General features: G+C 35.0%; 3 protein-coding genes across 3 annotated transcripts; 1 reads left to right on the top strand and 2 right to left on the bottom strand.

The window, feature by feature from the left end:
• Positions 1-19,372: 19,372 nt before the first annotated feature.
• On the top strand, positions 19,373-22,689 carry LOC145063096 (uncharacterized). The gene is made up of 9 exons (XM_079010685.1): positions 19,373-19,583; positions 19,671-19,760; positions 20,304-20,335; positions 20,429-20,588; positions 20,668-20,874; positions 20,994-21,096; positions 21,185-21,238; positions 21,373-21,582; positions 22,203-22,689. Exons 1-9 carry the CDS (start codon positions 19,542-19,544, stop codon positions 22,331-22,333), a joined length of 1,029 nt encoding a protein of 342 aa, XP_078866811.1. The 5' UTR covers positions 19,373-19,541; the 3' UTR covers positions 22,334-22,689.
• Positions 22,690-24,730: 2,041 nt separating this feature from the next.
• On the bottom strand, positions 24,731-30,007 carry LOC145061680 (uncharacterized). Its single transcript, XM_079009215.1, has 18 exons — positions 29,808-30,007; positions 29,001-29,174; positions 28,737-28,918; positions 28,550-28,655; positions 28,401-28,477; positions 28,218-28,305; positions 27,937-28,129; positions 26,774-26,900; positions 26,611-26,691; positions 26,439-26,540; positions 26,252-26,347; positions 26,091-26,165; positions 25,872-25,991; positions 25,660-25,788; positions 25,498-25,575; positions 25,329-25,415; positions 25,145-25,231; positions 24,731-25,027 (listed from the first exon to the last, which is right to left on the bottom strand). The coding sequence occupies exons 1-18, from the start codon at positions 29,860-29,862 to the stop codon at positions 24,977-24,979; spliced, it is 1,908 nt and encodes a 635-aa protein (XP_078865341.1). The 5' UTR covers positions 29,863-30,007; the 3' UTR covers positions 24,731-24,976.
• Positions 30,008-35,669: 5,662 nt separating this feature from the next.
• On the bottom strand, positions 35,670-36,621 carry LOC145062333 (uncharacterized). The gene is made up of 2 exons (XM_079009951.1): positions 36,139-36,621; positions 35,670-35,966 (listed from the first exon to the last, which is right to left on the bottom strand). Exons 1-2 carry the CDS (start codon positions 36,555-36,557, stop codon positions 35,960-35,962), a joined length of 426 nt encoding a protein of 141 aa, XP_078866077.1. The 5' UTR covers positions 36,558-36,621; the 3' UTR covers positions 35,670-35,959.
• Between the last annotated feature and the right edge of the window lie 35,468 nt (positions 36,622-72,089).

Raw genomic sequence — 72,089 nt, 5'->3', positions numbered from 1 at the left:
TGATAATAATATATTAAAAGAGAAATCATATTATTTAATTAATATCGGTCAAGGATTAATTTAGAATTAATTTTGTGGTCAAAAGAGGTTAATTGAAGTAAGGGGACTGATATTGTAATTATGTGATAATTACAATATGGGCTGAGGAACCCAGGAAAGGGGTGGATGAAATCCTTGTGGAAGCCCACTAGATTTCATCCAAGGCTAGGTGTTATGGAAGATTCCTATAGGTTGCTTAGGTACTAAGCAACCGAATTAGGTATTTGACTGAAACCCTAATTCCTCACCTGTATAAAGACCCCCTTGGCATCTGATTTTAAGCTACACTGAACCCTAAGGATCTCTAGAGCCGAAATTAGCATTCCCCCTCTCTCTCTCTAATATTCTCCAATTGCTTTTGGTGTTTGTGATCTATTAAAGGTATCACATTTGAGGTGTTAAGTTCTAAAAGGTTCAAGGTTTTCAAGCTACAATTGAAAGGTAACATTCTTACTTGTTTCACTATGTTAATTTCAATTTCTATATGATAGATTAGGGTTTGTAAGCTTTGGATGGTTATTGTATGTACAACTAGAAAAACCTAGATCCAAAGCTTTAGGGTTTGCATGTGCACCATAGGATTGATGTTTTGCTCAAAACCCATCACATACATCCTATAAATTTATTACAAAAAAGGTCAAATCTTGACGTGGATACAAAAATTAAATCTTCAAATCAGGCTGTAAGCTTATGATCCATAACAAGAAAAGATATATAGGATTAATACATTTGCAGCTATTCCTCAGTTTTACTCCTCCATCTGAACCCTACAATTATATTTTTTCATTTAGGCATTTTCATGAATAGTTGGAAGGGGAAACAAAGTAAAAAACTAAGCCTTGTGATTTATGAACCATGAAAACAAAAGTTTTCCAGTACAGCGAAAAAGAGTTCCAGCTTTATTGCCGTAGACAACAAATACAGAGATTCCGACAATCCTTATCCATGGTGGAAGGCAATGCTCGGTTTGATAAATAATTCCTACCTCTATTTCCAAACACCAAGCCGACTACTTCCCATAGAGCTTATCATTGCTGGAGGTGGTGTAAAAACCACACACTTTACAAGTGCTTCAAGACGCCACACTTGGGTCACTTTTGTCGGCTTTCATGCAGCCTTGTGACTCGCCAGAACGTTGGTTTCTATTGGAGAAAGGGTGTTGTGCCGCCATGGCGTCCGACCTGAGATGAGCGGTGATGGGTTGAATCACGGATGACGAGGCTATTGCCGCCATATGTCGCTGAAGATTGATAAGAGTAGGTTGTTAAGTTCTTCAGGTAGGGTTTTAGATGGCATCGACAACGAACTAGTGTGTGTATTTTAGAGAGAGAGAGGGATAGAGATAGAGAGAGAGATGAAGAGAGAGAGAGAGAGAGAGAGACTCAAAGTGCTAGTCGGCACCCATATTACCTATTCACTCGATATCAGGTCTAGTAAGTGCATTTTAAATCGGTCAAATGTGACTTCATTCCCTTAATATTCTAAAAAAAATAATTGAGTGACCTTTTAAAACAAACTTGATAAGTTCATTGGGCTAATATGACATTTTCCCAACCATATAAGCTCTTTGGCAGCATATACAATTGGCATATATTTTTTATATGGTTTATAGATCAACACTCTCAATAATATAGACATCTAACTGATGGTTGTACCCCAAATATTAATCATATAACCTATTACGTGTTTCCTCAAATATGCACAATCTCCTAAAATTGCACCGACAAAACCTTTTAAGACCACCTTCTTTCTTTTGAAACATAAAGAAACCTCAGAGGTATTTTTCAAGTAACATACCAACCACTTGACTTCTTTCTAATGTTTTTTCCCATATTTGACATGAATTTGCTGACAACTCCCACTATATCAACAATATCTTGCATAATGCATACCATAACATACAGCAAACTACTAACAACTAAGTTATAATGGAATTTAGTCATTTTTCCTTTGTTTTATCAAATTTTAAGAATCTCTTCTTTGAGACTCTCAAATGACTCTCCATATGTGTCTTTCTGGCCTTAGTATCTAACATGTTGAATTTATTTAAAAGCTTCTTGATGTACTTTTATTAGGAACGTTTTAGAGTACCAACGTCTTTGTATATAAGTATGATCATATCGAATATATGTTTGTCAATTCCCAGGTTATAATATAATTTAGTCATTTCTTCCTTGTTTTTTTATCTAATTTTAAGAATTACTTCTTTGAGCCTCTCAAATGACTCTCCATATGTGTCTCTCTAACCTTAGCATGTGACATGTTGAATTTATCTAATACTTTCTTGATGTACTTTTGTAGGGAAAGTTTTAGAATACCATCATCTTTGTATCTAAGTATGCTCATACTAAGAATATGTTTGGTAGTTCCAAGTCCTTCATCCTAAATTATCTAGAAAACTACTTTTTTTAACAGCAAATCTAACCTACTTCTAAAATACTCATAATACCACTTATGTCCCAGACGAGACTTGAACCCTCAACCTCAATGTAACATCCCTATTTTCAACCCAAAATTTTCATTTTTATTTATCCAAATAAATCATAGTATAATTATATTATGCGGAAACATGTTGGGAATACGCATGTGTATAGTCGAACCTTGCCCTTCTCACAAATCAATGAAGTAACTGAAAAACATTTATAATGAAATGGATAAGCACGGAGCTTAGTGAGTTCCCCAAAATACCATATACCACAATACATATACATGCATACAAATAATGGCTCACGATCTGCCAATAATATGTGCATCTTCGATGTATGGCCTAACCATTTCGTCTTCAATACGGGTCTACATGTACCTACGACCTACATGCCATTTTGTCAACACGGGTCTATGTGTACTTACAGCCTACATGCCATTTCGTTAACACGTGTCTATGTGTACTTATGGCCTACATGTTATTTTGTCAGCACACAGACATATAGGCTCTCGACCTCTTTGTTATTCCACCATCATCCCCTAACTAATTCATAATAGACAATTCAACTATCACAACAATTATGAACATAGAGACAACACTTTAGACTCTACTAGTATAGACACTACTAGTATAGACACATTTATACTTTCTTCTCTACTAGTTTCAAGTACATTTACACTTAAGCACATAGAGATTATACTGTTAGCTCTACTCTACTAGCTCTCTATCCTAACATACATGGATATATATATATATATATATATATATATATATATATATATATTGTAGTACATAATATAGTGAGATAAATCACTATGACATCCCCAATTTTCACGGTCAGAAAAGACCGATTTGTTTATGCTTTGTTTTATAAAATTAGAGTAATCCTTTGATTAAAAGAGTTGCGGAATTTGTTCCCAAAACAAAATATGATAAGAATTTATCAAAGCATTTCTTTAAAGAAATGTATTTTCATTAAATAACAAAATCTCAGGATGTCATGTTCCGATACAAACCAAAAGCATAAACAATATAAAATAGACCTTACAACAGTTATTTATAACTACTGATCTATAATCCAAAATCTCTCGTCAAGTCCACCAACTTATACTCTTGTGCCATTACCTGTAATGCAAAGAAAACTGAGTGGGTCAGGCTTGGGAGCCTGGTGAGCATATTGGGTTTTCAACCCACAGTAAGATATTATATTATATTTAATCATCAGATAATCAACCCAAATTACCCATTCCTATTATCTCATTCTGTTTCTTAAAGATTTACCCTAAGAGTTAATTATCCTTCATTCATTTATTCCTAAGGATTGACCTAAGGGATTGGCACAAAGTCCATTTGCTACCACGGTTTATACAACAGGCACTACGTCACATAGTCGCCAGGGTTTATACAATAGGCACTATGTCTCATAGTCACCAGGGTTTACACAATAGACACTACGTCTCATAGTCACCAGGGTTTATACAATAGGCACTACGTCTCATAGTCACCAAGGTTTACATAATAAGCACTACGTCACATAGTCACCAGGGTTTACACAATAGGCAATACGTCTCATAGTCACCAAATATTTCATCTACCCATGTTCTATCCAACATATTTGTAGATATAAAATACATATAGGGTTTAAATCATTAAAAACCTGTATAAAAATCCATTCCACACCCATCTCAAATAAACAAACAATACATAACACATAGCACGTATTTCATAGCAAATACTTCATATTTATGTGTTAGAAGAAAGTAACTACACGCTCACACATAACATACATGTAATACATTCAACCGATACTTATATTAAAATCGTGTTTATGAAAGGGACTATACACTCACTTGATTAGACGATGCTCGGACAACACTACGGCTCTTCGAGTAGTATTCTTTGATGAAACTAGAATATCTTCAAACACCGGACTTCTCGCAAGCAGAACTTCGGCTCGGAAACTCTTTTCTTCTCGGGATCTTCGGGATTTGGGACTCCCTTCGGGTATCGGGATGATCCCGGGGCTTCGGGGGTACTTCTTTGCATGTAATTCGAGGTAATATGGGTGAGAGAAGGGTGAATTAGCAACCTTCGCCGGCTGCCTCTTCGAATCTATTTATAGGGTTGATTTCTTGATTTTCACGCCGTGAACAGTATTTTCACATCGTGGGCTTGATCGTCACTGCATGCGTCATCGAAAGTTGGGTCTGGCAGACTCCAGGAGGCGTTAGAAGACATTTCACGTCGTGGTCTCTAACAGTTTTGGGGTTTCGCACCCCAAACTTCAGAAATTTATAACTTTTGCATACGAACTCCGTTTTCGACGTTCTTTATATCGACACGTAGGTGAGATTATTCTCTACAACTCTCCTTTAGACTTCGTTGGCTAATTTTGAATTTATTTTTATTATATTACTTTTAGTAGGCCGAGACACGAAAACTCTGTTCTAAAATCATAACTCCTTCGTCTGACGTCCGTTTTCGTATTTCTTTTCACCGTTGGACTACTATCGACGAGATCTTCAATTATTGTTTAGATTTTTTCAGCTAAATATCGCTCGATCTCATATTCGAACTTCGGGTTGTACACTGCTAAGCCGAAACTTCGAAAAATCATAACTTCCTCATACGCAGTCAGATTTGGGCGTTCTTTTCATGCACGCTCTTAGTTTAACATATTCTATATCTTTCGTTTAGATCGCCAAATCCAAATATCGCTCTATCGTAAATTCACTATTTACGTCGCGCTGTGTCGTGCCGGTTCTGTCGCGAAACTTCGACAGGTCATAACTTCTTCGTTATAACTCGGATTTCAGCATTCATTATATATCCGGAATCCATGTCACGACCACTAAAACTTAGTTAAGATTATTTATTCTATCTATCAAAAAGTCATTTTCGACACTTATTGTCTCTTAATTGACTAGCCCGAATCTGCGGGCATTACAATCACTTGGACAGTTACTCATACGATTGACAGTTATCTGGGTGATCCTACTGGCGACCCAACTCACGAGTAATTCGCCTAACAAATATTATCCTATATTACTATAACTTATTAATTCTATGACAATCCGGTAATGAAAGTTAGATCTTTCACTAATCCTCACGAAAACTGGGAGTTCTATCAAATAAGGATCATCCAGACATGACAGTTGGGAGGCAAGATCATTTTGGCGTATAACTTTTCTGAAATCCAACAACCCAGTCAACATGTCCATTCTAGACACCTCTCCCGTAAGTAGATCAATCAGTATTATGAATGGAAATACTGATAAGTCTTATTTATACATTCATAATTATGAATATAAATATAAGTTACACTTAAAGTGTACTAAGTGTAGTTTAACTTACAAGAGTTTCTAGCAACAACCGAGATTTATACAGACAGAACTCCGACCCAAACAATTCTTTTTGTCGGGCTTATTGAAGCTCCAGAGCCTTGGTAAAAGTATCCGGAAACTAGGGACTATCGGGACTAGGGATGCGGGAGGGCTTCCAGAGTTGTTAAGGTTGAATGGGTGAGAGAATGAGCAGTAAAACACTTCTATTTATAGGTGGATTTGGGGTTGCACTCCACACCGTTCACTCCTGCTACGTCGTTTCTCCATAATCGTGCCACGTGTCAAGCTCCCTATGGTCCATACCTGTTGCTTCTAGAAGCGCACGTCGTGCCTATCTACGCGGGGCACTTTTCGAAAAACTTTAGAAAATTGTATCTTTCTTATACGAGCTCCATTTTTACGTTCTTTATATCCACTCGTAGCTATCAATGAGTAAAAAACTTTTATTTAGACTCCGTCGACTAATTCTCACTTTATTTTTAAAGGTATATTTTTAACAGGCTTAGACTATTAAAGTACGCATAAAAATTACAACTCTTTCATACGGAATCCGTTCTCACCTGTATTTATATCTACGAACTCCTATTCACGGTATATTCAACTCTTATTTAGATTTTTTTTACCTAACAACCAGCCGATATTAATTTTGGTTTCAATCTCCCACATTTATGCACTGAAACTTCTAAAAATCACAACATCCTCTCACAAAGTCAGATTTAATATTCTTTATATACACGCTCTCACTTTTGTCATCACTACGACTTTCATCAAGACTATTTATCTTAAATATTCTTCTCTAAAAATGTATATTTAAATAATTGGTCGTTTATATAGTAAGGCAAAAAATAGGGTGTTACAACTCTCCCCCACTTGTAAAGATTTCTTCCCTGAAATCCTACTCTATCTTAACGCACCTTAAGATAATGCCTACACACTATCCTATTGGGGGTTCACTAGATCAACCTTAGGATAAATAACCATATATTCTGAATGTATACGTTGCCTTAATCTCGGAAATATAAAATTTGTAAAACTCTGACTTCGTATGGAGAAGTTATGATTTTACAAGATTTAAAAATCAACCACACACAAGGAATGTGTGTCGTAAAATGGTTGAGTTTTGGCAAAAGATATGTGAAGGAGAATCGAAGTACTCCTAGTTATAAAACCGGAGAGACAAGGAATATCAAGAACAGAGCCCGTAAGAGAAAGATATGATTTTTGAAAAGCCATTTAGGTTATAAAATATGGAGTAAAAAATAAAGTCAAAATATGTTTGGGTGCAAAGCTCTCCTTGGATGGTGTCTTAGGCTGACCTTTTGTGGTATCAGTTTTTGGGTAGATCTTACCTATATATACTTGTATAGTTTTCATGTATAGTTTTGAGAGAGTTGCCATTATATAGATTTCTAGATTCTAGAGAGAGAGAGAGAGAGTGGTGTAGTAAGCAAACACGTGCTTCTGAAATGATTCGTTTTTATGAAGGGTTTACTCTAAATGAAGATTTTTGGGGTGTGCTTTTAAGCTTAAGGATGGGTAGTTTGCCATGAGTTTTGGATACTTATGGACCTTTAAATTACCTCTTGATTTGTCATGGTGCTTGTTACTTTGGACGGTATTGCCTGACATTCTAGAACCTGAATTAGAAGATCATTGAAGATTCATTCGTTGCTTCTACATTTGTCGCGCTTGAGGCCTTGTTCACAAAGTTTCTATTTTTGGAGATTGAAGTCAAATTATCCATTCCAAGCTTTGAGGGGGATAGTGTTAGGGTGCAAAACACTCCATTGGATGATGTCTTAGGCTTATCCTTTGTGATATGGGTTTTTAGGTAGATCTTGCCTATATATACTTGTATAGTTTTCATGTATATGCTTGAGACAACTTACATTGTATAGATTTCTAGACTAGTTCTAGAGAGAGAGAGAGAGAGAGTAGTGTAATAAGCAAGCACATGCTTCTATATTTTTGTACTTTCCTCATTATTTGTACAAATTGTGCTTAAACTTAAAATCAGTTCTTATCAATTATGCATTGATTCTTCAATTCCACATTTGTCATCTTCATTAGGATCCTACAAAATAAGCCAATACAACATAAATGAAATTTATAGTACTTGTTGATAGCTATGTGAGGCTATAAAGAACGTCAAAAATAGAGCTCGTATTCGAAAGATACGTAATTTACAAAATCCAAAAAACTAAGCTCGTGCCATGCACGTCACACACGTCGCACGTGTTTGACAACCAGATTTGCAGAGATTTGGGAGACATGAACCAACGAAGGAGTGACAGGTGTCAACCTATGGGTGGAGCCAACATGCACCTACAAAAGTGTCGCGTTCCCTGAAAACCTATTATAAATAGAAAGCTCGACCCTCTCCCTTACACACCTCAAATAAGTCTCTCTCTAGTTCAGAGCCATCCCTCTCCCGAGCTGCCAAATTTCCCGACACAATGCCAAGTCGAAAGCATGCTTCGAAAGTGAGTTCACGACCCCACTTTTCAATATTTTCAAAGTTTTCCAGGGGAATACATGCTAAGTAATAAATTATTGATTTCTAAAATTATCATTAGATATTATATCATAGTTTATCATGCAAAGTGGTTATACTCAAATCATCTAGACACTATTGCTAGATTAGGTGTCTAAGCCCATAACTATAATTGGTATAAACTTGAATTGATGGTAGTACAATCCTTTTGGTTTGCCTTCAAACATGGCAATTAAATAGGGTGACAGTTAGAGAGAGAAGAATGATTTATTAATTTATTATTTGGTTAATAAATTAATTAAAAATCAAAATAAACGATTTATTAATGTATTATGGAAATAATATATTAATTAGAAATCATATTGTTTAATTAATATTTAATCAGAAATTAATTTGGAATTGATTTTGGGATTAAAGGAATTAATTAAAATTGTAGGGACTAAAGGTGACAATGTTTAATAGTTGAGCATTGGGCAATTCTAGAACCTCCCTATAGTAGGGGAAACAAATTCTAAATGCTCCTAGGGTTTCCTTGGGCTCTAAGGGTGCCTTGGATGCCTTAGGGCGGAAGTTAAGGGATTAAGGCTATCTTAGATACATCTGCCTTATCCAATACCTTCCTATAACACCTATATAAACCCTCGTTAGGGTTAAATTTCGGCCTAACCCTTCATTCTTAGTGTCTTGGCCGAAATTTTGATCTATTCCTCTCTCTCTCTCTCTCTCTCTATATATATATATATATATATATATATATATATATATATATATATATATATAGTATTCCTTGGTTGCTTGAGTTTGTTTGTGAACCATTAGAGGCGCAACACTTGTGGCGATTACTACCAAAGGTCTTTCAAGCAAGGATTCAAAATTGTTTACGATAAAAATCTTAAAGGTATGTTTCATAACCCTTTACTATGTGAATTTCGATTATACATTAGGGATCTAGGGTTTATACTTTGTTGTTCATTATTGTATGTTTAATTAGAGAAAACATAGATCTTCAATTAGGGTTGCATGCACACAGATGATTGTATGTTATGCTCAAAACCCATCAGTGGTATCAGATCCTAGGTTTAGTTTTATATTGAATTGATACTAATATGAACTTGAACAAGGAGGAGCAAACAAAATCGCCATTCTGTTCTTCGAACTCGTCGAGTTGTTTCTTCAGACTCGACGTGTTGGACTGCAACTCGGTGAGTTGGTCCTCCAACTCGGCGAGTTTGTACGTCAGATCCTGATTTTAGATTTTCTTGACTAACTTGATTTATTTGGTTAATATTTGGTAATTATCTTTAATTAAATCTGCCATAATCCGTTTTTTTGGTAATATTAGATAATTAAATATGACCTAAATATTAGGAGATAATTATGAATTAAATAATGTTGATTTTATTTGATTAATAATTTAATTAATTTCTTAATTAAAGGATAATTAATATATCCATAATTGGTTACTAGATAATTATTTTGATTATTAATTAAAATAGAGGGGAACGCCTCAAAGTAGGATTGGTATACAAAAATCAATCGATGAGAAGAATACTCTAAAGGAATAACGATATATATACATTTATCGTTTAAATGTAAAGTATGAAAAAATATAGGCAAATATATCATTAGCATGTAATACTGGTTGTCTATGAACTAGTAGAAATATGTGATATCTAGATAAATAAGTAGTAATACAGGTGTAAGACACTATTCATAAACAAATATCACATCAAAAAAGGAAACTTTCAAATACCTAAGTAAAAACTTGAAATCTCACCAATATTATGTTGACCATTTTCAAAATCATATGTATACCTAGGAAATCGAAGGATGGAAGCTAGCATCAAGGGAGATCAAGACGCAAGGATATAGACTAGTAATATGTTGTACTATGTAAGCCTAATGTTCAAAGCATTCGAACTAATGCAACCCTTATTTTTGGTAATGAGATATTCAATAATTATGTCATATATTGTATTGTACAATGTATATTCAATATCTGTAACCAACATTCTAACGTCATACGGTCCGACGTTTCCGTCGTTGGCTGGGAGTGTGACAGTTTTTCAGTATATTTGGCCTCATTATTGACTTTATATTAAAAACTAAAATTGACTATTTAAATAGACATGTACTATATATATATATATATATATATATATATATATATATATATATATATATATATATATATAACACCTAGTTAATTTGGGTTTAAAAGAAACATGTCTATAAAGATGTATCAAGACAGTTTAGAAAGTAAAACTGCCATAATGGCTAATGTAACTAAAACTAACTATTAAGTCATTTTTTTTAAATAAGGCCTTGTTATCTTCATCCAATATATACAAAATAAGACATAACTAATAGTATTTGATCTATAATATTGTTTGATTTCTTGGTAGAAATTACATATGTTAAATACATAAATATTTGAGAATTCAATTTTTTTTTGCTTATTTGGTTTTATATATATATATATATATATATATATATATATATATATATATATATGTATCTTTATATCTTAAAAAACATTTACAAGATTTTGCTGAATTTTAAGAGGTACAAGCTTTTAAGCATCATATACAATAATTTTATGCATCGGAGAATAATAAATCTTATCCGATCAAAGACAGATTTTGAATAGGTCTTCTAAGCTTATCTTCAAATTGAATGGGTTAAATAGGAAAAAGTCAAATAAGATGATGATGATAAGATTTTGAATGGATCAAAGTTTGACCAAGTGTTCCTCATATCCAGTTGAATTGGTAAATACTAAATCTTATTCGGTCAACATTTATGAAAAAGTCAAATAAGATGATGATGATAAGATTTTGAATAGGTCAAAGTTTGACCAAGTGTTCCTCATATCCAATTGAATCGGTAAATACTAAATCTTATCTGGTCAACATTTATGAAAATGTCAAATAAGATGATGATGATAAGATTTTGAATGGGTCAAACTTTGACCAAGTGTTCCTCATATCCAATTGAATCGCTAAATACTGAATCTGTCAATAATAATGAAAAAGTCAAATAAGATGATGATAAGATTTTGAATGGGTCAAAGTTTGACCAAGTGTTCTTCATATCCATTTGAATTGGTCTAATACGATGTACACGTTATAAAATATTTCATATAAACTGGAAGATGCGCATTGATCTAGCATTCGTCTATCATGAATGCCTTGCCATTGACCGCAAAACCTTGGTTCTCTCTCATGCTCGCTACCTCCTCCTTTGTTTTTCTATCTATTAAAATCGAATAAGCCCAAAAATGTCTTACGTTTAATCTTAGCTCAGGTATAAAAAATCTCTATATGTTCATCATTTTGTTTAACAAATTTTTTATGTCATTTTGTTGATCCGCACCCGTCGCTTTGCGCGGGTAAACGGCTAGTATATATATATATATATATATATATATATATATATATATATATATATATATATATTGATTAGTTTAATTATTCTAGTCGATTTAGTTGTTTTGTTTCACTTGATTGAATTATATTATTAGACGAAAACTTCCGTGTTTCGTGGAAATAAAACTATAGTGATTAAAATTATGATTAATATATTACGATGACTAAAATAATATAATTATATTATTGATACACATATAATATTATAAATATTTATATAATTATTATTAATTGAGATATTTTTCATACTAATCATTTCATCACATTCTTTGTTACTAATATTTAGTTATTCTTTATATGTTATCAATATCATTCATCATTTCCTAGCAACCATTTTGATTATTTTGGATGTTAGTTTTATAGATTAATTATAAAACAACAACAAAAAGATAAGTTTAAAGGGAAAATAAAAAAATTAAGAAAAAATATTAAAATAACAAACAAAAGAATAAACTTTAATAATAGAAACGACAAATGGTAACTTTAAATTCGAAATTAGAGAATTAAAAAACAATATTAAAATGACAAACAAAAACATAAACTCTAATAATAGAAAAAAGTATGTAGAAAACAATATAAATTTAACATGAAGAAAAAAAATATAAATAAATTCGTAATAATAGTCTATTTGACAAAAACTCATATTAAATAACAATATTAAACTAGTATAAAAATGACCTACGGTCACATTTTCCGAAAAATGGCCTGTGACACTTTTTATTAAATGTGTGGCCAAAGTCCACTAAAAAAAATTAGAGACTATTTTTGGATACATTTAAATTAGTTTGTGTGACTATTATATAGATAATCAAAACTTTAACCACACTTAATTATACTAAATGTGACAAATATTAGTCACACTCGAACACTGAGACCATATGTCACAATCAGCCACATGTATCGATTATCATTCTCATACCTTTTTTATAAGAGACAATAGATAAACGTATTGTGACATGAGACAATTGTATGTGTGTTTATAATCTGATGACTTTTTAAACACATACCAGACAAAGTAGCTAACATGTGATACATATGGTCACACTAAATATTTGTGTGTCCATAGGACGATTCTGTACTAGTTGTACTTAGTAAACGCAAGAAAAATAAGTTAGTATTGGTTGTTTATGGTCATGTACATTTTATTAGGTGTGTCAAAATATGATGAATTGACTTTTAGAAGAAACAAATATTGTGAGTGTAGGTAGCATTTAGTTATGATTATAGTTATTATATGTAAATATGTTACTATATTTATGTAATGTTCATTCTGGTTGTACTATTGTATTTGTAAGTTTAAAGAATAATTTTCATAAAATGAAAATTTGTTGATGTAAAACTGAAATTGTTTCCTGGTTAAGTTATTATACAAAAAAATGACAATTTTAGACTTTTTGGACAACTCGTAAATCTGACCATTTTTTTTCTTTGATATCATTTGGCAGAATTAAAATGAACAAAAAGGTCAATCATGCCATTTTACAAAAGTACATTGCTTTATTTGCAATTAAGAGTTGTATAAATTAATGAAAAAAAAATTGAATGACAGTTTTGTAAAGTTACTTCAACATAAATAATTTTTGAAAAACCCAAAAAATAATAATAATAAAAAAACAAAAACAAATAACACCATATTTGTATTGAATAACAACTATAAGCAATGACCAAATTGCCCTTTTGTCGTCTATTCTTTTAATTGCACCAGATCATACAACATTAAAAAATGAAAAGAATACAACTTTCTTGAACATAAAAGTATCATAAATAAATGAAAAAAATACAACTTTGTCTAACATTGCATAACAAAAGTACATTACTATAATATGCAGTTTATGTTATAACATGTCATCCACCATTACAGTAAAAAACTGAAAAAAAAAAATTAACTTTATGTTATAACACTATTACACCAGAAAAGTTTTATGTTATAACATGTCACCTTTCTACAAAAGTCTTATTTAACACCAAATTTTCTTTCATACTTTAGTTTAAACTAATGACAAGGCTTAATATCATCATTATTCTAAAATATTTATTTCTTTCCTTTCACTTTATTTTACTTCAAGTTTGTTAGGTTTCGAAAATATGTTGTGTCTATTTGTATGCATTGTCCATAATAAGATTGTAATGTTTATTGTCTTTTCTTAATTCTGAATATGGTAGTTATTTCGATTTTGGAATGTATTTAATCTTAGGTTTTCAGTTCTAAATTGTCGACTTAGGATTCATTTCTAGTGCTCCTCTGACGCCTATATATAGGGTCATTAGTTAGTAGAATGGATAAGATTTTTTGCTACATAATAGTTCTGAGTAGTCATTGTAACGAATTGTTCTTTCTCTATCCATTAATGCAAACATATCTTATTTACAACTCTGTGTTCATTCAAATCGATTACATCTTCATATGACGTTTTCATATTAGAATCTATCGTTCCTTTAATTCTCGTCAAGTGGTATCAGAACAGGAGGTTTTGTAAGCTATTTTCAAATCTAAAATTATTTGAAGTTCTTCGTTTTCTATAATTTTTTCTTACTTTGAATTTTTTGATCGATTCCGCATTTTGTAACTTTTAATTGCAACTTGATCCAAAATTCTTAGTTCGAATCATTCAATTTTTGGTTTGGAACTTGTTTTTAGCTTACAGATCTGATTTTACTTTTTTTTTTTGTTGAAATCTTCTCAAAAATGTCTAAAGAAGATTCTTACTCTATTTCATTCAATCTTCATGGTGCTATTGGTTCTATAAATTGAATTCCAATTCTCTTTCTAGAAGACTATGAAGCCTGGGCACTTCATTTTTAGGACGATGTTCATAGCATTGAAAATCATGGTTCGACTATCTGGCGTGCAATCGAAGGACCATACAAAGTAGCAAAGAATCAACAAATAATATACACTTAAAAGGAATTTGATGAACATGTTGATGAAAAGACCATTGTATCTTAAGAAAAAAATTTATTGTTTAGCAATTTAAAGGCATTCATAATCCCAAGGTTTTCTCTTCCTTCGGATACTTTTCGTTTGGTAAGTTCTTATCTTACAGCTCTTGGAATCCAGGTAAGATTGAAAGAATTATATTTTGGTGACGTTGATTTACTTCATTTGATTCAAACTACTTTTTATTCGAATTTGGTTCATTTGAACCATTACTAAGTAGAATCTATTTATCAAATTGTTACTCGTTTTAACCATTGCTAAGTACTAAGTAGAATGATTAAGGATAAGCTGAGAAAATAAGTAATCGAATAGAAGGTTACTTTTATCAATGGTTTGAGATCTTAATGGAAGCTTATTGTTTCAACTATTAAAGCTCATGAACAGTTTAAGGACTATTCTCTTGCCAAATTGGTTGGAATTCTCAAATCTCATGAAAAGGAAGTTCTTAAAGAAGCCAAAAGTGTCCCGAATACAGGTCCATTAGCATTTGTTGCTAAATCTAAAGGATCTAAAGGAAAATCATCAAATATGATTCAAGATGATTCTAATTCAGACAATTTGGATGATGAATTCACAAGCGAAGTCAAGAAGCTCATGGTTAGTCATCCTAAAAAGTTTTTCAAGAAAAAATACTCAAATTTTAAAGGAAACAATTGTGACATCCCCAAAATCACGGCCAGAAAAGACCGGTTTGTTTATGCTTTGTTTAAAAATCAGAGTTACATTTTAAATGAAAGCATTGCGGAATTTGTCCCAAAACAAAAATATGATAAAGATTTATCAAAAGCATTTCCATAGAAATGTATTTCATTAAAAGACTCGGGATGTCATGTTCGTACAGATCAAAAGCATAAACAGTACAATATAAGCCTTACTACATTATTTCATATCTACAGGCCTATATCCGTAATCCCTCGTCCAAAACATCACACCTATGCTCATGCGCCACTACCTGTAATACATAAAACTGAGTGGGTCAGGCTTGGGAGCCTGGTGAGCACATAGGGTTTTCAACCCACAATAAATAAGTTTATTAATTTCATCGATCAACAATAACCCAATTACCCGTTCCCGTTATCCTCACTTTACGTCCCTAAATACCTATCATAAGGGACCTAGCCTAAGGATCATCATCGGGACGGACACTACTGCTAAGGGGATTCCTCAGCAATAAATGTCCTAAAGGCAACCATGTGGGGGATGGAGTACACCGATGAACATATCGTTCACAAACACCTACAGGTTGCGAGCCTGCTAGTGTTCCACTGGACTGTCTAGAAGAGTCCGTGGTCGTCATCCATACTCCGCTAGATGACAGAATCAACAACATCAACATCGAGGCCTCTCATCATTTTATCACACATCACCTATTGCATCTACCCATGTTTTACCCCAACATTTTCGTAGATATAAAATACATATACAATTTAAATCATTGAAAACATGTATAACAACGTTCATCTAGCATAGATAGCAAATATTCAGATAATATGCACACATAGCACGTAATTTATATAAAATACTTCATATCTATGTGTAAGTTGAAAGTAACTATGCACTCACTTGTTAAGGTGATGATTCCAAAATCGGGCAGCGCTTGCTTCTAACGATTCTATTTTCCTTCGACGAAACCTAGCATTATTATCGCTAAATTTTAGTCTAATATTTACCGTGACCAACTATTAGTCTTAGTATTATTATTATTATATAAGCGTTAAACAATATTTTCCAACCACTATGTACAGACAGGGGCCAGACATAAAACACCGGAGGGCAGGACCATTTTGGCATATAGCACTTCTGAAATCCAACAACCCTATGCGGCCCTTTAAACCAGATTCCCCGTACCGCGAGTAGTTAAAAAAAATATTATAACGACACTTATATAAGTTATAATAATAGCTCAAATATTTATTATAAGTTCATAATAACAATACTAATTTTAAATATAAGCTATATTAAAATAAGGTAAGCATAACTTACTTACAAGGGGGTTTTAGCTAGGAGTCGGGCTCTGCAGGGGCAGAACTTCGTCGCTGAATCTTTCTAAGAAAGATTCGTGCAGCGCTTCAGCGCTCACCTTACTATACTAAACTACAGAAAGAGAAGTCGAATCACGAGGGACCGAAATGCTCGGGGGATAAGGAGAGAAAGACTCTTGAATCAAGAGAATGGTGCAAGAAATATGAGAGCCCAAGGCTCTTATTCATACTAATTGAATTTTCAAAAACTACCCTCCATAATTACTTAATGACCTTTTAGTTATATAAACAACTAAACACCCCTCTATAATACTATTATAAATGGATTTAATGATATTTGTACTAAACTAATGTCGAAAGAACTCAACATTAGTCTTATAATGACCGCATCGTCGAGAAGACGTACTCTACAACTTTCGTTTAGACTCCGTCGGCTAATTTTGACTTTATTTTTAAAGTTATATTTTTAACAAGCCGGGACATGATTGGTCTGTTTAAAATCTCATAACTTCTTCATACGAAGTCAGATTTGGGCGTTCTTTTTATCGATGTTCTTATTTTAACATATTCTACGACTTTCGTTTAGATCACTAAGGCTAAATCTCGCTCTATCGTAAATTCACTATTCACGCTTCCCGGTATCGTGCCGGTTCTGTCGTGAAACTTCGACGGGTCATAACTTCTTCGTTATAACTCGGATTTCGGCGTTCCTTATATGCACGGAAACCTTGAGACATATTCTACAACTTTATGTAGAGATATCGGGATTATCTCATACTTTAATTTTGACGCTCATTTTTATTCTTTATTAATTATACATTTATAATTAAATAATAAACACATATAATTCACATAATACTCAAATATTTCATCTTTATTACTTCAAAAAGAGTTACAAGAGTTGACCTAGACTATTACATTGACAAAAATGCTTAGCCCTGAAACCCGGGCGTTACAACAATGGTGATGGATCCTTCATGAATCACAACTCTAGTTCATAGAAAGAAAAAAAGAGGAAGGTTACAGGAAGTTTAAGAAAGATGAAGAAAAAGTTGAGAGAAATTTGCTCGGTGACTCTGGTTACAATTGTAACTACTGTCATGACAAAAATCATTTTGCAAAGGAGTGTATGCTGATAAAAGTGCATGAGAAGAAAGAAAAGACAAAAGATGAAGCTTACAACACTCAGAAAATACAAGAGCTTCAGAAACCCCAAAGTATTAGAAAAGCACTGATAGTTGAATAAGACGATAGTGATGGACAATTTGAAGTGTGGTCAACTGATTATGAAGACGATGAAGTTCGAAGGCCAACTCATGGAAAAAGTTTTGTTGTGAAAGAAAAGAAGAGCTACGTTGAAGGAAAGTGTTTGATGGTTGGAAGCATAAATTTAGAAAACCAAGAATATTTCACCGATGATGGTGCAAAATCGGAAGCGTGTTTCACAACAAAAAAAGTATCAAAGAATATACAAGAGAAAGCGAGAAGGTAATCAACAAGGTACATTATATTCTCGGATCTCTTGATATTACTGGTAGTCATTATGATTCCGAAGTGACTGAATTGCGTGACACAGTTTCTGATTTTAGTGAATGTCTTAAGCGGTCTCATATTAAGAATTTTGATCTTAGTGATAGTTTTATCAGGGAGTCTTTCAAAAGCGAGGAAAGAATGATGAAAATATAAGCACTTAAAATAGATATAACTAGACTTCAAGATGATGTTATTATGATGAAGAGAGAATAAGTTGATGATTAAACAACGAAATATTTTCATTTTGATCGCAAAACATCTATATGATAATATTATTCAACTTTATCTTAACTGCGAAATTGGTAAAAAACTGCATAAAATGATTCTTCCATTCCTTGAATTCAAACCGAACCGAACCGTATTGGTTTAATTTGTTATCCAGACCGGGTAATATCCAAACCGAACCATATTAGTCTTGAAATTGATGTTATTCAGACCAGTTAATACCTGAACTGAACCGTATTGGTTTAGTCTGTCCGGTTTTTAAATCCTCTAAATTAGTCTTATTAGGTTTTTAGTTTATTCGGGTCCAGTCCGGTTCCGACCCCCATAACATCCCGAATCATAACCCAACATATGAAATATTTGGAAACCACATTCACCAACCAAATCAATGTTTTCAAGAATTGGACCAAAAGTGCAAATTAGACCAAACCACATGGGATAAATATGTAATTTACTCTTTAGTCTATTTAGTTCGAAAATGAGGAGGTCTAGTTCTTTCAATCGACTTTTTAGGTCACCTACACATACTATTTATTAGTCAAAATACGCTTTTAAAACTATTCAACTCATTTGATCTATACAATGTCATGTAAATTCGATCTACTTTACATGTAAACCACATACTTTTGACGATCTTATCAAAATACTCTGTATTGTATACTTATTTACTTGATTATAAAACATTATTCGAGTCTTTTTATCTTCTTTTTCGAACTGATAAAAAGTTAATTACAACTCTTTACCTTCCCAATTTTCTATCCATTGAGTGGTCCTCTAACTCTAAGGTTGACCCTTTACCAATATAGGAAATGGAAGAGAAAAAGAGCTCTTGCACCTTATTTATAGGATTCCCATTATCAATCATTAGATCAAATTCAACGGCCTAGATCATCCTTCCACCCCGACAACTCTTCCAAAGGTCCGCAGCGGATCACAGCTGTGTTTCTTTACTGTACTCTCTTACCTGCTTTGTCAAGTAATGTAGACAAACTCTCCAATACATTCACACCCGAAGCCATCATCGGTTGTTTAAAGTAGACAAGAGAAAAAGAAAAGAAAAAACTTTAAAAAAGAAAAATAAAACACGAAAAACACAAAACAAAAACTTGAAGAGAAGCAAGCAAGTCAAAAACATGGATTCCAACAAGCAAACTTTCGTGGAACAAGATTCAGAGGTTCGTATGTGGTTTTGTTTTTTGTTTCATATGTTTAAATGTTTGTCTTCTTATGATTATTGATTACTTTCATCTTTCAAGTTACAGATGAAGCAAAATCTAACATCTGAAACGAAGAAGAAGAAGAGGAAGAGGGGTTCTAAAGGGACTTGGGAAGCTAAATCCAAAGATAAACAGGTGAAATTTTGCTTTGAAGTTTGTGCCCATTTCAGATTCATGGTCGTTTTCAGATTCAGTTTCGGATCTGTTGAAGTTATGTTTACTTTTGTTGTTTGAAGTCTGTGTTATGTTCAAGATTGATGATTCTTGATGTGTTTTTCTTGAATTGTATAAAAATGTTTCATGTTTACCTCTCTTCGTTTCTTGTTTTCTTGGATCTTCACCATGTTTTACAACTTTACTCAAATAAATTTCAATTTTTCATCACTTTTCTAGCCTTTTGTAACCCTAGCTTTCTGGGCTTTGTTTGTCATTAGGAATCCATGTAATTGAAATATTTTGTGTCGTATTGTTTCCCTTACATGGTTCGTGTCTAGCGATTTGTTTCGATTAAGGTTTTCTGAGAAATTAAGGTTGCGGAGGAGCGTTTTCGTCTTTATATTGTTACTTTCTTTAAAGGAAGTTAAATTACGTTAAATCTATTTTCATAACGTTACACGTTATATTCAAGTTCTTTACACATTATGTCATAATGACTAAACTTTTCATTTTTATGAACAGATTGTATCAAATAAGCCCAAGAAAGCTTCTGGGTTGGTGACATTTCATCCATTTCTTCTTCATACACTTTCTTTAAAATTTTTCACTTATTTACATATACATCGTGTTTGTATTATTGTATATAGTAAAGGAAAAAGAACAAAAGTTTGTGACATTTATAACGATGCTGAAGATCAATACATGTGTATGGAAAGAGCAGCGATTTTATTGGAACGTTTAGATGCAAAATCACCAAAGTTTGCAAAATGTATGCTCCCTTCAAATGTTCTCTACAGTTTTTGGTTGGTAAGAATCAAGAAACATATATATAAATACGTTAATTTATTTTATTGAATATTGATATGATGTTTTTTTTTTTGTGTAGATTTTACCAAAGAAATTTTGTGTTATGCATTTGCCTGATAATGATACAACGGTTATTCTTGTTGATGAATCTGGAAAGGAGTTTAAGACGAATTATTTGAAAGTAAGACATGGATTAAGTGCTGGATGGAGGGGGTTTTCTATTGCACAAAGGTTACTTCAGGGTGATATTTTGTTTTTTCATCTTGTTGAACCTTGTAAACTTCAGGTATTTTTTTTGACTTAATGAGGATGTGAGAAATGACTATATTACCCTTAATGATGGTATATCCATAATCCATATTACAACAATTGAGTTAACTATGAGTATTTGATTTTTATGCTTAGGTGAATATAGTGAGAAGATATGGTGTAGAAGCAATAGAAGCGGCTGTTTGTCTAATGGAAATGCATCCACGTGCTAAAAAAACAAGGACATCGAATTACTTTGGTATGTATAATTATTTTTTTTTCATAATCCTTTTTTGGCTTTTTTTTTTTTTTTTTTTCAATTCTTTAATTATTATTACTTATATCAGATAAAGCGGTGGATTCTAAGAAAGAAAAACTTAAGCATAAAAAAGTTAAAGAAGGTAAGAGGTTTCCCGTTTCTTTGTTTTTTATTTATTTGTGTAAGATGCTATAATAAACAAATCTATGAAGATAAAGTCCTAATTTTTGGATTTTAACAATTTTTGTTTTGTAATTTGGAAATATTGTTACACAGAAGAAGAAAATAAAGTGGAGAATGAAATCCAAGTGCATGTACAAACAAAGAAAGGTAAAAGAACACGAAGAAGTCCAAAGAAGTTTATAAGAAAACTATCACTAGATTTTTGTTCAAATCAAGAGCATGTTGAAGAAGATGTTGAAAGGGGATCATGTGTTGACCAATGTGATAATATTAGTGATGAGTTGACTTCAGAAGTTGTTCAAGGTATATGTTATTTTTAGGGGTGTGAAAAAAACCAAAAATTGGGAAATTTTGGGTTGGGTGTTTACCTTTTTTTTTTTTTTTTTTTTATAAAACCAAAATAAAGTTCCAAAGAAAAATATGATTTTTTTTTTCAAAATGTCGTTTTGTGTATAACTTAATAGATTAATTAAATATAGTTTATTAATTAAAATATTAAGTATACTTTCTTTAAAGGTTTAAATTTCGTACTTAATTATATAAGTAGTTCTATAATTAATTAACTATTTAGATTATTCATTTCGATCTTGGTTTTCTTGATAATTCTCAAAAGGAAAATAGTTCTATTGAAAAAACGTTCATTTTTTTAAACTTTAACTTGATCTTTTTTTTTTTGTTAATTAAGCATGGTTAATTTAAAAATACAAACACAAAAAAATTGAGGAATCTAAAAACGTAAAACCTAAAGCAAAAGAAACAAAAGTAGAACATTTTTTTTTTTCTTTCTAATTTTTTTTAGTTTAGTTTAAGTTTTAGTAAAAAAATGAACCAAATATGCCGATGCTATTATTTTTTATAACTTTGAAGAAAAGTTTTAAAAAGATTTTATAGATGTTGCTGACGTGGACATGGGTTTCTTGTAGGGTCAATGTCAGAGATGACAACTCAAACACAACCCGATGAAATTGGGTCATGTGCACTGAATCTGAATCTGGGTTACCTTGAGGACACCATTGACAGAAGAATATTTCATTCTTCAACAGTCGCAACATGAAGACAAAATCTTTTTTGAGGGTATATCTGGAATTTCGGAAAAACATGTTTTTGAGAAAATGGAAAATGGAAACGAAGATCTCAACCTAAAAAACTAAAAGCAAAAGCAGCTTCTTGGACATGCTTTTGAATGAAGAGAAGCTTAGAGAGCTCTTGAATTGAAATGGATTTAGGAGAAACATGTTTTTGATCTTTTATGAAGCGCTATATTTTAAGAAAAAAAAACGTAGAAGAGAATATATTTTGGTATACATATAGGAAAATTCTCTTGATTCCACAGATATTACTGTTGGTTTTCGAGATTTTTTACCAACTTTTATTCAGAATTTAAAGATGTTTACAGTTTGCATTGGTTTATTGCTTCTTTTAGTGTCAACTATGAAATAATAGATCTAATAAAAGGTATGAGGATATTTATTATCTCAACTTTTTATAAGATGCTATTAAAATTATAGCATTTGGCTTGGTATGTATATTAATTAAACAACAATTTCACTTAAGAAACATGATATAAGATCATAAATTTGGTAGATGAGAATTAGCATTAATGGCTATGAAATCATCTCCGGCAAAGAAAAGGACTAATCATGTGGAAAAAGTTCATTCAAGATCATAAATTAGTCAATTTTATTTATGTGGAATTAGAAGAACACAAATGATACGTTGAACAATTGTCTTGGCTACAATTGGGAAACAAATATGCCCCTAATGTTTAGAAATGGAAATATGAAAAACTGATCAAACACAACTTTCCTTTATTTTGTTAGTGCAATGAACTTTGAATAATTCAACCTTCAAGGCTCCTTGATTCAAAGATTGACATAGGAATGAGCAAAAATCAAACTAGAAACCAAAAAACTAACAAAAACCGATCAAACCAAAATTGAAAAACCGAAAATCCAACAAAAACTGAGAGAGTGGGTTTGAATTTTTATAAAAACCGATATTAGTAGTCAGGTTCGGTTTGTATTATAAACTCACCCAGTAAAACCGAACCAACCCATGAGTTAAAAACCGACCCATCATATATACTATTTAATATCTATTATTTTTTAAAATATTATTTATATTCATTATATATTTTATATTTAAGAAATGTTAACTATTTTATGTTTTGAGAAAAAAATTAAGTTTTTTAGTATTTTTATCCTTAGTTATTTTAGTATATATTTAAATTAGATACAGTACCATTCATAGCAATATAATTTTAATGGGGTTGAACCCAAAAAACCATGGACCCACAAAACTCATCGTTTCAAATCCAAAACCCATAAACCAAACCAAAAAATCGACCCATGCAACTAACAAACAAAATTGACCAGGAGGAGATTTCTAATCAATTATCTAATTAGAATTTAAAAAAATCTTTGAAAAATAAAAAAACCTGGTTTTGAGATCTTAAACAGTTCCGAACAACTGAAAAAGATCTTACGTAACGGCAAAGCTATAAGTTTTGTAAATCACACCATATTCCATGTAACATGCAAATTTCGTCAAAATCCGAGACTAAACAACATTACGGTTGATTTTGTGATGATGTCACTAAGTTTTCATTCATATACTAGTGCTGGCATCATCACCACGACTTGTTAGTTTTAATCACATATGAATAAAATCTAGAAAATCGTTGCGATATATTTTCTAATGATGTCACTAAATTTTCAATCATACTAAGTTGTTTTTATGTTATTTTACTAAAATGTGAATATATCATTTATTTACCTATACATGAATAACAAACTACAACAATTGGTTTGTAAATTATTTTTATATAGTGTAATTATGATATTTTACATGTAAATTCAACATTATATTATAATAGACTATATGTATTAGTTAATGAAAACCATTCATATGTGAATGTAACATGATGAAAAGTGATGAATATATTGAATTGTACATGAATTTACAATACACATGAATGGAAAAACACTCCAAGAAGCACATGAATTTCCATCAAGAATACAATTAGCCAATACAAGATCATCTTATATGAGCATTATCAAATGTTTATCTTGCTACCTCAAGACTAGGAAATGGAAAGCACCAAAAGGTGGATATTATAATAAACTTTTGCAACAAAATCATGCTAATCTACTCGCTCAACAACAAAGAATCAATTAATCAAGATTTCAAGCAATTAGTATTTTTGAAAAATCATTTGAAGGTTTTACAAATCCCCTAGAAGTATTAATGGCCGACATTAAAAACCAAATATGTAGAATCATACTTAATGTGTACATAACGTGCACGTGTTTGTAACAATGTGTAAATAATGCAAGTTTCATAATGTCACTAGGAGGTGTTAAGTGTAGGTCTATAAGGCTATATATATTTTTATGTTGCTTAATCCATTAAGTCATTTTTGTCCAATTTAAGTCAAAAAGAGACATCCATATCTACATATCCATACTATGTACTTAACCCATTAAGTCAAAAAGAAACAACCCCTACGAAGCCTTTCTATAGGCTTTACAAAATATACATTCAACAACAATCTTTACCTACAAACCAAGACACAAATATCCCCCTAATGTTTTAGAAACAGAAAAATAAAACACAACTTTCCTTTATTTCGTATACCAACTTTAAATCCTTCAAATTTTCAACATTGATTATTAATTTATAATTAAAGCTTAAAAGCTTAAAGCTTTGCAGTTTGTTGGCTGAAACTCGGGTCAATGCAAACAACCACCTGTAACCCAAAAAAAAAAGCCATCATGATCTATGTTAAGTGTTAACAATACACACATGAAATTTCTATCTTGTGTGACAAAAAGTCGAAAATACCCTTTTGTATTTATGCACATACCTTGCCTACACTTTTACCAGAATGAAGATATTCAACTGCATCAGCAACCGATTGTACACCCACAAAGCTTTTAGGGTCTATTGCAACCTGATAATTTGACAAAAAGATATATCATATTCATATTATATAAAAATCTATAAAATCTTGAATTTTTTTTTTGCTAAAAAAGTTATAAAAATGACACCTTTAGCCTTCCCACAGAGAAAAGGTGAACCAAATTATCAAGATGTTGTTGCCACAAGTGAGGGTATTGCACTAGAAAAAATCCAGCCTGCAAAATTTTATAATGAAAAAAATAAAAAATGGCAACAATTTTATTATTTTTAGTAAAAAAAGTCAAACATTTTACATACCAAAGTTTGACTTTTTGCCAAGATTTTCTCGCATAGACCCGTGTAGTTTCTTGGTTTCCATCCATCCTCTCCTTGATACTAAACCAATGAGAAATAAGAAAGATAATTATAAAAAAAAAAGTATATTATTATTTAAAAAAAGTAGATTGGTATTAAATATACCTGAGATATCATTCCAATGACAACCATTCTTCCATAAACTGCTAAAGCATTGAAGCATAAATCAAACATGTCACCACCAACAGATTCATAAACAATATCAACTCCTTTTGGAAATTCCTTCTTCAAAACCTGAATATATATTAAATAGATAAATAAAAATTCTTTATTGTTTTTTATATAATGAGAAAAAGCTTTTATGAAAATATGCATACATTTTTAATCGATTCTTCTTTGTAGTCAATGACTCGGTCAACTCCCAAATCTCTCAGAAGCTTAGCCTTATCTTTGCCTCCACATGTTGCAACCACTTTGTTTCCAGCTAATTTAGCAAGCTATCATTTTTTCATATTAGAAAAAAAAAATAATTATAATTTTTTTTGTTAAATTATGAGAAAACAAAAAAAAAAGTTTTTTTTTTTTTGATGAATTACCTGAACTGCAAATTGTCCGGTTCCTCCTGCAGCAGCTGTGACAAGAACTGTTTTTCCAGACTCCATTTGGGCTGACTAGATTATATATAATATGGAATTAAATAAAATAATTTTTTATTATTGTTAAAAATAATATTTTCGTAAATAAAATGAAAATGAACCTTTTCTAGAGCAATTGAAGCAGTAAGTCCAGAAGTAAGCATGGCAACAACTTCAGGGTCTGGTCTTGCAACAGGAAGAATGTGTTTTGAAGGAACCTAATTATAAAATATAATATGAATAACTCAATAAATTATATATTTTATTAAAAAAAAAGAAAATATTTGAAGTTGATAAATAATATAATACCATGGCAAATTCAGCATAAGCTCCAAAAGTCATGATTGCTGCTGGAGTCCCAACTTTTAAATTTTTAACCCCTTCACCAATTGCAGCAATTAATCCTACACCCTGTAATTTTATAATTTATAATTTATACACAAACAAAATATCATTAAAATCAAAAAGTATTTTTATATACCTCAAATCCAGCATCAAATGGAAGCCTAGAACTGATTTCTTGTTTGCTTCCACTAAAGTAACTTCCAGAACTAAAATTCACCTGTCATTTTATACAAAAATTATCCCATAAAACGATTTAAAAAAAAAATAAAACTTAATGTTTAAATAAAAAGTTTGCTTACATCACTTGCATTGACACCAGCATATATAATTTTCAAAAGAACATGATTTGGGCGAATTGGTAATTTCAAAGGTGCATGCACTATACTTGTAGCACTACGAAAATTGCTGCTTAGAGTGTGAACAATTCTGCATAAAAAGTGTCAAATAAATAAAATTATAATTTATAAAAGGGTTAAATGCAAGAAATAAAAACGTACTTTTATTAAAATTTGTTTATTATAACATCTTAACTTCATTTCATCCTATCATAACATAAAACATTAACTAGGTAGATTTTTTCAAGGATTAATATCATAAAAAACCTCATATATTGGGTTTTTTTTGGATTAAATCTCAATTTTTTTTTCCTGAAAAAGCCTTTGCATTTTTTCAATTTTTTTGGGTTAATCTCATAGAAGACCTTATATTTTGTGTTTTTTCTGGATTAAACCTCAAATTTATTTATTTTCATGAAAAAGACTTTGCATTTTTTTTTTCATTTTTTCCGATCTGGCCCTTTTTGTCATTTTTTTTTTCTAAAAACAGTTGTAAAATGTGAGGGTTTTTTCGGGAAAAACTAAAAAGTTGAGGGTTTATTTGGAAACATTTAGAAGGTTGAGGGTTTTTTTCGAAAAAAGAAAAGTCGAGGGTTTTTTTCAAAAAAAAAGAAAAGTTGACGGTTTTTTCGGAAAAAATGAAAAAATATAAGGTTTTTTCATGAAAAAAAATAAAGGTGAGGTTTAATCCGGAAAAAACACAAAATATAAGTTCTTTTTCCCAAAAAAACCCTCAACTTTTTTTTTTTTTAACGAAAACTCTCAACCTTTCAAAAAATTTCCAATCACTTATAATTTTTTTCCCAAAAAAACCCTCAAATCTGACAAGTTTTTTCCCAAAAAAAAAACCCCGAAAAGGTCCAAATCGAAAAAAAGGAAAAATGCAAGGTCTTTTTCAGGAAAAAGAAAGTTGAGATTTAATCAGGAAAACCCCCAATATATTATAAGGTCTTTTATGATTTTAACTATTTTTTCAAAACATAATGTCTTAATACGAAAAAGAATTTGAATCTACAATGCTATAATTTCATACATTTTTCAAAATACAATGACCTATATATTTTAATGTAAAATGTTAAAATGTAATAGAAAGAAATGAAAGTCCATTGCTATTTCTAGAAACTCACAATTTGTCAAAGCTTTGTGGAATGTGAATATTTGAAGAAACAACCGATGAAAATATTTTCTTTTTTAATCTTGAAGGTGTTATCAGATATTTTGCTTCTTCATTAGGAGTAGGCCAATATTCCATTCCTCTACGTTTTGTAATCCATAAACATGCTCCAGCTTTACTTTCATCACTTATAAGCTCAAATGCTCCTGTTTTAATAACAAGAATAAACTTTAATCTTTATTTCTTTATATTTTTTATTTATTTCTTCTTCTTCTTCTTCTTCTTCTTTGATACCTTGAATCAATGTATCCATGGATACATAGCCTCCCATGCGTTCAATAAACTTGGACCCCACTTTTTCAGCCATGTCAGTTTGAATAAACTGTAATATGTTCCTCACATTATTAAATAAATAAATAGCTCATGTGATATAATGAAATATTGTTTTCTTTAATATAAAATTGAATTGGGTCCCACCTCAGGGCAAAGCACATTGACACGAATACCCTTTCTCTTGTAGGTAGAAAGCGATCTGCTAAACATAACCACACCACCTTTCCAAAAAAGAAAAATATATATAAATATAAGATTTATGTTTATTCTCATATGAATTATATGATAACAACCTTTGGAAGCAGAATAAATAGGGTCAGTAATCATTGGATATAACCCTGATGCTGAACCCAAATTTATAATCACACCATGTCTTTTTGCATCTTCCATTATTTTAATCTGTGTATAGTTAGATTATAAGTTCAAAAGTAAACAAAAGAATGAAATATAAATATTGGAATTTATAAAATGTAAACATACAGCTCTTTGGGTGCAATCGATAACTGCTACAAGATTCACGTTAATGGCATGTCTCCATGATTTTGATCCATCTGTTTGATCTTTTGAAAATGGGATTGAAGTTGCAATTCCTGCAGAGTTAATGCAAATATCCAAACTTCCATATACTTCAAGGTGTTTTTCAAATGCAGCAGCTACTTCTTCTGTAAATTGAATGTAATAGTAATTAATGAAATTTGTAAAGAAAGATATGAGAAAGGAAAATGAAGAGTTTTTGGTTTTTACCTTTGTTACTGACATCACATTTTATAAAGATAGCAGATGGGAATTTTAATCCGGAAAGGAATTTGAGATTTTCTTTTTGTGAAAGTGATGCAACCTCTTCTCCCCTTTCAGAAGAAAAGTCGACAACTGTGACGAAAATACCCTTTTGGGCAAGAGCTATGCAAAGAGCCCTACCTGTTTTGTTTGTATATTAAATTCAAGATTCATATAGGCTCGTTCACAATTCAGATGTAGAATATGAAAGTCTTTTTCTTTTTTTTGAAAATTTGGGGGTTTGATTTCCATTGTTGACCTGTGAATTACTATCTTTGACTTCAAAAGTCCAATTGAAATCGCTCTGTTTGGAAAACAAAAGGATAAAAGAACATAAATCTGAGCAATTCTAGGGTTTAAATTTCAATTGGAGCGAAATTAGGTGCAATTGTATTCTTTTGTAGTTCAAAAGCGTATGAATTCACTCAGTAAACATAAACCCATATATAACTCTCAGAATCATACTGTGCAACGATTTACTATGAAGCGTAAATCACTGAAATGAACATAAGTTTATCCAAAAATGAACTGAGTTATCCAGTCTGTTTCACAATTTTCTGCGTAGTTGTTTAAAGTCTTCAGATCGACATCAATCCAACTAAAAAACATCTGATCCTTTATAATCGGAATAATCAGATTGTAACTTGCAATCTAAACCGATAGCTCGTTTGTTCTAAATGGTTAATTGGAGTTTAAATTAGTCAAAAAAAAGTTGGGAATAGTAAACATCAAACTAAACCCTATAAAATGAATTCAAAAATTGAGGAAATATACCGATTCCGGAGGCACCCCCAGTGACGAAAGCAGAGAGGCCTGGCTTTAGTTCCATCGTGTATGTTCTTCCTTCTTGATTCTGATGTTGAACTTGAAGTGCTGAATTATCTTTTTAGTAATTTTATTGCTACTTACTTTCCATAGATATAAGTCAAAATTTGTTATCTTCTGTACGTCGGAAACTCGGAGTCCCCGTCATGCCAAATCTACTGCCGGCCGTGGGTCCAAGTTATCGACTTGCAAAATAAGGCTGTTCAAAACTCAAAAGTGTCGCACGTCATCCGTACTTTTTTAGAAAGTTGTGCCAATTAGAAGGGTTTTTGGTTGGGATTATTACGTATATAAGTTTTTTAATTTATTAGAGGTTTTATATTGATAAAAGTTAAACAGTTTAGTCCACGATATCACATATTATTTTTTTTATTTTGAGGTTAAGGGTTCAAGTCTAGCCGTTGACATAAATGGATTTAAGAAGTAGTTTATGAGTTTTGTTGTTTTGAAAAAAAAGATATAAGTTAAACAAAATTGCAAAAATGGTCTGGTATGATTTTTTCCTGAGGTTTAATACAAACCTTGGCTTTTTTGGTTTCATGATCCTTTTGGCATAGTTTGTACGTGGAAATGGTCCCCCGACTTAACTCCCATTAAGTTGTTGATGTTAACTCGCTCATGTGCCTCCCACGTGAGGGTATATTTGTCTTTTCACATTTTAGGGACCAATTTACAGATAGAATGTCAATGCCTAATTTAATATTTTAACCCTCATTTACGATCCCAAATATACGTCAACTCCTCACCCCCTCACTCTTCTGATCCATTAGAACCTGCAAAAAATCCCTCATTTCTTATTCAAAAACGGTAATCGAAGCAACAAAGAGAAGATGATTTATATGTTTAAAGTTGAAATGGTGTATATAATGTGGCAGGTCAGACCAAAAAATGAAGCTTGGACGTATCATCACTATATGGTAAGTTGCTATGTTTTCTTTAACTTTCATTTTAAAGCATTTTCCCCTTGATTTTCAGACTAAAAAATGCAAAATTTTGACTTTGATATAATATATTGTTTATTGTAGCGGGTGCACCTATATAGTTTAGCATTAAGCTACATCATGGTGGGAAGTTCACTAAGTTACCTGATATAAAATACATTGGAGGTGAAGTGTGTTATGTTGATTATGTGGACACAGATGAGTTCTCTGTACATGAACTTGATGCCATATTGAAGGATGCTATGATGCCCCTCCTCCCTCTTCTAATGACGATGAAGAATTTAATGAGTTGTTTGATAACCTTATGGACAATTTAATTTGAAGTGAAGAGGATGATTCAGAGTATGAAGATGATGATGCGGAGTATGAAGATGTGGTTTTAAACCGTGAAGATGATGAGGTTCCAAAGAAAGTGAAACACTCAGAAGATAAAGATGATGAAGACTACATAATGGATGAGGAAAACAATATCCAAGATGTGGATGTGGACATGGAAGACTTAATTCTCAATGTTGAGAGTGATGTGGAAGGAGGATGTATGAATGATCTTCATGCTGGTGATGAACCTGAAGATATGGAAGTCATAAACAGTGATGAGTTTGATTCTTTGGATGAAGGATCAAACCAAGACAGAGAAAGAAGAGCTCTTATAAAAAATTTGGGAAAAGAAAAAAGGTGCAGCCTTGGGCAAGTACATAAGTTATCTTTCACGGTTGGTTAGAAATCTAAAAGTTAAAAAGAATTGAAGGAGCAAATTGGTGTCCATGCACTTGAAATAAGAAGGAATATCTTCTTTAAAAAATAACAATCTAAGGATTAGGGCATAGTGTAGAGGAGTTGTCCCTATCAACAATAAAGGCTAAGTTAGTAGCCAAGATACGACTTCTAAAAGTAAGGGAAAAGAAGTAAAGTCACAAAAAGTTAAATGTGGTTGATTTATACACGATTCTAGGTCAAACCTTGAGTCTGACTAGTTTATAAGGACCTTAAATCAGACTCACACATGCTTACAAATAAGGAAACTTAGGGCTTGCACCACTGTGTTAATTTCCAAGAGAATAATAGATCAAGTGGGGGGGGGGGGATCCACAAATTCCTTTGAGAGTTATACATGATCACTTTCAAAAGACATACCAAGTGGGTGTTTCGATGGACAAGGTGTTTAGGGCAAAAGATTTGACAAGAAAACATGTAACTGGTGACTACACCAAAACAATATGAATTGCTGAGGTATTATGCTCTTGAACTTCAAGCTACCAACCTAGACACCATAGTGAAGATAGATGTATGTTCTGAGGCTAACCCTGCTTCCCCTACTAGGCAATTTAAAAGGATTTATATTTTATTGGGTCCACACAAAAAAGGTTTCAAGGCATGCCTTACGGACTTATTAGGTTTGGATGGTGCCTTCATGAAAGGCCCATTCCCTGGTCTGGTTCTTTCAGCAGTAGGTTTGGATTCTAATAATTGAATTTACCCCTTAGCTTATGCAATTGTTGAGTTTGAAAACTCAGCTAGTTGGAAGTGGTTTTTTAGAACACCTTGGGGATGACTTGGAGCTTGGAACAAACTCAAATTATACTTTCATAAGTGACAGGAAAAAGGTAACGTATACTTATATAAATTTTCATTTTCAATGTATGTTTTTAATTCTAATTATTAAGTTTGATTCATGTAGGGTTTACTGCCTGCAATTTGTGAATTTTTTTCCTAATGCTAACTATAGGTATTTTATCAGACATATTCATGACAATATGAGAAAGTAGTGGAGACAAACTGAGTATAGGGACCACTTATGGAGGTGTACATCAACAACCACCATTCCTGAATTTGACCATTTCATTATGTAGTTTAGCCACTATGATAGGGAGGCATATGAGCGGTTGAAGCAAATTCCTCCTGCACATTGGGCAAGGAGTCATTTTTCAGGTAATTCTATATGCTTCAATGTGGTCATTATATGTTACACTTATTTATAATTGTATTAATTCTATGTTATTATCATGAATAATAGGAAGAGTAGTTTCTGATGTGTTGATTTCAAACAAGTGTGAATTGTTTAATGGGAAGATAGAGAAAGGAAGGAACAAACCTGTCATTGGATGTTTAGAGTACATTAGGGAATACCTAATGAAGAGGATATGCAATGTCATTAAGGAAATGAAAAAGGATAAATTTCCATTTCCACCAACAACAAAAAACATCCTAGATGCCTGAAAAGTAGTTGCTTCACATTATATTTCTAGGTGGAATGGGGGAGACAAGTATTAGGTAACTAGAGCTTTGCAAGATCATCATGTGGTGGATGTTAGGAAGAAAACTTGCATTTATAGAAAATGGGAATTAATTGGAATTCCTTGCAGACATGTAATTGTAACTCTCAATGAAATGAGCAAAGACTCATAGGATGAACTTGACATCTACAAGTCAATACACAAGGTCTATTGGCTAGATACATGGAATAAAGCATATTTATTTAAGATGGAGCCAATTAAGGGGAGATCCATGTAGCCCAAAAGCGATTTTCTAACAAAGCTAATTCCTCCCCCACAGCACACTCAAGTGGGAAGGCCTAAGAAAAAGAGAAGACAGAGTGAGGGTGAAAGGTTGAGCAAAAAGCAGAGGAGAAATCAAGGTGATGGAGTCAAGGCTACACAAGAAGAAGGATCCCATAGACCAACAAATGATGGAGTGCATAAGCTATCAAGGAAGCATATTAGTGTTACTTGTAGCAAACGCGTTTTAAACATTTCCCAAGATAAATTCTCCTGGTCAAACATGTCGAGTCATGGTTAGGTAATAGGAACATCCGAGTGTTGGACCGTAGCTCGTAGGTATACCAAATTAATATTTTAATAGTCTATGATGGATAGCTTGTTGACATTTTTTTTACAATTAGAGTTAACATTCTTCATGGTTTTCAGTACATAATATCGAGTTGATTTTTTTTTACCTATGTTGAGTTTTTTAAGCTTAATGGTTCATTCTTCATGGTTTTCAAACCCTATTGTAAGGAAACAAGGTTCATGTAAGATTTGAGCCAAGGTATCAGTAGTTAAACCATGTGGGATTCGTATTTTGTTGTGAACAACACTATGGACAATGCGAATAGTGTATGGGTTCGAAATAGGATTCAAGTCATAGTTAGGTAATAGGAACATCCAAGTGTTGGAACCACGGTGTAAGTCATGGTTAGGTAATAGGGACATCCACGTAATCAACAAGGATTTTCTCCGTTCTTTATTTGGAGATTGAAAGATGATTATAGAGTTGTGAATGGATAATTTTGAAAAATCGATGGAGTTAACGAGACTTGTGAGTGAGATTTTTGTTGTTGGCTTTGATGACACCGATAAAAACACACGGTGAGCCTAGAGGAGCATAAGAAAAAAGACATAGAATAGTACATATTAAATTAGATCATATAATATATATTAGTTTAAAGGTAGTCTTCAGAAAAGTCCAAATATTTTGGTTTATTGGTAATAAATAAAGAAAAAGCCCAAAAATTATGATTAATTAATGAAAAAGCCCCAAAATTTGGATTAATTAACGAAAAAAGACGAGATACCGGCTAAATCTGTGAAACCGGCCACGAAGGGTTAATCCGAAATTTTAGCCGGTAATCTATCTTTTTTTGTATACAAAATTTAATTTGGGACTAAATCGTAAACTGACCTAAAATATTGAGACTTTTCCGCAGATTTCCCAACACAAAACACTAGAAAGTACCCGACTATATATAAAATGACAAACTGAAAATATACATGATGATTAGCTAAAAATAAAATAAATTATGCTAAAACAAATTATAAAAAAGTAAATAAAATACACCTATCAATGTGCAACATATCAATGAGCAACAGACAACACATACATTTTAACTCGCATACCATTTATTTTTAGAAGACCGCAAACCTATAAAAGTCTAAGCGTTCTTTTTCTTGAACCTGGGTAACCCACTTTTTAAGTCTATAGATATAACCCTCTTTTCAAGTCTACTAATATGATCCAAGTTAAACACCTCCATGTTTCCTTTCTCTAATATGTCATTTCATGTTATAAATTTGGTTTAATAACCTCAATTAATCATGTTTTCTTTCTTTTGTATGTCATTTCATTTCATAAATTTGGTTTAATAATCTCAATTAATATTTTATTCTAGGGTACCTTTTTTTGTTTTCTATAGAATTGTACTTTATTATGAAAAGTCTTAATTTTTGAAAAAATTAGTTTTTTATGGAGTCTTTAGACTCTAAGGAGAGAAAAGTACAAAAGTTTAGAGCAAGTGTGTTGAGAATGTATGTTTTAAAACAATCTTTTTAGTTTAAATAAATTCGTTTATTTTAACAGTTTAACTTTAAAAACAAACATTTTTTTTGCGAACCATAAGCGTTTGATTCACATCTTTTTTTCTTTTTTTTTTTTTTTTTTTTTTGGATGTGTACATTTTAAAAATAAACAACACATTAATGTATATAGTCGTACTTGGATATATTGGTTGACGTCTCCTTTATACTGTTAATTTCTTTGTACTGCTCTATTTTCCCGTGCCCTAACGACTTGCTAGGCTTGGTTTATATTTATATATTTCATTTGTCTTTTCCAAAAAAAAAAAAAAATCATAATTACGTAGGTCATTCAATGGTTATGTTGATTAATGTTTTCTTGTAATAACAGCAAAGGCAACTTCCTAGTAACTTCCCGGATATAGAAGACAGCAAAAATCTTTAAGGATCAAATTTTTAATTCTTAATGTGTTGAGATGAGGGCTGAACAAGATCCAAGTTTTGCTTTCCATTAAAATCACTTACATGTGAAGTACACCAAGATATATTAAATATAATATAAAAGAAAGAAAAAAGCAATATTATATTAAAATACACAAACTCTAATAATATAATAACATTCCGATCAAATTCTGTACAAAGACTGTCGATGGTGGAACAGTTCTCAACTAAAGTCACATTATATGGTCCAACTATTTGTACAGAACACCGAAAGAGGCAAATGAATGCATACAAAACTGAACATCTACGATCAAATTCAAACCCTAATAACTTTCTCCAAAATAATATCATGATTCATAAAAAAAAAATACTAATAATATGAAGATCCAGCCTTCCTAGTTGTTGGTCAGCCACAGATCACATTGATAGATTATTTCCTGCAAAAAAGAAATAAAAAACAGTTTTATTCATTTCGTTTCGCAACAGTAAAAATAGAAATGTTCATGGTCAATAACTGATCGAAGATCTTATAAAAATGATTTCTCAAAATCCATGATAATTCAGTTACCCTTTTGAAAAACAAGCTTTTAATAACGTGTAGCAACTGACCTGATATATTGGTTTCCTTCATCTATGGTCTCCAATCCACCATGATTCTTATGTTCAACTTTCTTTGCGGGATTTAGATTTTGACTTCTTCCGAATTTCCACCACCCTGAACTTTTTGGCAAGAAGATGTCATCATCGTCGTCATTAGCAGAAAGAAGCTCATCTCTGAGTGTCACCACCTTCTCCTTCAATGGTAGAACTTTGGCTTTGAAGAAGAGTTCATCGGCAGAATTTGAAGATAAACAAGGTACCGAAAACTCAAAATCGGAAGTCACAGGAGCTTCTCTGTAACTGGTGGTGTGCTTCGTGTTGGTCGCTGTTTGTTGGGTATCACAAAAATCATTTGAGAAAGAGATTCTTGGTCCCAAGAACCCTCCTTGTTGTTGATCATTATTGAGTTGCATGTTTAAGCATGCCATTTTTAAAAATACAAAGGAACAGTGGTTCTTGTTTCCTCCGAACTCTATAAGTAGCTGCAACTCACATGTTTGTGCTTCCTATTTATACAAAGAGACAGCTTCTCTTTTTGTTTCTTCTTTTTCATTTATTTTACAAAAGCAATAAAAAAATCACAAAAAATGGATAGAATGGAGTATGAATTTAACAAAATAACTATTTTTGGGTAAGTAGCTCAAAATTACCACTAATTTACCTTACATTGTGAAATCATGAGTTAATGTAAGGGTGGAGGATTAGATTATTTCCAACTCATTCAATTTATGAAATCAGTTTTTATCTCTTTTAGCTTTTCTATTTTTCAATTTAAAACATATTGTCACGTCAATATTTTTAATTTAATTATATTAGAAAAAATTAAATTAAATAAAACATAATATTTTTTAATTAAAAAGTACACGATAATTAATAAAAAAGGAAAAAAAAACGAGACAATAAAAAAATACACGATAATGTTGAAACTCTCAACCATATTTTGATGCAATTTGTTGTTTCCGTTCAAGCAACGTCCACAGAACCCCTCATGTTAAGTGATCATGCAGGTTGAGAAAAAAAACTGTATATCTCTCTCCTGTATCTCCAACTCCAACAATTGAGCTTTCTGTTATTCATTTCTCGTACAAGATATAATTTTTCATCTTGATATCATTTTCTCTCTTCCGTAGCTTCCCTGTTTACAGTATGGATGTCAGCAATTTCGTTGACAAGATCAACGATTTCATTTCGTGTTGATGATGCCGATGCCACTTTCTTTCTTTTTCGTTATCTCTGAGGTGATGAGTTTATTTCATGAAACGTATGTTGTTGTTGGTTAAATCCAGGTGGAAATTGTTCATCGGAATATGTTGTTTAGGCATTGTATAAAAGATGTTTTTGTTCGTTTGAAGAAGGAGACGGGGAGTCATCAACGACTTTTTTTACTTGCAACCATTTCGCATGGTGTTTCATAACATCTCAAGCTTTTTCATTGGGAAAATGTTTCTAATTACTAAGCGTCCCATACTCGCTTTGGGCATCTTTTAAAGCATCTCCCGCTAACACGACTGTTCATCTTACGGTTGCAGATGCAGTTGAAATTGTTGCATTTCTTTTCAAGGTCTTTCCATTTTGAGTTTATTTAGTGTCATGCACTATCTGAACCTCCCAGCTAAACATAAATGCTCTAGAACCCACACCCAAAATGCATCCGACCTTTGTTGATTCCCATGTTGCTTATCTTCAGAAACATCAACATTTGCCCTAGCCAAATCCACCTCTTCCTTTTCCAACCATTTTTTTTTACTTTTGGCGTTTTGTGTAGTCATGTTTCTGCTCGGCTATGGGTTGGTGCTCCTTGCTTATTTGTTAATTTTCTTCGGGATCGGACTTGTTACTAGAATCGTCAGATTTTAAGTTTTGAATATCATGAAACGGGAATACTTCGAGAGGAGAACGTTGGAATTGGATTTCATCAATTGTTTGAGAATACTGCATGTATTGATAATAACTTGTATTTCCCTGTGAAAGAAGAAATGAATTGTAAGCTTGTTGTAATGGCTAATATTGTTGTTGATAGTTTTGATTTTGTTGGTAGTTTGGGTTTTGTTGGTAGTTTATGTTTTGGGATCCCAGAAAAGAAAATGGAATATCTTGACTTGAAACACCTTTATTGGATTTGTGTTTGTAACACCCATAAAAAATCAAGCTAATTTAAAACATTTTCAAACATCCAAAAGCCATTAGTTATTACAAAGTGTTTTCAAAATAGTTTAATATCAGAGTATCCCATAAACCATAAGTCTAAAACACGAGGATGTGTACGGTCACACATTCGCATTGCCAAGTCATCTGAAGCACCTGAAACAATAAACTGAAACCGTAAGCACAAAGCTTGGTGAGTTACCCCCAAAATACCGATACACATACAGTCCACATAACAATATCAACAATATCATAACATAACAAACTGAACATCATGCAATGGGTCCACAACTTTACAGACTGGATTACCCTTGGGCCCACAGTGTGAGTATGGATTGCCTTTCGGGCCCACAACTCACATCTGGATTGCCACTGAGTCCACAGTATGAGTCTAGCATGCCCTACTCGGCCCTCAGCTCGTATCTGGAAAGCTCCCGAGTCCTCAGTATGATTCTGGCATGCCTTGCCTGGCCCTCAGCTCATATCTGGAATACTCTAGGGTTTGTTGGCTACCGCACGGAGTAGTACAACCTCAACCAATCCCACATAACATGTCGACATGTAACATAACTAATGCACATACATATAATCATACAGTATCATAGGTAGTCCTACAGGTCTACCCGACTAGCATATTAACTGGCATACATCACTAACTCAAACTCAACATATCAATAACTATTAGGATATCAAATCCAATGGGCCGACCTTGGTGCCTTAGACCCCTTAGTATAGTGAGGATAACTCACCTGGCACGACTGAAGTCCCGCAGATAAAACTCCAGCTGCTGGTTGACAAATTCCCGAACTGTCAACATCAAACAATACCCAATTAATAATTGGGTTCCAAGACCAAGGTCCAACTCACACTACAAAAGCCCAAAAGTCAAATAATGGGCCAAAGCCCAACATATGACCCAATTTTCCAAATTGGCCCCAAGTCCTCACATGAGCCTTATCCTAAAGCCCATCTAATTATTTTGGTCCATTAACTTGTTCTTGGATAGCCCAATAATAGTCCAATCGCCAAACCGCCACCCGACACGGCGGCCGAAGGCGGCAGCCACCACCCTACGGTGGTGGTTCAAACTTTTCTTTCATCATTCCCACACTATTACAACTTACAACAATACTGAACACACACACACACACACACTCACATAAAAAATAACACACATACCAATTACACACACAAAGCAGAAACATACACCCACAACCTTTCATGCTTGCAAACAGATCTAGCCACCCTCCTGGTGGTGGTTGGCGACGACATTCATCGGAAATAGGGAACATTAGCGACTTTGACGGCGGCAACCACCATGGCCGACCGCTGTGGTGGTTTTTCGTGAATCCTTATTGACAGAACCCATAACAACAGAATTCCCCTTGCAAGCCACAAACAAAGCCACCATTTCATGGTGACATGTGGCTGGTGGCAACCGGAGGACACGGAATGAGACAGCCGCTCGGAATGGTGGTCTTCCTCGGCTTCGTACGACATAAAACATCGTCCAAAACACCGCCACCCCCATGGTGACTCATGGCACTTAGAGGGAAGAAACGATGGAGCAGCCTCCTTCGTTGGTGGTTCAAGCGGTGGTGGCTGAGAGGAGTTCTCGTGAGCAACGATGACTGCAATGCAAGCGAGATTGATTTCCCCGACATTAGGATGGACAGGACGTGGTTGCTCTGGTGGTTGGGGCTTCGACCGATCAGAGAGACAAGAGAGAGTTGGGGTGGTGACGGCAGCTAGAGGGATAGTGGCATAAGGTGGCGACTAGAGCTTACACCATTAGGGTTAGGGTTACCGGTTGTAACTGTTATATACCCACTTCACGAAACTTTGCCCCATAATACCATATTTGGTTCCTCCTTCTTCCTTTTCTTTCAAATTGAAACCTAACGTTACCAAAAGGCCCTTCCATGACAAATTATTCTCAAATTAAGTCCAAAATTTACTCTTTAACCCATGTTTCCACAAATTCTTTCCATAATGAGTCCGATAGTTACCAATTACACCTTGCCTTCTACAATCCTCTTCAAAATAAATCCTAAAATTACACTTTAACCCCCAAAACTCTAAATCATGACATTTGGCTATAAAATAATAATAAATTTACATTTCGGGGTTCCAGATTTATTATTTACTTATTTTATTTTAAATGGGATGTTACAACTCTCCCCTACATAAATTTGATTTCTTCCTCGAAATCGTTTCTTATCATTCCTTACACGCCAGACAACTTGAACTACATGGTCACAATATCGAGCATAACCCCATCCCTTCCAAGGCAACAGTAACCAACCCGCACAGGGTTTAAAGCCTGAAAAATAAATGAATCCCTTGCAGTATGATCACATTTACTCGACCCGTAACATGAAGTCTCGAGATGGTCTGGCTTCCTGACAGACCTCTCTTACCAAATCATTATTTTTGAGCCCAATCCGATTGTCTCTCATCTGACTATTCAACTTTTGATATCTGAGGGGGGGGGGGTTCCGACATCTAGATACTTTTCATACACCCGAAGACCCAAATTGTCAATACCACCCTAAACACGGAAACTGTCTGAACACTGATCTGCCTGAAGCAGTATGCTGCCACAAGGCTGCTTACCAAAATCTACCGACACCTCCCTGGTCTCAATTCGTTCACCGACCATCTAACATACCGGGTTCCGGCCCGGTAGTGGAGCTAAAGGACTCCCACCTAGTTGCCTCAGCCGACTTCCGAACGAAATCCTTCCCTGGACTAGTTGTCACTAGTTATCATGCCACTACGAATCTAACAACCTCCTGATCCAACCGAGCGGATCCATGCGTCAAATCCCGTCATTACCAAATCCACGGCTAAAAGTTATTGCTACATGACCAATGGTAGCCTTATATCACAAGTAACCTTAAGCAATCCATTGCTTCCTTGATCCCATAACTGTAGTGACGTTCCTACAGTCTTATCAATGGCTTAACCAGGTCTAATCCCTCTGGGGAAACCCAGAACCCAATATGTGGATTTCCATATCCTCACTGCTACACCCGAACTGGTGGTTACTACTGTCCCTTCTACATCCTACCAACGCGCTCATACTATCTACCAAACTAGCAAATCTTGTGGCTACACCCACAGACTTACATCACTCTAGCACTATTTGCTAACCTTGTGAATGCTACGGCTACCCCCGCAGTCTTACAACACTTTCCATACTACCTGATCGCTAGTGAATGCTATGGCTACCCCTACAGTCTTACAACACTTCCCATACTAACTGATCGCTAGTGCATGCTACGGCTACCCTCACAGTCTTACAACACTTCCCATACTAACTGATCGCTAGTGAATGCTACAGCTACCTCCGCAGTCTTACAACACTTTCCATACTAACTTATCGCTAGTGAATGATACGGCTACCCCCGCAGTCTTACAACACTTCCCATACTAACTGATCGCTAGTGAATGCTACGGATACCCCTGCAGTCTTACAACACTTCTTATACTAACTGATCGCTAGTGCATGCTACGGCTACCCCCGCAGTCTTACAACACTTCCCATACTAACTGATCGCTAGTGAATGCTACGGCTACCTCTGCAGTCTTACAACACTTTCCATACTAACTGATCGCTAGTGAATGCTACGGCTACCCCCCACAGTCTTACAACACTTTCCATACTAACTAATCGCTAGTGAATGTTACGCCTACCCCCGCAGTCTTACAATACTTTCCATACTGGTCGAACATGCGCTCAACCTAACACACCACGTAACTTAATTCATGGGTAGAATCCCAACCTGATTTCCTCAAGTTCTGCTATCAAGCACCGAGAAGACGCGATTCACATGTTGGGGAGTTTTACTGAACTCCCAACTCACACAACACTCAAACCAAGCAGCCACTAGGGTTGTCTTCCTTCCTGAAAACGATGCGAAACTTATCCCATTTTCAAAATCGATCTTGCTTCTGCGTTCTGGGACGATTCTCCCCCACTTAGATTCAACTAAGTCTTCACAATACATGAAAATTTGAGAATTCCCAATCCTTCTCACTTTCCAACGATCAATCGGATGACAACCAGACCTTTCCAATTAGTACTCCTTTACTAGCCAACCCCAAATGATCACACGCTTCTAATAACTAGATGAACACTTCCTGGAGCCCTGGAAAACCAACAGTCCCTAAAGCTCGAATGATCCCACACCCAAATCTTGAAGTCCAAAAATAGATGCTCCAACTAATGTCTCAACAACGAGCTACTTCCCTTGGCACTTTCCCCTACTAGTTAATAACGGTTACTAAAACCACTGAATCCTGACATGTTGAATAATCATCCTGTGGGACCCTGTCCGCAGACCTCCCATATAATACCTTCTTCCTAAAGTGTTCCAACAAATCTCCCGCTCTCGGCTCTAGAAATCATATCATTTAGGGTCTCGCACCCTGACTCACTCACCAGCTCGATCATCCACAGCTGAACTGCGGTAGTTGACACAACCTCTGCCCTAAACCAGGCTATAACTACAAGGATATCAAATCCATTGGGCCGTCCTTGGTGCCTTAGACCCCTTCGTATAGTGAGGATAACTCACCTCGAAACGTCGACTCACATAAATTAGTTCCAACCTTCGGGTTACTGTCACGAATCCCACCACCTATATTCATTACGAATTGCATACATAAGATTCTAATCCTTCTAGAACTGTCCTCAAAAGTCAACAGATCAACTTAGGTCAATGATCAAATTCAACAACCAAGGTCAGCAGTCCATGTTGACTTGACTCGCCGAGTTTCCTTGGCTTCCAGTGCACTCTCTGAGTCATCGAGTGACTCATCGAGTTTCCCTCGTTTTTTGACTGAACTCTAAAGCCATTCGTCGGGTTTCCTAAGCGAAACTCGACGGGTGCATACGTGGGCATATCCTTGGGAAAGTTCATCTGACTCGCCGAGTTGTTCATCAACTCGCCGAGTTTCATGACGATCTTCATCGGACTCGCCGAGTTCACGACTTTCTTCATTGGACTCGCCGAGTTGTCCTTGTGACTCGCCGAGTCTGTTTGGTCTTTTTCCATACAGACTTATTCTGAGCCATGCAGTGGCTCCAATTCATAGATCTAGGCTTCTATGGTATACTTATTACGTAAAGTCACAAACTTTACGTACATGCATTGCATTTAACGCTCTAAATGCCAAGTCTAAGCTCTTAATGGGGCTCCATGCCCAAGAGGGACCTCATACATGATCAATTCTGAGACTTTATGTTTCTAGAGCTTAGAAAGGGTTCAAATCTAAAGTTACAACTTCAGATCCAACTCATTGTTCAACTTATCAACCTTTAAGGTCCATAGAAAACCCTAGAACTTCAATGAAAGGAAAACTCACAGAAGAGATGGTAATTTAGGATACCTCTGGAAGATGACAACTGAAAGTAGTGCTGATTTCCCCACCTAACTTGCTCCAACCTCCTCTTCCTTCAAGCCTTCTCCTTCAAAATCTTCAAATCAAGCTTCACACACTCAACAAGCACACTTACTCGAATCAGGGACTCACTAAGACTGTAAAGAGACCCAAGGGAGGCTAAGGCTCCTTTAAATAGGGACACAAACACTGGGAATTAGGATTTCACTTGCCAGATCGTACTCGTCGATTCCCACTAGTGGACTTGCCGATTCAGTCACTTAAGTCGCGATCCAATCTCGCTGCTACTCGACGAGTAGGGTAACCGACTCGTCGAGTAGGGCCAAAACCAAGAAACTATAATTTGAACAATACCTAAGAATCGGGGCGTTACAACTCTCCCCCACTTGAACTAGACTTCGTCCTCGAAGTCCGCTGGACTAAATAATGTTGGATAGTGCTTGTGCATCTCCGCCTCCGGCTCCCATGTCCACTCGGATCCCCTCCGATGTTCCCATTGTACCTTTACTAAAGGTATTTCCTTGTTCCACAGAATCTTCGTCTTTCTTTCCAAAATGGCCACAGGCCTCTCCACATAGTTCAGGCGCTCGTCGATCTGAACATCATCTAATGATACCATAGCCTCCTGGTCCGTAATGCACTTTCGCAATTGCGATACGTGGAAGGTATTGTGGATCCGACTAAGCTCTTCCGGAAGCTCTAGTCTATAAGCCACCTTGCCAACCCTTGTGATGATCCTGAATGGCCTAATGTATCAAGGGCCCAATTTTCCCCTTTTCCTGAAATGAATCACACCCTTCCAAGGAGAGACCTTCAGAAGTACCATGTCGCCGGTCTGGAATTCCAATTCAGATCGGCGTCTGTTGGCGTAACTTTTCTGCCGACTCTGAGCTGTCTGCAATCTCTGTCTGATCTGCTGAATCTTCTCGGTCGTCTACAAAACCACCTCCGTCCAGCCCATTACCCGGTGACCCACCTCCTCCCAACAAATTGGAGTGCGACATCTCTGCCCGTACAACAGCTCGAATGGCGGGGCGCCAAGGCTAGAATGATAGCTGTTGTTGTAGGCGAATTCTGCAAGCGGTAGGTGAGAATCCCAGCTCCCACCAAAGTCGATGGCACATGCCCTCAACATGTCCTCGAGGGTCTGAATAGTCCGCTCGCTCTGGCCGTCTGTCTGAGGGTGGAATGTTGTGCTGAAGTGCAACCGCGTGCCCAGCTCCTCGTGAAACTTCTGCCAGAAACGGGAGGTAAACCTGACATCCCGATCTGAGACAATGGAAACGGGAATCCCATGGCGAGACACGATCTCGCGGACATACACCTCGGCCAACTTCTCGGCCGACGAACTCTCCCGTATGGCCAAGAAATGGGCACTCTTGGTCAATCGGTCCACGATGACCCATATGGCATCGAATCCCTTCACCGTCTTTGGCAGCTTGGTGATAAAGTCCATCGTGATCTGCTCCCACTTCCACATGGGAATCTCTAGGGGCTGCAGCTTGCCATGCGGCCTCTGATGTTCCGCCTTGACCATCCTGCAGGACAAGCACCTCTCGATGTACCAAGCGATCTCGCGCTTCATACCCAGCCATCAATAGCTCAAACTCAAATCCCGGTACATCTTGGTGGCCCCCGGGTGGATGGAGAAATGAGACTTATGAGCCTCTTCCGTAACCATCTGTCTGATCCCGCCAGACATCGTAACCCAAGCCCGACTATAACTGGTCAGTAATCCCCGACTATCCTACACAAACCTGGTGTTTTCACCCTTGATCCTTTCCCTCTTCAAATTTTCCGGTCGCATGCCCTCTATATGGGCATCCCTGATCAAGCTCACAAGCGGGGAGTCCACAACTATTTTCATACATATTGCGGGAGTGGAAGACCCCGCCGACTTGCGGCTCAAAGCATCTGCAACCACATTCGCCTTACCAGGGTGGTAAAGGATCTCGCAATTGTAGTATTTGACTATATCGAGCCACCTGCGCTGCCTCACGTTTAGGTTCGGCTGATCCATGATGTGTCTCAAGCTCTTGTGATCCGTGTAAATGGTACAGCGGACCCCATAAAGGTAATGTCTCCATATCTTGAGGGCGAACACCACCACCCCCAGCTCCAAATCGTGCATAGGGTATCGGGTCTCATGTGGTTTCAGCTGCCGTGATGCGTAGGCTATCACACGTCCCCTCTGCATGAGAACCGCCCCTAACCCTGTGATGGAGGCATCACAGAACACCACAAAATCCTCAACTCCCTCTGGGAGGTGCCACACAAATGCTGGCGGAGGGTCTCAAACGCTCCCTGCTGTTCGGGACCCCACCGAAAATTTACCCCTTTCCTTGTGAGGCGAGTGAGGGGTACTGCAATCTTCGAGAAATCCCGTATAAATCTCCGGTAGTATCCTGCCAGTCCCAAAAAGCTCCTAATATCCGAGGGGGATTTCGGGACCTCCCACTACATAACCGCCTCGATCTTGTCCGGGTCGACCAAAATCCCCTCTTGGTTAACGAGATGTCTGAGGAACTAGACCTCTCGCAACCAAAACTCACACTTTGACAACTTGGCGTACAGTCGTTCCCGCCTCAGGACCCCCAACAGCTCTCGCAGATGCTCCTCATGCTGCTCTTGGGTCTTGGAATACACCAAGATATCATCTATAAACACGATGACCGAGCGGTCGAGCATCGGTCTGCAGACCCGATTCATCAGGTCCATAAACACTGTTGGCGCGTTAGTGAACACAAACGGCATCACCACGAACTCGTAATGTCCATAACGAGTTCGGAATGCGGTCTTCTCCACGTCCTCCTCCCTGACCCTGACCTGGTGGTATCCGGACTTCAAATCGATCTTGGAAAACAAAGATGCGCCCTGCAGCTGATCAAAGAGGTCGTCTATCCTCGGGAGTGGATAACGGTTCTTCACTGTTAGCTTGTTTAACTCCCGGTAATCAATGCACATCCGGTGTGAGTCGTCCTTCTTCCGGACGAAAAGAATCGGCGCTCCCCATGGAGAGCTGCTAGGTCGAATGAACTGCTTTCCCAACAGTTCCTGCAGCTGCGACGACAGTTCCTGCATCTCAGGCGGCGCCAATCGGTATGATGCCTTAGCGATAGGGGCCGCACCTGACACCAGGTCGATCTTGAATTCGACCTGCCTCTCGGGAGGTATCCCTGGCAACTCCTCCGGAAACACATCTGCGAACTCCCTGACCACTGGTACATCGGAGACCGAAATCTAGTCCCTGACTCGCGTATCTACCACGTGCACTATATAACCCATACACCCATGCTGAATGTACTGCCGAGCCCTGGCAGCTGAGCAAAAACCTGAACCTACTCTGGTGCCCTCACCATATATCACCAGTTCTCCCCCACTTGGGGTTCGAACCACCACTCGCTGACCCTCGCAATCGATCATAGTGCCGAACCTACTGAGCCAATCCATGCCCACAATCACGCACACCTCCCCCATATGAATCAGAATCAAGTCTATCGGAAAAGACACCCCGAAAATCTCCAAGTCACATCCTTGGTAAACCGAAGAAGCAGAAACCCCATGTTCGTTAGCGATGGACAATCGCAACGGACACTCTAACTCGCCCATAGGCGTACTGAACTCCCCACTAAAAGACTGAGACACGAAAGACCGACTCGCTCCCGAGTCGAATAAGACCAAAGCAGGCAAAGAATTCACCAAAAACGTACCTAATTACAGGTACAACAGATAAGCATATAACAGATAAATAAAACAAGGTGAGGATAGAAACATACTAGCAACCACATCTGGTGCTGCTCTGGCCTCCTCCGCCGTAAGCTGAAAAGCACGGCCCTGAGGCTCGGTCCTGTCTGATCTCCCGTCTGTGATACTCAAGGTAGCCGGTGCTGCAGCTTGCACCGAATTGGTGGTAAGTAGTGGACAGTTGGCCCTCATGTGGCCAACCTGGTTGGAGTGATAACATAACCTCACACCCTGAACTGTGGCAACCTGGCGACAATCCTTCGCGTAATGCCCCTCCTTGCCACATTTGTGGCACCCACTACCAGCCCGACATACCCCAGAATGACCCTTGCCACACTTCCCACAAGTGTAGACTTGTTGACCCCTGGTCCTAGCATCGGCAGTCTTAGGCCGCTTCGGCGCCGACTGTGACAGTACCGGGGCCCGCCGCTGCTCCTTTAGCTGCAGCTAAATCTCCAACTCTCGCCGCCTGGCGGCCTCCTGTAACTCTAGAAGAGTATCACATCGCTGGGTGGATACGAACTGTCGGATATCAGTCTTGAGCATACTCAGATAATGGGTCATCTGAGACTGCTCGGAAGCAAACTCTAGGCAGAACATTGCCCTCTCAGTGAACATAGGGGTGATCTCCGTCGCCGACTCTCCATCCTATCTTAGACTCAAAAACTCTTGTGCAAAACGTTCCTGCTCAACCCTCGGGATGTAACGAGCACGGAACATATCCTTGAACTGCTCCCAAGTAACAACATCTCTCTGATCATCAGTATAACCCCCAGTCGTAAGTTTCCACCAATCCTTGGCTCCGGACCTAAGCAAGTTAAGAGCACACTTGACCTTTTGGTCAGTAGGACACGAGCAGGTGAAGAAACACCCCTCCACATCTGAAATCCATCTCATAGCCTTGATGGGATCCTATGTCCCATCAAAAGTAGGGGGCTTCGTGTTGTCAAAGTCCTGGTACTGAAAACCCCTAGCAACTCCTCCCCCTGCCATAGTTACAGCTGATGCAGCTGCTGCGGCGGCTGTCTCTGCGAGGGCTGCGTAACGCTTGTCGAAATACTCCACCATGGCGGTCTTAATTAACCCGAAAATTTCTGGCAATTCGGCTCGGAACAACGCAGCAACCTCGTCATTCAGGATTGCTCGAATCCTGTCGTCCATCTCATCCGGCCTCATTTGGCCGATCGTCTCGGGTGCTGTCAGCTCCCCCTGTCCGCCCTCTCCTGATCCCGACCCTGATCGTGACCCGGATCCAGTCACAAAGCGCCTAGTCATCACCATTCTGAAACACAACACAAGGTATTAGTTAACTTCATACACAACAACTAGGGACCAACCCCCAACAAAACCCTGGGAGTTGTGACTTCCTTGTCATACGTATGGGTCCTGTGCTTTCAGTAGTAAGGGCCCATACTACCTTCCACACCTACCCATATTTGTTCCAAGTATCACCACAACGCCCTAACAATACATATAATCACATCGAGCACTCAAGTCTGGTTCCTAAAAGGATGCTAGACAACTCGAAACAGGCAGACTTATCCCAACAACCTTCCCACTCACGAAACTTCCACTAACCCTGCAGCACTAGTGCATGCTAGCCACACATAACGCTGGACCCGATAGACTTTTGAATATTCAATTCTACCCTAAGCTCCCAATCAAACAAGAACAGAACATAAGGCTAAATCAAACATTCTCAGGCTATAAGGTCTTAATTATGTACAATTGTGACGCATACACTAAATCACTACAGTAATGATGTCAATTTCATGTAAAGGAAACCCTAGGCTAGCAAGCACCATGTAACCAGGCAATTTTATCATGCAATTCCTGAAGATCCCTAGCCTAGTACTAGCATGCTGTTCTAACATATCACAATGTCAATTAACTGTATGGTATTTTGGGGTCTACTTACTGGCTTTGGCTGATCGTACATCCTGCATCCTCCTCTACTTACTTTGAAAACCATTTAAAAACTATTTTGAAAATCTTTCCTTGATTTGAGACTGGATTCACACGAATGTTCCTCCAATTCACTCAAACCAAGGCTCTGATACCAACTTATAACACCCAAAATTTCAAGCAAATTTAAACTTTTAAAAACATGTCATGTTCATCAAAACATTACAAATTTAGTTTTCAAAAAATTGATTATCAGAGTCTTTTCTTAGAAACATAACATAGTAGGAGGAGTTGTACGATCACGCCTTGGCCTTGCCGCGATCCATTGAGGTACCTGAAACCATAAACTGAAACTGTAAGACCGAAAGCTTAGTGAGTCACCCCAAAATACCGATACACATACAGTCCACATAGCAATATGAACAATAGCATATCATATCAATGAAAATAGAACATCATGTACTGGGTCCACATCTTTACAAGCTGGACTACCCCTGGGCCCTCAGTACGAGTCTGGAATGCCAACCGGGCCCTCAGCTCGTATCTGGAATGCCACCGAGCCCTCAATACGAGTCTGGAATGCCTATCGGGCCCTCAGGTCGTATCTGGAATGCTCCTGAGTCCTTAGTATGAGTCTGGAATGCCTACCAGGCCCTCACCTCATATCTGGAATACTCTCGGGTTTGTTGGCTACCACACAGAGCAGTACAACCTCAACCCACCCCACACAACATGTCGACATGTAACAGATAAATGCACATACATGTAATCAATCAGTATCATAGGCAGTCCTACAGATCGACCCGACTAGCATATCAACTGGCATACACTACTAACTCAACTCAACATATTAATAACTACTAGGATATCAAATCCATTGGGCCGGCCTTGGTGCCTTAGACCCCTTAGTATAGTGAGGATAACTCACCTCGAAACGTCGACTCACAGAAATTAGTTCCAACCTTCGGGTTACTGTCACGAATGCCACCACCTATATTCATTATGAATTGCATACATAAGATTATGATCCTTTTAGAACTGTCCTCAAAAGTCAACAGATCAACTTAGGTCAATGGTCAAAGTCAATAGCCAAGGTCAACGGTCCATGTTGACCTGACTCGCCGAGCTTCCTTGGCTTCCAGTGCACTCGCCGAGTCATCGAGCGGCTCATCGAGTTTCCCTCGTTTTTCGACTAAACTCTAAAACCAATCGTCAGGTTTCCTAAGTGAAACTCGACGGGTGCATACGTGGGCATATCCTTGGGAAAGTTCATCTGACTCGCCGAGTTTCATGACGATCTTCATCGGACTTGCCGAGTTGTTCATCCAACTCGTCGAGTTCACGGCTTTCTTCATCGGACTCGTTGAGTTGTTCTTGTGACTCGCCGAGTTCGTTTGGTCTTTTTCCATACAAACTTATTCTGAGCCATGCAGTGGCTCCAATTCATAGATTTAGGCTTCTATGGTATACTTATTACGTAAAGTCACAAACTTTACGTACATGCATTACATTTAAGGCTCTAAATTCCAAGTCTAAGCTCTTAATGGGGCTTCATGCCCAAGAGGGACCTCATACATGATCAATTCTGAGACTTTATGTTTCTAGAGCTTAGAGAGGGTTCAGATCTGAAGTTACAACTTCAGATCCAACTCATTGTTAAACTTATCAACCTTTAAGGTCCATAGAAAACCCTAGAACTTCAATGAAAGGAAAACTCATAGAAGAGATGGTAATTTAGGATACCTTTGGAAGATGACAACCGAAAGTAGTGCTGATTTCCCCACCTAACTTGCTCCAACCTCCTCTTCCTTTAAGCCTTCTCCTTCAAAATCATCAAATCAAGCTTCACACACTCAACAAGCACACTCACTCGAATCAGGGACTAACTAAGACTATAAAGAGACCCAAGGGAGGCTAAGGCTCCTTTAAATAGGGATACAAACCCCGAGAATTAGGGTTTCACTTGCCAGATCCTACTCGCTGAGTCCCACTAGTGCACTCGCTGAGTCAGTCACTTATGTCGCGATCCAATCCCGCTGCTACTCGACGAGTAGGGTAACCGACTCGTCGAGTAGGGCCAAAACCAAGAAACTATAATTTAAACAATACCTGAGAATCAGGGCGTTACAAAAAGCCATTTTCAGGTATGGTGTAAACTATGCAAGAGGCTTATGTAATTAATATGGGATTTGTTCCTCTTATGTGTTGAGAGTTAAACATCTAATGAAATTAATCGCGGTCTGTATCTCATGTTCAATATGATGTCTGTGACAAAGGGATAAGTGATAAACTTACCTTATACACCAATTATAGCTTTAAACTTTTGGGAATTGGGCGTCGATAGAATGGTATACAAAGTTGTATGTTGATAGAGGCAGTGAAATGTTGTTAGACATCCACCACTGTATATATATCAATCTAATATGAGTCTTACACAAGTGGGAGATTGAAGGATCTTTTATGCTCAAGAATCATATTAAATTGATATTGCTGATTAACATATGATACTAATGGGTCACACTAACAACAACCTGATACAATTGATTGTTTATTAGAAATTGATTTTAAAAACTATTCCATAAAATCTTATAATTAAATGGATATTATTTAATTCATGGAAATAATAATTTTCATTGTTAAGTAACATAATATATCATAAGGTATGATTTATTAAGTCATGTACAACATTTTAGACCATAAGGACTTTTTTTCTTTTACCAAAAATATAGGGTTTATAAGATATAAAAGAATGAAAGATTTTTTTTTATAGAAATCTTTCCCTCTCTCTCTTAAAACCGTAGGTATGTGAAAGGGACAAGAAAATGCGTCTTTAGATTTGTTTAATACGCATGCCATACTTTAGAAGCATGGCTAGTTTATGTCATAAAGCATGGATATTAAAGTGTTAAGACCCATGAGATAATGACTAGTCAAAAGGTGTTAAATGCTTGGAAAACTAGCTTCTCATGCACTTGATGAAATCCGATTTTGGATCTTCCTTTTCTACTCTCTCTAGTTTTGTTAAGAATATGTGAAGAACACTTGCATCTTATGCTCTCTTGAAGTTCATATTGGTTATGAACTTCAAGCTTAAAAGTTAAGAGTTTACGGACTACCATGTACATCAAGTCGAGTCATTGTTGGTGTCTCTAAAATTCATCATTCTCCATCAACTTCCAAGCCTCCCAAGAGGACCCAAAGAACTACAAAGGTTTTTATTTCTTCATCTCTTCTTTGGTTGGTGATTTAATCTTTATAGAACTTTCAAGATGATCATTGGTGGGTATAAACTTGTTTTATGTTATTCAAAATTATCAAGTCTTCTGTTCCTAAATCTTATGTTTTAGAAACTAGTTTTGAATAAAAACCCAACACATGAGTGGTTCTTCTAGTAAAATAAGTAGATGATTGAGGGCTTTGCTGGAAAATAAATAAGCAAAGTTAACATTTACATAAATGGTCATTGTATTTTATAAATTTTATCAAGTTTAGTCCAAAGGTAATAAAGTCTTTTTACAATGTTAGTAAAAGAGCTTAGGTGAGGGTAATGGACCTAAGGACCACTAGTATTACCAAAACTCTCCACATGGAACATCATGTTGGATTTTGAGGGATCTAAAAGGCCACAAAGGCACAATAGAAGCAATAAAAAGTTAACATCATAAGCCAAAAGTTAGATCGATGTTCAACTAGATGTAACACAACTAATATAAACAAAAGAAACAAGTAAACATACCCTTGTAGTCCTTTTAAACCATCGTGTATCGTTGGCGGATAGAAGATTGTTAAGAATCCAATGTAGAACTCATCTTTCATAGTCGCACCCATGAAGTAGATCTATCAACACCAGACATCTCCAGAAAAACCGCAACACATAAAACCTAGATTGCTAGGCCTTCTATTGCATTGTCACTTCGCGAGGACCAACATGCCACAACATGTCGTTCGAGCTATTTCGGGATTTCAAGAGTGGTTGAGAGGAGAACCAAATTGTTGAGTATTTGAGATATTGAAACTGAATTGACATATTTGGTTATTTAGGGAAGCCTTTTTAGGGTTAATCGTTTTATGATTCCTTACGATGCCTTTACAGTAGAAGTTCTTAATCGAGCTCTTCTAAGTCATTGATTTTATATTAGGCATAGATTTTATATTTATGGTAGATATTTATTGTTCCCTATAAATAATCATTAGGTTAACTTTTGGTGTAAGTTTTTTTTTTACCAAATTCGGGTTTTTCTCTGTACGTTCATCTCATAATCAATATATGAAAAACCTTTATCAGATTACTTTCATATGATGGTGATTGATTCTTGATTGTTATTCATATTCCGCATTCGTCATCTCGGATTTATTCCTAACAAGTGGTATCAGAGCGGGTTCTTGTAGATCTCAACGATTTTTGCAAGAATCAATCTTGTTTATGGCGATATTTTATCATGAATCTCACCTTGTTCTTAGAGTTTTGTAAGTTTTCTGAAAAGAAAAAGTCTATACCTCATTTTTATTGAAAAATCTTTTTCAGATCTGTTATCTTCAACTCATTATTTCATCTTATGTGTTCTTAAATCGTGTTCTGGAAGAGAATTAGAAGAAAATTTTCGTGTTTATTCGAATTTTCGTGTTTAGATCTACTTTATCTCTCTAAAAACCATCTCATATCTGTTTTCTCTCTCTAGAAACTATCTCAGATCCGTTTTCTCTCTCTAGAATTCTTATCCAATCTACTTTCTCTCTCTTCGAGTTTTCTTTCTTGTTGAAGATTTAATGGCGGATTATATGGTGTTAAAAGACATGAAAAGATTAGGATTAAAAGTAACAAATCCAAAGTTTCGTCTTAAAGAAGGATATTTGTTTTGGGATGTTCCTGAACAATCAATGTTGAAGAATGCCATTGAGATGTACAATCTCTATGTTGATGAGAAAATTGGTGATTTCACACAGGTTTCTAGTAGTGGATTTAAAAGTAATTGTGTAGAGAGAGATAAAGATTTGTTAAAACAATTTATCATTATCAAAGAATACTTACTTTTGAAGCACATACAACAAAAGTTAGAGAAAGAAAGAAAAGAAAATGAAGGTGTTCTTTGTGTTATTAATAAAGTTCATGATATTCTTCAAGTTTCTGAAGAAAAAGTAACTCCAGATGTTCTTGTTGAGGGGGAGTCAAGTGTTTCAAGTTTTTTAGAAGCTTCACAATCCGAATCTAGTAGTTCTAAAGACGAATCTAAATGCAAAAATTCAAAAATCGTGAAAGTGAAGGAGTTTTGTTCTATTGGAACAACAACAGCTGATTATTTGTGTTCTGATGATGCCTGTGAAGGATTGGTTCCTTACAGAAAGCCAATAATTCAAGATGTTCAGATTTATCAAACTCCTAAGGATTGTGTTCAAAAGTCTTCAAATGTTCAGATTCAGAAAATGAAAAGGTTGTTCAGATCCACAATTTGTTTCTAAAGCCTAGAAATAAGAAAAGGAAGAAGAGGAAGAAGAACAAGGGTAAAATAAAGAAAGTTTGGATGCCCAAGGTACAAGTACCCAATGCTTGTAAAAAAGTTGAGAAAGTTGAAGTCAAGCATGTTCAAAGAAACATTAATTCTCACTTTTCTTTAGATAAAAATATTAGAAGGTGGAAGGAAAAGAAAAAAGAATTTAGTTGGTTTAATGAAATTTATGAAAATTTTTGTTTTCCAAGCGAGGATTATTTTAAGAAGATGATAGATTCTTTTCAAATAAATGGTATAAGTTCGCATTTAAGGACTCGTAATCGGGTCAAGAGAGGTTCGCATTCAGAAACCAAAATCAGATTCGCATGTTTATCACCAATTGGAATTTGACGATCGTCTACGAATCGCTGCGAACGTTCGCAGGCATTAGTAGTCCTTGAAATCGATCGACGATTCGTGGTCATAGCTCGATGGTTCGCAGTCCATTACAGGTTCGTTGTTCTTGGCTCGTAATGGAATCAGATTCGCAACTCAACACTTTCGTAGGTTATGGATTCGCAAATTGGAATTGACTCGGAGTTTGTGCGTTCGCAGTCGTAACTTATAATCCCGTTCGTAAACCAATTCAAAATCAAAATCGATCGTTTGCAGTCGATCGTTCATGGAGGTTCAAATCGAATATTCACCCCAAATCAAACGAATCGGAACCAATTTTGCTTCTAAATCGGAGATGGAATTTACAGTCGGCATAAAACAAAACTGACATTTGATTTCGGAAATTCAAAATCGGAAATCTGGAATCGGATTTCAAGCAAAATTGAAATCGGAATACATGACAAATCTGAAGTATCGCTCTCAGATTAATCGATTTTTTTTTGGAATCGGATGCAAAAATCGGAGCTGTTCATAAGAAACTGGATCGGAGGATTGTAAACGGAAATTTGATTTTGACTTTTAGAAGTCAAATAGGTTGTTCGTAATCGTTCCAGTCGTCGTGTTCCTTTTATCAGGCGTTAAATGGGGATGATGATAACATGTTACACTCTTGGTCTCTGCATCTTTAGCGTTTTGACAGTTCAAGTCCCCAATTGTTTACAACCTTTACAGTTTCTACCCCTCCTTGGAAGATGCCACTTATCTCAGCGCTACATTGAAGAAAATGGGTTATATTTTCAATATTTGCCCAAATTGATTCTTATTCTATTCTTTTGTCTAAATGTAAATATCGGAAAATAAAAAATTATTTTTGTTACTTTTTCGGTTTTAATTTTTTGAAGATTGAGTTTATTCCAAAAGAATTTATTTCATCTCATCTGACAGGTTTTGAAGTTGGTTGCTGATTCTTCTTAACTTTCCGGATTCTTTCCATGGTCTTTGTTGAAGATTCAAGGGGGAGTGATGATTATTCAAGGGGGAGTTTGCAATTGGAAGAGTACTTTTATTTCTCTCGCTTTGAAGACCCCATGTATTGATGAGTCTCACAATTTACGGGGAGAAAATGCCAAGAAGATCGGAATTCGTGATCTTCATCAGTTTCAACATCTAGGGGGAGATTGTTGAGTATTTGAGATATTGAAACTGAATTGACATATTTGGTTCTTTAGGGAAGCCTTTTTAGGGTTAATCGTTTTATGATTCCCTACGATGCCTTTACAGTAGAAGTTCTTAATCGAGCTCTTCTAAGACATTAATTTTATATTAGGCATAGATTTTAAATTTATGGTAGATATTTATTGTTCCCTATAAATAATCATTAGGTTAACTTTTGGTGTAAGCTTTTTATCAAATTAGGGTTTTTCTCTGTACGTTCATCTCATAATCAATATATGAAAAACCTTTATCAGATTACTTGCATATGATGGTGATTGATTCTTGATTGTTATTCATATTCCGCATTTGTCATCTCGGATTTATTCCTAACAACAATTTCTAGGGTTTTTCACTCTTAAATACCGTTCCTAGGCTCCTTTATTTATAGGGGAGGGTTTAGAACCCTTATAGGATACTTACTTGGTCAATAAATAATTATCCATAGATAATTATCCTAAAGATTTGACTTTCAAATCTTTACAATTAAACCCCTTAAGTCTACAAGTTTCATATTAATTAATAAAACATGTAATGAATTAACAAACTAGACCCCAATAAAACCCTCATGCCATTTATTGCTAATATATGTCCTTGTGTGCAACCCAAATTAACCCTACTATCAATAGTAATATTACCAACTATGGTGACCGTGGGCACTATCTTCCAACACATACATGACAAAAAATCCAATACTAGGACCAAGATTAAGAATTTGTCCAAACCATAAAGGACCAAAATTGTATATTACTCTAATTTATATTAGAGTAAATTACTGAAATCGTCCTTATGGTTTGGTCAAAACTGCACGTTTGGTCCTTAACCTTTTTCTACACTCGGATCGTCCTTGTCGTTCGATTTTGTTGTGTTTTTCGTCCCTATGGTTTGGTCAAAATTGCACATTTGGTCCCTAACTTTATGTATGTAAGGGACGAAAAACACAACAAAATCAAACCACATGGATGATCCGAGTGCAAAAAAAATGTTAGGGACCAAAGGTGAAGTTTTGACCAAACCATAAGGACAATTTCTGTAATTTACTCTTTATATTATTACAAAATATATAAGAAGTTTTATTAATGTAATTTTCTTAGTAATTTGAAATATCCTCAACCCTTCAAACAATTTTTCTCACTCAAAATGAATTCACCCAACGAGATATCTATACTAACTCTTCCTGCTCATGGGTCCTGGGAAGCACATGAAGTGAAAGGTGATAAATTATGGTTTGTATTTACCATCAGATATAAACTCTGTTGGGTTTCAATTCAATTAAATATTTAAGATACAAAAATATAAAATAAAATAAGTAGTACTAAAGTTGTTGCTTGTGAAGAATCGACCAATCGATTATGTGATTAAATTGTTCCCTTTTTTTGAGTTTGCACACATGATTTATCTTCATGCAACGATAGTCATCCAAAAATCAAGATTATAACTCTACTATAATTGATCCAAGCAATACAAGAAAAACAAACCCTACAAGACGCTCTATATATCGTCAATGTGTGGATGCAAAATTAAGTTTTAGAGGCAGTAATCATATTTTTGTATAAAGATCATCTAGAATTTATCATGCTTATATAACTTAGGCCCCTTTCAGGACAAGGCTAAAACTTTGCCAATTGACTCGTTTTTCCTAACCTAAAAATTATAGGAAAGGTCTTCTCAAGGCATAACTAATTTTCATTTAAGTTGATTAATTCAAAATTAATATTTTTTTTATATTATGAGAAGTGGGTCCAACTTTTAACTCTTTATATTTGGTCAACTAATACTAGATAGTTATCATATTATCCACTGCATTCCCTATTTGGCAATGCAAATAGGATCACTATATATCAGGTAGTGACGTCAATATGTTATGATTATGCATCTACATTGAAAATCTCTATTTTTTGTAGGACATGGCATTCTAGTGACATCACACACTTTAGATAACACTAACTTGTATGTATCTTCCATATAGGTTTAAAGATGCAATGCCTTTCATGGATACTTTTCACATACAACTTTTTAGTGTATTAAGCTTGTTCTATCGTGATTTTATTATTTTGTATGATGGAAAAGACATGGATCAAATAATCCTTCTGTATTGATGATTTTGTTTCTCGATCAAGAGTGAGAACTAAGATTATTTCGTGACACTTTAGTATGACAACACATATTTATTCAGTACTATTTATCAAGAGGGTTGAGAAACATCTATGTGATTTAGGAGGCATAAGTTATTTTGGTTATTTAAGCCTCATTATATATTTCCCTATATACCCAATCATATCTTGTAGACTATATATTTTAGAAAGGTGTTATAAATTAGTTTATGTTAATATACAACGTTGTTCATGTTTAAAATTGTAGGCATTGAAGGTCTAAGTAAAATATGATTATGTTAATCAATGATTGCTTTTGATATTAACCTATGAAGTGATCTAAACAATGGGTCTTGTCCTAAATTTCATGAAAATGAATGTAAGTGAATTCTGTGGAGATATTTCCCAAGTCCACTTTATCAATATCAACTAATATTTCATAATAACTTTAGAAATCTTTTTGATTCATATAGAAAAGAATTAATAAAAGCATTTAGAATGACCTTTAGTTTATTTTATGATGATATTTAATTTATTTAAGAATTTTGAAACATACAAACAAGAGTATTATCTTGAAGGAAAAAGTACTTGCATTCAACTCTTTAAATCAAAATAGATGTTTCCGTTACAATTCATATTATTTCAATAACCTAGTCATGTTACTCCCACTAAAAATCGCATCCATACACTACATACTTCTCACTAATGTACACCTTGAGAGATAGAGAGTAGTTTCATTCGAGAATCCACAACATTATCTTACATGTGACTTTTACATAACTTCCCATTGTCTTATCTCAAATGATATCATATTATCTGAGTATATGACATGACATTTAATGAAACCTTGGCTACTTTTCCAAAGCATTTACACCGGTATTATCATAGAATAGTACAATTGTTCTTGAGATACTCAAAAAAATCTCCAATGTAACATCCTAAAACTTAGTTGAGGATGTTAGAACATATTTCTATGATTAATCATCTTTATGTATGTTTCTATAAAAGGATCTCGTCTTTACAATGAGTGAAGGATGGAAAAAAGTGTAAATTATATAAAATATGATCAAATGACCAAGTTTATGAGAAATATATATAAAAAAGCCATGAGATGTTTATGAATAAAAGTTGTATGCTTACAAATTTGTTTCTACAATAAATGATAAAATTGGTAATGTATGCCTTTTTCTGTGAAAGTGAGACAAAAATTAGAGAAATTACCAAATGATAGTATAAAGAAGAAAATAAGTGATATAAGGCTTGATTAACCTAACTGCATGTATAGCAAATGTGTTATAATCTTGAAATCCTAGAAAGATAGGTCCACAATGATTATATTCAAGAATGTTGAAAAATAAGCCAAAATGGTACAAAACATGAAAAATAGTGTTAATCATGTCCTATGAGTTATTTTATGGCATAAATGTCATTTAGATATTTTATAACTTCTATTGGGCATATAATGGTGCAAAGGTTTTAATACTTAGACATAAATTTAAAGGAATATATCAAACTAGATTGTTATACTTGAAAAAGGAACAAAGTAGATTACTATATTGTGCATTCATTGGATAAACTAAGATAAAGTTGGAGAACACTAAAAAATATATTATAGTATGTGAATTACATCATAAAAATTACCTATGTATGATTTTATATATGGAAAAAGTATTAGAAACACAAAGTCAAAGCATTACTACTTATTTTCAGTTCTAAAGTTTAGCGCTTGACTTTCACTAGAAAAAGGAATGTCCTTATGTATAGAATCAATGTTTTTTTATGCTAGTGTGTAACAATTGGTAAATTTAGGTCGAAAAACGTCGACCAAACCACTGTAATTAAAATTTTATATTATGAACCGAGGAATGAAATGACGGAATATTAAAATATATGTGGGACATTTTTTAATCTATAACCACTTTCCAAACGCCTCAACCCATTAAAATCTTGTTTAATGATAAAAAGTTCTTTTTACAAGTATTGTCGCATGCCACCTAAAATTAAGAATTTGTTTTGAACAAGTTAAACATCACTATATGGGACACTACTAACCACTTGTTTAATTAAATTACCTTCATTAGTTGGAATAACATATTTTTACTTAACCAACATAAACCATACCTACAGTAATAGCTATACTTGTGTACACCACCTAAAAAACCCCATATCTCAATTATCATAAAATAGAAACCAATAATATCATACAATACAAGAATTCATGATGAAAAATAGTGGTTGTACCTCAATGCCTAGTTCTCTACATGGAGCATCTCTCAATTGTCACAACTAGTTATTGAGTATCATGATTATATAAGAACAAATGGGCATAACTTCAATTGACTAAAACCCACATTTCTTTTACAAAGACTACAATTGAAAAGAACTTTTGCATGCAACTTGTACAACATAAACTATTGCCCACATCATATGAGACCCACATTACAAATTTATAACCATATAAATCCCATACATATTCTTCCCTTGTGGCACCCCAAAACGCACGTAAACAATCACCTCTTCTACTTTTCTTTGCTGATTTTGAGCTGGAAGTTAGAGACCATAAACCCATTTTTATTGATCGCCCAAAACAACTTGAAATCTTCGTTAGTACCGGTTTTTAAGGTGACACAAGAAGCCTTCCTAAAAACAAACAAGTGTCGAGTTTGGATCACGCAACAAAAATGAGGCTTTATGGCCCAATTTTCCTTAAGTTTTATAAACATTTGGGGGGAGATACATACATGTCATGCATGCCAGATGTGAAAGTTTATTGTCATTATATGATACATGCTCAACATTATTTATAATGGGTTAGCACATGACACTTTAGTTATATTGAATTAACATACAAATGAATATATGAAATGGTTACATGCATTACAAATTTTGTTTCATATTATATTATGACATAATAAAACATTGGTATGAAGTTATTATACATAGAAATAAATATATATTTTTTGGGTATTATCATTGTGCCATAATATACATGTGATATTTAAAGCTAAGCATTAGTCTTAGAATGGTCTCTAGTAGGATAATACAAGAAAAATATGGAATCGGGACCTAAATTGTTAATATAATTACAAGCAAGGTCAAAAACATAAATATGATAAGACATAATGTCACAACCCGAAATTTCTATCTTGTACAACATTCAATTCAATCAAGGTCGGACTCGTTTCTGCTATCCTTTAGCGTTGTTTAGGTTTGTTTGAGTGTTATAAGCCTAGTACAATCAAGGTTAGGGTTTAGGGATGAGTTATTCTAAGTCATAAGTGTTGTAATCGGGCCAAACACTCCTTCAAGAGGAGTGTAAGGCCGTACACCCATTAGGGTTTAGGGATGAGTTATTCTAAGTCATAAGTGTTGTAATCGGGCCAAACACTCCTTCAAGAGGAGTGTACGGCCGTACACATGGGTGTACGGCCGTACAACCATCATGGCCGTGAACCTCCCTCATATATATAGATGATACCCTTTATTTTCCTTCATTTCTTCCATTTCCAAGTCAAGAAACCAGTTTCTCTCTCAACTATCATCAAGCATTTCATCTTGATCTTCAAAAGTGGTAAGTGATTCTTCCATCTTTCTTGATACGCTTCCTAGTCTTGTAATCATCTCATGATTCATCCATGAAAACATCTCTTTTATGATAGATCTTCAAATCTTCATCCGTTTCACCAAGAACACCAAGAACACACACTAGTTCTTGGTTGCCGTGAACCCTCATCAAGCTTCCAAATCATGAGTAACTGCTTCCTATGCTTGTTATCTACTAGAAACACTTGTTATTCATCTTAAAATCGACCATCTTAGCAAGAACATGAAGGGTGTACGACCGTAAACCCTTGTACGGCCGTACACACCTCATAGGGCTGTAAACCCTTGTTAATGCTTATAGTTGGCCTTAAACTTTCCTTAAAGCTAAGAATGGGACCAAGAACACTTCCTTGATGCAAGATAAGACCTTAAAACCCCTCATTTTGCATACTTCTTCATGAGTGTACGGTCGTACACTCATGGGCCGTGAACCTCATGGCCGTACACACCTAGTGTGGACGTGAACACACTTCCCTTTGGCCGTAAACACCCTTAAACCAATCACATGTGATTGATGCATTTCATTTCAAGTGTTTCCTAGTCTAAGGGTTGTTTATCCTACCATCTTAGTTGTTTTATACACTAATATCATGCATATATGTATCATTATATGATGTTTAGGACCCGTTTGTGCTTCGGGACTTCATTTGTGTGTATAACACTCTTATTCAAGTCTCCAAACAAATCATCCACCAAAGATGAGTTAATACCCCTATAATATACCTTTTAAATGATTTTAAATGCTTTTAGGGGGGGGGGGGGGAATACAAGTTGAGCACAATCAAATTGTGTTAAATAATCTATTTGTGATACAAATCACACCGAAAGGACTTTATTTATGTTTTAAAGATTATGATAATAATAGTAGATTTCCAAATGTCTCTAAATGACCTTGAGTCATGTAAACTCTTTTAGAGTCATGTTAAAACCTTTTAAAAAGATTAGATACATCGTTGAGCAGTCTTTTAAATTTCTCAAAATTTTAGTTGAATAAATCATGTTCATATAGTTATTTATGTATAAATAAGCTTTAACAGACTTAGGATCATTGTTACCGCCTTAACTCTTGTTCCTTGTTTGGTTGTGGGCTTAGGGTATGATCAATCATCCGAATGTCAGTTAAACCTTAGTTATACATGTTAGATAAATATATGGTTAACCGCATAACGGTCAGAGATCATGTTTATATATATATACAAATATATAAATAAGACTTAAAGGACTTAGGACTGATAGGTTGCCTTACCTCCTTTTCCTTGTTTGGATGTGGATTTATGACGAAGTTATCTATCCGAAAGTCGTTTCCTTCTTAATTATATTTGGTGTGTATATATATATATATATATATATATATAGGAACGGAAAAGTTACCTCAATCCAATATAGTCACATTTTCTCCATGTTAAGTAGAGGGGTACTTTCATGAATTATCATTCTAATAAGATAAAACATATAAATTATAGTAGTTATAATTTATGACACAAATGAAATACCTATTTTACTAGATAAGTTCACCAGGTTTAAATTCACTTTATTAAGAAAAGGGATAACATTCAATCCTTACTTAAAACAAATAAACCTAAAATGTGAAATCCTACTTCAGGATACAGCCGTTCATTTGTTGTATCCCGTTTTGTAACCAGAGTCTCCTAGAGGGAGAGCGAGCATCTTGTGTATAGATATATACGGGACAGACAATCCCACATAACGACTACTAGCTATAGTCCCAGCCGGCAAGGCCAAGGGGTGACAAATGTCACATCTACAGTTTCGACGCCAGAAGGTCGTCATATTTTCAGCCGTTAATCAGCATGGTTGCAACCTTATCACATTTTAACCCTAATTAATAATCATAATTACAGGGTTGTCATTACACCAGTAGTGTAGATTCATGGTTTATAAACTTATCACGCGGTAACCCAAATTAATAATCTTAATATTAGGGGCGTGATGGCATCGGTAGCACATGCTAGTGCATGCTTAATAAATACTACTGCATTAATCATTTTTCCACAAACAAAGGAACGGTTTTATGGGGATTTAAAACTACTTTTGAAACTAAACGGGGATTTTACACCCTATAATTTTATGAAAGATTAAAATTATGTTTAAATAGGTTATAAGTACAATAACGCTTAATCAAAACGGTTTTATGGAGTAAAACTACTTTTCAGTTGTAAAAGCAGGAAGTATAGGACTTCTTGGAGTAAACTCAGTCATTTTGTTAAAACTAAACAACCGTAACTAAATATTTATGAACTCACTAGCATTAAATGCTGATCCTCTCTTTCAAAATAACTTGTATTCTCAGGAATCCAGTACACAGGTACACTCTAGGAGCTTTTGCGAAGACAGCCTAGTACCGAGCTGCATCCTTTGTCTCTTTCTTTATCTACTGTTGATGTTAAATACTTAATGTTTGAACTTATGTAAAAACTTATACATTATTAATGCAATCATTGTTGTACTTTGCTTATTATACTGTATGTGTTGTGATACTTAACATAACGTCTGACGCCCCCAAAGTGTGTGACACATAACTAGATTTACATATACATAAGGATTTAACTAGATTAATGTTATGTATATATGAAAATAATGAATTTTATGTGATTATTTTTATATAAAATTGATATTTCATATATAAAAGGGGAGTTTATAAAAAGTCTTATAACATTTTATAAAATAAGTAATTTTTATAAAATATGATTATTTTTATATAAAATTATTATTTTATATAAAAATGGAGCTTATAAAAAGGTCTTGTAACATTTTATAAAATAAGTAGTTTTTATAAAACATGATTTATTTTTATATGCAATTGCTATTTTAAATAAAAATAGAGTTTATAAAAAGATCTTGTAACATTTTATAAAAATAAGTAGTTTTTATAAAATATGATAATTTTTATATAAAAATGTTATTTTATATAAAAATGGAGTTTATAAGGAGATCTTGTAGTATTTTATATATAAAAAATGAGTGGTTTTATAGAATATGATTGTTTATATAAAATAAGATATTTTATATAAAAGGAAAACTTATGGAAAGGCTATTAACGCTTCAAGAAAACAAAGAATTAAAGTAATATTTTTATGTCTTCAATGATATATACATACAGATTTACATACTCTTAAAAATATATGTATAATAGCGTATGGACAACTATATATCCGAATGTGACGACAAAGAAATGCAAACACTATTAAGGCTCGAAATACAAAGACGACAAAAATCCTAGACTTAACATTTTAAGGATATTCTGTATGAGAAATATTTCATCGCTAAGAACTAAAAAACATAGTACAAAGCCCTTTGTGCTATAACCGTTAATCCGAAAGGAATGTGGAACATTGGTATAGATCTATATGGGTTGATAGTCGCGCCTGCAGTTGCTAGCTACAACCATCGTCTGACGAGTCCAAACGGGTGTAATCGTTCAGTCACTTATATATTTCACGGCATCGATGAAGAGTTGTGATGGTCACAGTACATCTGCGCACCGTACTGCTTTACAGAGGCTTACACGTCCATAGTTCGGTTATAGGCTCATATTAGAACCCATAAATTTTAATCTAGAAGTTTTATCGTTAAAAAGGAACTTTTGAATAAAATGAACAAGTGTTGAAAATGTTATTATATATAATTCATATTTATAATATTTTTGACACGATACTCACGACTCATGATTTCTTGGTTATGAACAATGAACCAAACTATTTTACTTGTATGGGATTACAAGTGCAGACTAAATACATTTTTATAATATTAAAAGGTCAAAATGTATTTTTGATTATAAACCATTGGAGTCTAAACCTGTAAATCTCACCAAAATTTTTGTTGACGTTTTTTTAAACGTATGTATCTTCAAGATCTTAAAAGTTGGAGGAATTCCCACAGGGTAAGGAGGATATTTCTCCTTAAATAACCTATTGACCGAGTAATTAGTCCACTTGTTATATTCTTTATAGATCTTGAATTATGTATTAGTCATCGTTTGGGAATTATTAAACAATGTATTTCTTCTTTTCATACTTTGGAAGGATGTAATGTTATTTGAATCCTGTAATATTCGATGTATGTTGTTAACTATGAACCAACATTTCACGTCGCAACCTCGGTGATTCCGCCATCGGTCGGTGTGACATAGTGTGTATTGAAGGTAAAAAAGAAGAAGTGTAAAAGATAATCAACCTATTTGGAGTTGAAATGAAAGAGTTATGGCAAATTGAAAACGACACCTCAATTAATTTTTGTGTGAAAAATATGCAAAGTCTATGTTCATGACTATATAACTCATGATGTAGAACATGATATAAATTTTTTCTAAATTAACATTGTCTTCAACATATTAAGGAACACTTTGAAAAAAGAATCATCCTATTATGAGCTAATATGATAATGTTATAGATGTTTGAAGTTTGAGAAAAACTATGCATAAGCTTATTAAAGTTTGTATCGAAAGTAATGCTCATAATCACAATAGTTAGCAATATGACTATTAATAGCATATTCCTTTTGTGTTACACGGAAGGACAAATTTAAGCAATTACTGACATGAGCTTTTATTAGGGGTTTAGTTTGTTATTTCATTGGTGATTAAAAAATCATCGAAACTTGTAGAACTAAGTAATTATCCAATAAGGATTCTAGACCCTCCCACATAAATATAGGTTCCCAAAATTAGATTTGAGATTGGTCTCTTAACCCTAAGTTTGATTGTCCTCTCTCTTCTCTCAATATCCAGATATCATTCTCGTCACAATGCGAACCCTCTTTGGTCGCGCCACATCCTTCAATCAAAAACCTAATCATTTAGGTTTTGTGGTGTTCAAGAGTGTTCATCAGCAAGGGATATGTCTAGTAGTTGTCTATCTTCTCTTTGGGTGCAACTATGAAAAAGGAATCCTACTTTAGATTTTAATCATCCGTTCCACTGGCTATAACACGCAGCACAAAGACTACTAGGGAATGTAATATTAAATTCCCTTTTTTTATTTATTCGCATTAGATCTATTTTAACATGTGATCTTCTTTTGGTTTGTGGGATTGATTTTATTATTGTTTCCATTGTGCCATTATGGTGTTTTTGTATCCCCTTAACCCTAAAGTATATGGCCTAAATTAGGACTTAGATAGAAGAACACATACCATTTTTCTGGGCATAAAAAATGAACCATGTAACTTGGTTGGGCAAGAATTATAAGATTAAAACCCTAGGTCGGTCCATTGTCATTCATAAACTTCTAAACATTTCCAAACTCTCTTTAATCTTCAAAAACACGGGAGAACAATTTTTAGATTCCTTGAACTTAAAATTGAAAAATAAATTTCAATGGAGGAAACAAGATTTTAGCTCCCTTTATATGAATCAAAGGTAAATTTTCTTCTTATGACGCTTTAATGGTTGAATTTGAAGGACACGCTTAACCCCTAGTTTTCATATCTTCATGTGTTGTTAGATGTTTTTAATGACGATGATGATTTTAGTGTTATACACTTTTTTAAAGATAAGAATCACATGATTAAACATTCTGATTTAATGATTTACAATCAATGAGACATAATAATTTCAATACTTGATATACTTCAATAAAGCTTCAGCCGAAATGGCACAGAAAATACAATTTCAGATTATCATTTTGCTAGAATATACAAGCTTTCAGCCCTACATAGCCCTATGCCAATATCAGAAATTATACGAGTCATGCTCTACATGGACAAAGGCACAAAGCCAATACCAGAAGTTATACGAGTCATGCTCTACATAGCCAAAGGCATAAATCCAATATAACACAAGAAAATATGGAAAGTACATTGAATATATAACACATAACATACAATTCCCTATATTGAACTCACCGTGAAATAACCAAAGGAATAAATGATAATTTGGACAACTCTTTGACTCTAAAAATGACTTTCTGTGACGAAACCGGGAATTTTAGTCGAAAATCGGCCTTACGTGGGCAAGTTTCGACTTGAAAATATGATTTTCTCGGGAACTTCAGAGCGTCGGGACTTGCTTCGGGTGTCGGGGATGATACTAGAATTTCAGGGGTTAAAAATAGGCTAGAGAGAGCTTTTAGAGTGAAAGGGATTGAAAACTAGAAACCAAAATACGGGCAGTCTCGCATCCTTTAGATAGGGTCCAAAGCACCTTACTACGTGGGGCGTACGAGACACGCGTCCGATTCTCAAAAAGGAGCGCACGTAGCTCGGACGTGTCTTCTATGTGGTTACCATACGAATATGAGAGATGTGGTCAATCCGAGGCCCTGCCATGCGAACATTGGGCGTAAGCCTCTACGCATGGCGTACCTCCTCGGACTAGTCTCGAGATTTGGGCCATAAACTTCAAAAATTCGTATCTTTCACATACGAGCTCCGGTTTTTATGTTCTTTATATCCACGCGTAGGTGAGATTATACTCTACAACTTTCATTTAGACTCCGTTGGCTAATTTTGAGTTTATTTTTAATGTTATATTTTTAACAGGCCGGGACAGTAAAGTCCGTTAAAAATTCATAACTTCTTCATCCGACGTCCGTTTTCGTCTGTCTTTTTACCGTTGTACTACTATTGACAAGACCTTCGATTCTCGTTTAGGTTGTGTTGGCTAAAAATCACTCGATCTTTATTTCGAGTTTTTAGCTGTCTACTATTATACCGAATCTTGGAAAAATCATAACTTCTTCATACGAAGTCAGATTTTGACGTTCTTTTTATGAAAATTCTGGTTTAACGAATACTACAACTTTGATTTATGTCACTAAATCTAAAAAAGTAGTTTATCGAAAACTCACTTTTTACGTCATACGGCGTCGAGCCGGTTCTGTTGCGAAACTTTAAGGAGTCATAACTTCTTAGTTATAGCTCGGATTCCGATGAGGTTTTCGCCTAAATGTTTCTAAAGAGATTCTTTACAACTTTCAATAATATAGTTTTACTTATTTTCAACATTATATTTTCGTTAATTTCAATAGTTAACTTTTCATCGGAATCTCATAAGACTTCCCATCACTTTCTGAATAATTCTAAACATAGTTTTACTTCAATTCTAGTAAAAACTATCTGTTAGAACTCAACGCTCATAATCATATAATATTTCATAATATTATTTACTTTTAAAAGTTACAAAACACGATAACTGAACGTGTATGTTACAAAGACCAAATTCGTTCTTGGTTGTTCAAGCTTAAGAGGTTGTATTATAAAGAGTTAAACTAGCATTCTTCAAGTGTCGGATCATGTTGGTAGACTATATTTAGAGGGTCTATACTTTGAGTCCTAGCCAAATGCACCAATGATCAACCTCCCGTGAGGATCGAAGGACAACAAAGGTCGTTTATTTTACCCTTCTATGGCTATTAAAATAAAATTCATACATGTACATGTATTGTGATCTTGGTTTGGATTTTACGTTGCTCAAGTATTGTACATCCCAAAAATTTCAAAAAAAATTAAACGTTTCAAAACAACCCATTACTAATCAAAGTGTGTACAAAACCGTTGTTTCCAAAACACTATTTAAAATCAGAGTCTCCCAAGATCAACAACATAAAAATCGAGATATGTACGGTCACGCCTTCGCCTTGCCACGGTCCTCTGAAGTACCTGAAACCATAAACTAAAACTGTAAGCACAAAGCTTAGTGAGTTACCCCAAAGTACCAACACAAACAGGTAACATATACAAATAACATCATATACTGGGTCCACAGCTGAAAGACTGGATTACCCCTAAGCCCATAATATGAGTCTGACTTGCCTATCGGGCCTACATCACATATCTGGCTTGCTCTTGAACCCACAACATAAGTATGGCTTTCCTTTGGGGTCCAAAACTTATGTTTGGCTTACTCTCTGCCCAATCAGTCATCGGAATGGCATGCCATTACACATCGAGTCCACTCAGTCATTAGACTAGAATACCCTCAAGCCCTTAGTACGATTCTGGCATACCAACTGGTCCTCAGCTCGTATCTAGAATGATCCTAAACCCTCAGTTTGAGTCTAGCATGCCCCACTCGGCCCTCAGCTCATATCTGGAATGCTCTAGGGTTTGTTGGCTACAACACAAAGCAGTACAACCTCAACCCACCATAATATGTCGACATATAACAGATAACAAACATATACAACTAATCATGCTGACAGGATCATAGGTAGTCCTACAGATCTTACCAGACTAAGCATATCGGCAACTAGCTAATCCTACAGATCATTTTCGTACTCAGCATATCAATGTATAGCAGGATATCAATCTAATAGGCCGACCTTGGTGCCTTCGAATCGTAAGTACAGTGAGGAAAACTCACTTCTACTGATGATAAATGAAACAACACTCGATCCGCGACGAACACTGCTCCTCATGCTAAATCAAAACCAGAAACAAACCAAATCAATAATTAGAGTTTAACCCAAACCCATGGTCTAGTCCATTCTTCTTCATGATGAGGGCAAAATACCATTTTGCCCTTTATATACAAGCCTAACTAAACTAAGCCCAAAACCCCTAATGGCCCAAGGCCCAAAATCGATCCATTGGGCTTCTGTTAAGAATGCTTGGCATTCCACCCTATGACGCTTGGCGTCCAAACGTTGGGCGATCCCATGCAAACGCCTAGCGTTTGCTCGCTGATTACCAACTTCCAAACCAATGTCTTAATGGCTTAAAATCTCATGTCCAAACTTCAGATCCAATCATAATGGAACGTATAAAGCCATAAAGTTGCAAAATTTATGGCCATTCATGGCTACAATGAGCCCAACACCAAGATCCTAACTCAAAATCAACTATAAGGCTCCAAAACTCTTGCATGGAAGATTATGAAGACCCAAGATTACATTTTTATCAGTTTAGACTCACTATTATGCTTGAAAGGACAGTCCAAACCTCTGGAGCATTCCAAACTCACAAAGATCAATTCTTTGGGACAAAAAGGACATAAACTAGCCCTAAATAAAGATCTAACAAATGAGACATCAAGATTTGAACTTTATGCCTCAAAATGATGCTCCACAATGTCAATAGTCTAGATCCACAAGCTAGTGAGCAACCACAATACTCCAAAGATCTTCCTTCTCTTATCCAGAACACTAAATGATATAAAAAAGATGAACCAAGGCTTCAAACTCTCATACACACTTACAGTTTTCGAAATGAGGATGGAGGATGGAGTAGGGAAGGGTTTTGAGGCCATAATGTTCTTTAAATAGGGTGCAAACCCTAAAAATCAGGGTTTTCTCTCTACCTGAAAATGTCTGTTGTCCATCATTCAACGCCAGGTGTACATGCAAACCCTAATAGCTTTTGGATATAGTTTGTCTAATGAACATGTAATTGAATATCCAAAGGTATAAACCCTAGATCTAGCATACAATTAATCATATTAATATAAAATAGGGTTTAGATCTGACCTTTGATTGTTATATAGCAATAACAATCAATCCTTAGCTTTAGAAAGCTTAGTGCCTCAAGTGTTGCACCTCTAATGGAGTCACAAACACCACTAAGAAACTTGGATGAAGAGGGAGGAGGGATGAGGCACCAAAAACGGCTGGAAACCCTAAAGGAAGTGTTAGCCACGTTTTTGGTGCCCAAGGGTTCTTTATATACTTAGGCAATTAGGGTTATTAAAAAGGAAACCCTAATTGGACTGCTTAAGCCCTAAGCAGCCCATGGACCCCTTCTGGAACATGCCTTGGACGATTTCTAATGGGCTTCCCCATAGAATTCGTCCAACCTATTATTCCAAGATGATCCATAGCCCAATTGCAATTATCTTATAATTACAATTCCAGTCCCCTAAGTTTAATTAATCTCTTTTAGCCACAAAATTAATTCTTAATTAATTATTGACTAATATTAATTAAACATTATGATTTCTCCTTTAATATATTATTCTTATAATATATTAATAAATCATAATTAATCCTTTCTCTCCTTAATTCATCCTACATATTGCTATGGTGAAGGCAACCCAAAATGACCATGCTCATAATCGGGTCAAGTACATACCAAA

Source organism: Lactuca serriola, chromosome 7, assembly GCF_051521515.1.
Source record: "Lactuca serriola cultivar US96UC23 chromosome 7, Lser_US96UC23_V15, whole genome shotgun sequence".
NCBI lineage: Eukaryota > Viridiplantae > Streptophyta > Magnoliopsida > Asterales > Asteraceae > Lactuca > Lactuca serriola.
The sequence above is the reverse complement of the archived record's forward strand: the minus strand, read 5'-3'. Positions and strand labels throughout refer to the sequence as shown.

Bases quoted from the DNA above. Each gene is read 5' to 3' on its own strand.
- LOC145063096 (XM_079010685.1), top strand. From the start codon at position 19,542: ATGGATTCCAACAAGCAAACTTTCGTGGAACAAGATTCAGAG. The intron at 19,584-19,670 runs GTTCGTATGTGG...TTCAAGTTACAG, and splicing joins TCGTGGAACAAGATTCAGAG to ATGAAGCAAAATCTAACATC. The intron at 21,583-22,202 runs GTATATGTTATT...GGTTTCTTGTAG, and splicing joins GACTTCAGAAGTTGTTCAAG to GGTCAATGTCAGAGATGACA.
- LOC145062333 (XM_079009951.1), bottom strand. From the start codon at position 36,557: ATGGCATGCTTAAACATGCAACTCAATAATGATCAACAACAAGGAGGG.
- LOC145061680 (XM_079009215.1), bottom strand. From the start codon at position 29,862: ATGGAACTAAAGCCAGGCCTCTCTGCTTTCGTCACTGGGGGTGCCTCC. The intron at 26,901-27,936 runs GTGAGTTTCTAG...CTTTTTATGCAG, and splicing joins CCACAAAGCTTTGACAAATT to AATTGTTCACACTCTAAGCA. The intron at 25,789-25,871 runs GTATGCATATTT...ATATATATTCAG, and splicing joins AAGAAGAATCGATTAAAAAT to GTTTTGAAGAAGGAATTTCC.